This window comes from Aethalodelphis obliquidens, unplaced genomic scaffold (assembly GCF_003676395.1).
Source record: "Aethalodelphis obliquidens isolate GAN/ISIS:26980383/991018 unplaced genomic scaffold, ASM367639v1 scaffold18, whole genome shotgun sequence".
NCBI lineage: Eukaryota > Metazoa > Chordata > Mammalia > Artiodactyla > Delphinidae > Aethalodelphis > Aethalodelphis obliquidens.
The window spans coordinates 25,050,413-25,121,161 of record NW_020837962.1 but is presented as its reverse complement, the minus strand read 5'-3'; the positions used below and the strand labels follow the sequence as shown (position 1 = coordinate 25,121,161).

At 48.8% G+C, this 70,749-nt stretch overlaps 2 protein-coding genes across 3 annotated transcripts in view; one reads left to right on the top strand and one right to left on the bottom strand.

Annotated features, from left to right (window-relative positions):
• Window positions 1–6,617, top strand: part of SLX4IP (SLX4 interacting protein) — a 185,565-nt gene extending 178,948 nt beyond the window's left edge. The window contains 3 exon segments of the mRNA XM_027118184.1: window positions 552–652; window positions 1,715–2,180; window positions 2,182–6,617. Coding sequence (XP_026973985.1) covers window positions 552–652; window positions 1,715–2,180; window positions 2,182–2,430 — 816 coding nt within the window. The 3' untranslated portion in view covers window positions 2,431–6,617.
• A 10,390-nt stretch (window positions 6,618–17,007) lies between these two features.
• JAG1 (jagged canonical Notch ligand 1) lies at window positions 17,008–52,665 on the bottom strand. 2 transcript variants are annotated; one of them, XM_027118182.1, is made up of 26 exons: window positions 52,092–52,665; window positions 51,362–51,667; window positions 42,764–42,815; window positions 37,187–37,441; window positions 35,436–35,496; window positions 31,485–31,615; window positions 31,130–31,249; window positions 30,578–30,691; window positions 29,082–29,195; window positions 28,384–28,497; window positions 27,925–27,971; window positions 27,416–27,589; window positions 26,865–27,015; window positions 25,905–26,069; window positions 25,311–25,424; window positions 24,704–24,817; window positions 24,507–24,620; window positions 24,251–24,367; window positions 23,735–23,762; window positions 23,188–23,273; window positions 21,964–22,077; window positions 21,208–21,317; window positions 20,894–21,127; window positions 20,551–20,682; window positions 20,211–20,361; window positions 17,008–19,227 (listed from the first exon to the last, which is right to left on the bottom strand). In XM_027118182.1, exons 1-26 carry the CDS (start codon window positions 52,170–52,172, stop codon window positions 18,770–18,772), a joined length of 3,657 nt encoding a protein of 1,218 aa, XP_026973983.1. In that variant the 5' UTR covers window positions 52,173–52,665; the 3' UTR covers window positions 17,008–18,769. The 2 variants fall into 2 exon arrangements, with proteins under 2 accessions (XP_026973983.1, XP_026973984.1); XM_027118183.1 differs by having other exon boundaries at window positions 26,916–27,015; window positions 52,092–52,639.
• Window positions 52,666–70,749: the final 18,084 nt, after the last annotated feature.

Below are 70,749 nucleotides of genomic sequence, written 5' to 3'. Positions count from 1 at the left end.
TTAAGGAAAAAAAAAAAACCTCCCAGTTTTTTAGTAACCAAGATTACAAACTCCAGTTTTCAAAGTACCCGTATTGAAAGGCTTAACTCTTGACACTGTCTTGAGTATTGCAAAAGCCATATTTTGCATTTTTGTCAATAGAGAAAATGTAAGAATTCTGAGGCTAATCAGGGTACAGACCACTGTGCCACCAGGTCTCTCCGGAAGGTCAGGCCCACAGTCACACGGCTGCCTGGCTACTGACCCTGGGGCGTCGTCACAGGGCCACAGAGATATCAGATAGTGGACGAGAGTTCCCAGATGTCTTGGAATCACCATCTTGCACGTTTGTGGTGCACGTTCATGTATGAAACATGTGCTGGGAAGCCAAGGGAAGTGACAATTTACCCAAAATTTCTAAACTAAAAAACATTAGAAAAGCTTAACATGACGTAGTTACATCCAGTCCTCACCAAATGAAATCTGCTCACCGGGGCATTTGGAGTGGAACTGTTTTCCCTCCTGTTCAGCTAATAGATTTCTGGTTGAACTTTTGTTATCTTTTGGAATAGCCGGGAAGAGCTCTCCAAGGAGCGTCGGAGGATCGTGCTGCATGCATGGAGAGGCCGCTTCTTCCTGGCACAGAGCTCAGGAGAAACGCTCTGCAAGACCTGTAGGTCCCATGAGTTTCCTTTTCCTCCCTCTGGACTGTCTGTATGGGTTGGCACATAACACGAGGTCTAGAATTCAGCAGGAGTGCTCGGACCCTAATCACAGAAGCCCCTCTGGCGCTGACCCTACTCTAAATCACAGACTGGCTTTTCCTCCTTCCAAACTCTTTTTCTCTCACTTTCTGGACAGTGGGGAGCAAGGCCTTGCTTCATAGGTGTGTTGCAGAGAGTAATTAATGACAAGCGCCTTGAAGATGAAAAGCACCTGTTGAGGGTATTTCGTACAACTTTCCGAGCAGCCCCAGACAGATCTGAAAAAATACACTCCTTTCCTAAGGTGCCTGTTCTGACCCTCGTGTCACTGTGATAATCCTCGGGCCCCTCAAAGCAACAGTAAGAACACAGACATACGTATTGGTTCCCAGACTAAAGCTTAGGCTAAAGAAATATTTTAGTCTCAATATTTCGGGTTTGGTGGTTTAAGAAACTCCTTGCCATTCACAAGGCTCCAGTCTCTGAATTCTCCCTGGGCAGCTTCTATCCTGCTCCTCCAAGTGAATTGCACACTTACTTAGAGTGCAGTTTACATTATCAGTTGTATGTGTGTTGTAGAAAGGGAGTTTGTGTATGTACAAGCATGTTCTTATACACACACACACACACACACACACACACACACACAGAGCCTGTGCTTTGGATGTATTTGAGCATTTACTTCTGGGAAAAAAATCAATGTATTAAATGTAGGCAATATTGATCTTTAACATCTGAAATGAATGCCTCTCAGCCTTAGTTAAAATATGAACTCCATCATAACTCCATTGATAACCCAGTGATCGATAAATAAAGTGTGTCCTTGTGTACTGGAAAATGTGATGGCTCTTGCTTGATCTGGTCTGCATGTAAATATACACTTGGGGATTTTCCTAGATTGGCCAAGGGGTGAGGAGAAGGGAGAGTAGCACATGCGTCCTGCTTCAAGTGTAAGAAGTGTGACAAGGGGGACCTGGAGGAAACCTGGCCATTACAGCTTTACAAAACAAAAAAATCTTTCTTTGTTTTAGTGTGAACAGAACTGAAACAAAAAGGAGCATCGTGAGCAAATCACGGAGCAGCAGGAACAGTGTGGGAACATCCAGTGACTCAGTGATTGCGGAGGTAGCACGGAAGAGGGGGGACAGCCAGGCCCCATCCGGTCCCCCGTCCAAGGGACAGGCGAAGGCTTACATAAAGGCAGCTGAGAGCCACCGGGGGCTTCCTGTTCCAAAGCTGGAGAAAGTTCATCAGCCCCCGCCAGAAGGCACCAGCAGCCAGCAGAAACCTCATCCTGGGACGCGGTTAGAGACGGGGCTTCTTCGCGGGAGCCCTGTCTGTAGCTGTGAGTCAGCATTCCCGGGTCCAAAACAAAGTCCACGAGGGGCCAGAGCACAACAGAAACGCAGGAACCGCGGCTCTGTAGAAGACGCCGACCACCGCAAGAGAGCTTCTCTTGGAAGTGATCGATTAGTCCCAAGGGAAATAATAGTGGAAAAAAAGCAAAGCTGTCAAGGTTTTGCCAACTTCAGAGCTGTCAGATCCGGGGTTACTTTTGAAACGAGATTTGGCAGAAACTGCGTCTAATGAAGAGTTGCATGCTTTGGAAAATCTCTCCTCCAGACATCTTACGAAAAATAAGCCAGGGCAGGCACGGCAAACTGGCTCAGCCACAAACACTGAAAGATTAGCTACGACTCAGGGCAGCCCAAGCAAGAAAAGAAAGAAGTACGAAAGAGGCCACTAACTTACGGAAGAAGATTGCAAACTCGTAGTTGAGGATGTAGTGGCCAAGCCTGTGACAAACGAGCAGTGTGTCTCGATGCCGTGATTTTAAAGGAATTCAAATGATTGTTTCAAATACAAAATACATACCTGCGTTGGGGTCAGCTTTCAAAGCAGCGGCCTCCAGGAGCCTACGTGCTTGTTCTGACAGCATTGCTACTTTCTCATTCACACTTTATAACTGTCTTCAGAAATTTACTTTAACGATAAATAGCCACTCGCTTTGTTGGCAGTGACAGTGTCCATGAAGGAACCGCATGAAGAAAACAATCTTGTGCTTCCTTGTCACATCCATGTACAGACCACACGATGGGCCACAATGCTGCTGGTCAGTTCTCCTGCCCTTCAGCCTGAGGAGGGCAGCCAGCACTGGAGGAACAGGCTAGCAGTTCACACTGTCTGCCTGTGGCACCAGCACCATGATCTGAATCTGTGGAAGAAATGCAGAGCCTGGGTCCCACCCAGACCTACAGAATGAGAAACTCTGGGGGATTCTGAAACCTGCCCAGGTTCGAGAACCACCGGGCTAATTGGAGACTCCCTAGTGTTGATTCCCTCCAGCCTGGCAATTGTGGCCTCCAGCGCATCGGCAGGGGCCCACGTGTGGACAGGCACCCGTCATGCCCCCTCCAACCTGTAAAGCACCTGGGTTCAGTGTATGAGTCACTTTGTTCCCAGGTTCTTAAGCAGGGCGGCCACAGAGCCCAGGGAGCTGTGACTTTATCCTAAGAGTTGCAGGACATTTACATATAATTCAGCCCAACATTAGGGGAAGATGTGGGAGAAGCTTGTTCTTGCTTGTAGCTCAGGCATGTCCCTGCCCTTGCCGCCACCTCTAAGATTCTGGTTTAAGTTCAGGACGGACAAGAACCCAAGTGGAACTCAGTGGCCAGAGTTTGCGGTTTTCCACTTGGAAGGCTTCACAGGCAGTTTAAATTTCAAACCAGGAGCCTTCCATCTGCAGTATCACCCACTGTTGTCTCCAGTGGGCTTGCTGAAATGTCACATAGTGAATCATAGCAATGACTTATTTTGGATGGACACCTACAGTAGATTTTCTTAACCCAGTTTCATTCTAAAATAAGGAAGAAACCATATGCAGAGGCCACCCATCAAATGCATCTTTTTTCCTGCTCAACATTGGGTGGTCCTTTGAAGTAGTACCTCCCTAGTAACAAGGAAAATCAAGTATATTCCCCAAAGTGTAGGAGTTAGCAAAAAATAACCCAGAAAAAGCCCAACAATATAAAAGAATATGGAAGTAGACACAGTGTAAGTTCATGCTTAAGATTAATTAGTGGTTTCTCCCAGCTCATTGTGTCCTTCCCCACTCTCCTTTCCCCTCTTAGATTGCAGGGCAAGGCTCATTAAGAGGCAACCATATTTCATGGCATCATTTTGTGTCATGAAGCTAAGTCTTGCTTGCCATACCTGGCTGTGGATACAAGTGCTAGCCCTTTGATGTTGCAGACTCTTCTGGTAGCCTGTTCCCTTCCTATGGTCCCAGCCTCACCACCCCCACCAGGAACATGGCCCCGCCCACTGATACCCCTTCCTCTTCCCACTTAGCTTTTTTCCTGCCCCAGGTGATTCCAGTCATAGGATTCTATAGGAAAGGGAGCCCAACAGAATACCAACCACAGTGGAGCAGATTCTGCTCCTCCAGTAGGGGCAGACTACACAGGGTGGAAACCTCCTGAGAAGGTGGTAGAACATGGCCCATCCTGGGCCCCTCTCTCAGAGCGATGCGTATTCTCGGTGTGCTCTTCACTAAAGACAGGACCACAGTGTGTCACTGAATCTTCTTAAACAATTATTGGAACAGTTTAAGCAGAGAGGGCACAAATAATAACCCAGGGAATAGGCCAAGAAACAATGAGCTCCCTGGAAGAGTCTGGAATTAAAAAGAGCCATTCCAATAGCTGCTGCCTACCCCAGAACTAGGAGATATTTGAACTGGAGGCACCAGAGAAAGTTTTTATCGAGTTTTTATTTCATTAGTTAACCTAGGCCTGGTGGTTAAAGCCAATACTTACACGCTTAGTGATCGTCCTTCAAGAAAAGACTTGTTTTAGAGTTTGGTATATTTGTGGAAATAACAATGACTGTGATCTAGAGGGAAAATAGCACCCTTGGCTGTAGATAGATAGGGTCTTTCTCGCAGCCATCATGTACGTGGGATTTTTATCAGGATTAACAGAGGGAACAGCTCTCTGCTTCCGCAATAAGGCATGTGTTTGAGGAATTTTACCTTTAAGCATTTTCCTTCCACATGTCTGAAACACCCCTGGATCTCTTGGTACTTGAGTGGTTCTTTGATTCTTTGGATATTTGGAAGTACGGAGTGGAAAATGGGCTGCCAGGGTTTTTTTGTTGCTTACTAGGTGGGAAATGAAGAGTTGGTTCTCTACTGCCAGAAGTGGGTGTGTTTTGATATTCTTAATAATCTTAATAATTTCCAGCATCTGAAAATCTGAGACCCTGTCAGTATTCTTAGTTAAAAAGAATAAGTTCTTCAACCACTTACTTCATAAAGCAAATTAAATGTATAGTCAAGTTCCCGTAAGTCTAATGCTTGGAATCCAAGTCTGATGCTATGGGTCCAATTTGATTAATGTTATAACTTTGAACTCCCTAACTTTCTCGATGTCATGGCTTCTACGTCACCTCCAAGTGCTTTCAAATGACTTTTTAATAGATTGGTGGTGGGGTTTTTTTTTTTGTTTTTTTTTTTTAATGTTCGCAAATGTCTGAGAACAGTCAGAGTGACTTTTCTTACACATTTTTCTTTTCTTTGCCTCTGGAGGTTAACTGTCATCCAGATATGCATGTAAATTGCTAAATGCAAAGGAGCAAACGTTTGGGGAGAGAGGAGTAAATGCTGCAGCTTTTGTGCTCACTTATTTTAAATGAAAAAAAATAGGAAAAATGTATTTCATTTTATAAAAAGGAAGAGTCACGAACACTCTCTGTATTTTGATTTTTGGAGACTATAGCTTCTTTCTGAATGAGTATCTCAGGGTATATCTTGGGGACAACAGTGGGATCACAGTTAATTTGTTTGCTCTCAGTGTCATGTTTGGACTTTAGCATGAATTGTTGTGCCTATCAGTGGCTTTTGATTTCAGAAAGAGCTCAGAGAGAGCAGAGCACGTAAGGGAAGGAAACCTCTGTACCCAAGAGAGTGGCCTGGGATCACAGTGTCGCCGTTCCCAGTTTCCTTGAATTCCTTCTTGGCAGGACCCACTGTAATATCTCCACGGAATTCTGGTGAGTGGCCTTCCTTTGGCTTTCCTAAGAGCCAGAACCTCTCTTTTCAGTGTACTGTGCTATGGCTTGAGTATGGAAATCCTTTTAATTTCTTCTTTTATGAGGAAATTTCCATGCTTGGTTTGTCAAGACAAGAGAGTTCAAACTTTGTTATTGAAACACAAATGAATTGAAACGCGTTGCAACAAGTAAGAAATCAAAGTTAAGCTGATTTCTGTTAAACAGTTTAAAGTCTTCCTTGGTACAAAATAAATTAGGCATTGTAAAATGAAGTTAATTCAGAAAATCACTCAGGGCAGAAGTCTAACCATGTATATCATTGGTGTTACAATTTATGATGTAATTAAATTCTCAGAAATCTGCAGAACTCCCTCTAATTTGGTTTCTGTGTTTACTCAACAAGACAAGGAACAAATACATGTCAACATGTAGCTTAACAGAGGAAACTTGAGTGGATGAAATTATTGCCTTTAATTGTCGAGAACTGCTCAGCACCGGGGTTGGATTTAATCACATAAGTTGTATTATGCAGCATGATATTATCTGATGATTGCTGTTACAGTTACTTATCAAAAATCTTGTTAATTAAACAAAAATCAGTGAAACCATACATTTGGTCCCCAAGCACCTGACCAGGCAACTAAAGGTATGGATTTGACAGATCCCCAGAAGAAACTTTCTTCAGTCAAGGTAGAAAGCCAAACACTGCAGGCATCACCAGGAGAGCTCCCTTCTCCCGTTAGCCTTATCCTCTCATTTGTTTTGTTTAAACTGCTAAAATAGTTCAAATAGTTGTGCACGCCTAGGGGATGAAACTAGTATGTAGTGTAAATGAGCCTGTTTTATGAATAAAAAGTAAAATTGTTTTAAAAAAGTAAATTAGTGTATGTCACTCTTCTTTAAAGCAAGTGAATTAACCCCAAGGAATATACATTCAAAATGCCCTTTTCTGAACATGCTATCTGTAACATTATGTTCTATTGGTTGGAGACTTTTTCCGCCTTGAAGCAATTCTGAAGTTTTGAAGACTGTGTTAAAATAATCAAAGGGGCTCTTCATTTGAACCACTGGCCCTAAAGATTTAGGTCTGGAACACCCTGTGCGGGATGTTGTGATTAAATTGTCCCGTAAGACTTGGGGCGGCCTCTACACTGCAGCTATGTTACCACTTCTGCTCCCAGTGTGAGTCAAGATAGACTCCTCTCATGAGGGGTTAAAGGATGTGACCTTGACTCCTTTCCAGAGGATCTTGACATTTCCCAAGTGGACTCATTTCCATTTTCGAAGGGAATTTACTCCTAGTTCAGCACCGAATGAAGCCCTGGGCTGACTCTTTCTCTGCACTGCCTTTTATGACAGGATCCCAGGCCTCTCTGGTTGCTTGTAAATATATTTCCCCTCAGATCCTGTACATAATTTTTCAGAAGCATTTCAATATCAGGTTGGAATAATACATCTGAATAGCTGTACGTGAAATGCTGAGAACCGCTGCACTCGACAAAGCAAAGCCCGTTTCTTCTGGCCGTTTTGGTCATGGGTGCCATGTGGCCGGCCCAGGAAAGCTGCCCTGGCCTGCCTGGGGCTACTGACAGCCCTGCTGTTTTACCACCAATTGGTTCATGTATTTGGGGAGAAGTCACTTAACCTCCCGGGCCTCAGTTTCTTCATCTGTCAAATAATCTCTGATAGTTTAAGTACCACACTTGGCTCCACAGAGCCCCGAGGTAAGCGTACCACTCCGTGTATTAATTTCACCATCCGTTTAAAAGTGGGTTCTTGACACTGAAATTGGAATTACCTGGGTAGCTTCTATTGGCCTAGGCATTGGCAGTTTTAAAAGCTCCTCCAGTTCTCATGAGATGCCACAGTTAAGAACTATTGTTTAAAAGCAGAGGGTAGGGACTTCCCTGGCCATTCAGTGGTTAAGACTCCGCGCTTCCACTGCAGGGGGCACGGGTTGGACCCCTGGTTGGGGAACTAAGATCCCTCAAGCCGTGAGTCGTGGCCAAAAAATAAGTAAAACTGGGGGGTGGAGGTTTGAGTGTGTTTAACTGGATGTTAAAAGAGGCAGGGTCTGCGAAGAGCTGAGTATCCTTTAGAAGAGAGGCTTTCTGCAGATGAGAAATGGGCCTACTTTCAAACAAATGGGAAGGGCTTAGGCAACAAGGTATCAATAGGCGTAAGTTTTAATCCGACGAGGGATGTGTTCTCTTTTCTCCCGAAGGCCCCCTACGTTACTTCTGCTGCTTTAGACCCGACACGTGAGGCTACCTTCATCTTTGCCAGCACTGAGAAATTGTTACCCTCGTACAGAAGATGAGTTTTTAAAGCACCTAAATAATTGTCTGGGGTTTGCCTTTGATCCATGATCATTAATATCGTTAATAAGCTCTCAAAAAGTGCGTGTGAATCTCAAGTTCACATTTGGCAGGGTAGTGGAAGAAAGAACGCTTTTAAAATAGTTTGGCTCAAAAAAGCGCATCTGAAATAACCCTGTGGGAAAATCAGGAGAATTTCTCATCCTCTAAAGGATTACCTAGGATGAGATGCTGACCTTGTATTTTAAGTTCAGTTATATTTCTTAAAACCTCATTCATTACCCACCCTGATTTATTTTAGGTGGTGAAGCAGGCTGTGGGAGGAGACTCCGGTGATGTACAGTTTTCATGTTTGCTTTCTGTTTTTTCCACAGTTCCCCAAAGATCATAACATGCATATATTTCTTTAAAAAAAAAAAAAAAACTTCTTCACGAGATTTACTATAGTTTTTTTCTCTCAGAAATTAGAGCTGAAGAATTCTCTCCTCTGTGGGCTTCCAAGGCAATCCAGCACCAGAAGGCGAGGTGCCCAGGGTGAGCAGAGCCCTGACCTCTGCGGGGGGAGAGGTCAGTTCAGCAAGAAGACTCAAAAGGGAGGAAGAAAAGCAGCTCCTCAGCAGGGAGTTTGACTTGCTTCAGGGCAGAAGAGCTTTTATAAATAAGGGCCCAGTCTCCCACGCCCTCTTGCCTGTTCTTCTGTTACCAGCCCTGTCTCTGCGCTTAGACACACACACATCGACGCACACACTCATGGACACACACAGGCACACTTGTGGACACGCCCTCATAGACATATGGACACGGACACATATCGATGTACACACTTGTGGGCACACAGACACACACACTGGTGGACACACACTCATGGACACACACACACTCATGGACACAGCCTCAGCTCTCACTTCCCCCACTGCCTCACATCCCTCTCTCCACCTGCCCCTGGATTTGCGGGATGGACAGGCAGACCCTTCTCCAGAGGAGGCAGGTGACAGATTGGCTGGGGGTTTTTCTGGGCCCAGTGGCTCCTAAGGCCTTTTCAGTTCCTCCTTCACATGCTCAGCTGGTGAGAAGAATGTGGAGGGCTCTTTCCCAAACCCACTGTGGGTGCCTGGGAGGACCAAGACCAGCTCATGCGTTCCTGTTGTCAGTGGGAGGAGGGGGGATGGTAAATTAGGGCGACCTCCAGCCCTGACGTGACACGCGGGCTGTGCGTTTGGGATGTGTCCCGGTGGGAGGGGCCTGGAAGGCCTTCCCGAAATGATGTCAGCGTGAATGGGGGCTTGTGAAACAGCAACCCTGCTTTGCTTTGTATAATATATTCTCCTTAAAATGCTTGCCTGTGAGCCTTTCCCCAGCGCTTTCTGCTCAGCTCAGCGACCTGTAGAGCAGGGTGGAGCCTACCTGGGCAGAGTCCGGGGCAGCTAGAAAAGCATCCTCAGGTAGCTCTCCAGTGGGAGGAAGTGCTCTCTGTGTCAGAACTGCAGGGCAGTGCTGTTGGAGTTCTTGTTTTGATGCTAATAAGAACCTCCAGCTGGAAGAACCTTCTGGATCTCACCTGACGTCTCTGTACAGGCTCAGAGAGAAGCAGAGTCTTGGTCCGCCTGTGAATCTTCTACATCAAATTGGTCTTCCTTTCTCTTGAAGACAGTGTTTCTCGGTACCACTTTATCAAATCGCATGTTCTGGGTCCTGGTTGTAGAAACAACTGTGGCTGCGGTTCCTCGTGTTCGTAAGGTCTAATTCTAGGTCCTAGTAATATTTTAGAAAAGCGCACCATACTTGAGAGAATCTTCACTTTCTGCCACTGGTTTTGCATGCCCACCCAGGCCAGCACCCACTGTAAGAGCACAAACTTAGGAGAGAGGAGATGGTGGGAGAGTAAGTTGGGCTCAACATTTAGCCCCTTTCAGTGCAGAGGAGATGGTCACAGCTCAGTGAGGACAGCCAGGGAAGGAATATCCCTATAGGGAAAGGCATTACAAAGTGATTCTGAGACGTCCAGTCCACTGAAAGCATCAGCAAGAAAACAGGCATCAAACATTATCACGTTTCATGAGGAGAGAAAACTGGCCCAAGACTGTGTGTCCTGGAGTCCTCCAAGGCCAGGCACCTGAGCTTACCTTGTTTGGCCTTAATTTTTTAAAACAGTGAAGAGGATGGATGTGGAAGAACTATGTTCTATTAGTATTATTTAGAGGCTATAGCGAGTCATCTACATTCTCAGACCACACACTGTTGTAGAATTTCATTGGGCACCAAGATTTTTTGTGATCCTGTAGTTCATTCTCGTCTTAAATGAGCTTTTCTATCTGCAGCACTGGTAGCAGGCACTGAATTGATCCAGGAAAAAGTCCACGATTTATATAGTCAGAACCAAATACGGTATAGCACCCACACCAGACACAGCCTGGTGCCACCCCCTTTACAAGAGGCCTGCATTGGTTTGCTATTGCTGCGTAACAAATCACCACAAACTAGCAGCTTCAAACAACACATAGGTATTATCTCGGTTCCTGACACCTTTTAGCTGGGTCCTCCGCTTTGGGTCTCAAAAGGCTGGAATCAAGGTATCAGCTGGGCTGTGTCCTCATCTGGAGGCTCGACTAGTGAAAGGCCCACTTCCAGGCTCCTTTGGGTTGTTGGCAGCCGTGAGACTAAGAGCCCTGGGGTCCTGCTGGTGGTTAGCTGGGAGGGGTTTGCTCAGCATCTCCTGGCTGTTCTCAGGACCTTGCCACATGCCTACCCCTCCATCTCAATAATGGAGAAACCCCTTGTGCTGAATCTCTTTCATATTTTGAATCTCTCTGACTTCTCCTTCTGTGACCAGCCTGAGAAAACTCCCTGCTTTTAAAGCTCCTGTGATTAGGTCAGCCCCACTGGGATAATCTCCATATTTTAAGGCTAACTGAATTTGGGACTTTAATTAGGTCTGAAAAATCCCTTCACAGTAGGACTTAGATTAGGGTTTGGTCAAAGAACCAGGAACCAGGAGTCTTTGGGAGCCATCTGCCACCAGATCCAGCAGCCCTTGGCTCTTCTCTGACAGGGGCCCAGTTCAATGGTAAGAGCAGAGGCTGTCACTGAAATCTAGCTGGATTCCTTCATCTTTTAATGGACTCTCTGGTCTCACAGGATGCTAAGAGAAGTACTGAGAGCAGTGTTCTTTCTTCCTGCGGCCCTTTTTCATGAATACTAACAGTGGCACACATTTCTTATCACCATCTCACAGATGGGGAAACTGAGGCACAGGGAATTTTGGAAAGTTTCCCCGAGTTGGTAAGTGGCAGAGCCTAGAATCCAGGCCTGTCCAAACCCAAAGCCCAGAAATTGCTGTGGGGCCGCTCTAGTGTGCGCCTAACACCTCCCAGGCAGAAAATACTAACGCCAGGAGTTGGGATGGAATAGCTGCAAGGGAATCAAGGAGGTGTGGCTTCAGAGTGCAGGCCCCTGGCGGCTCAGTGCTCAGCCTGGCCCTGTGCCCGAGAAGGTGAAAGTGACAGGCCCAGCTGGAGGCAGAGCACCCAGGAGGAGATGTTTGGGCCTATCTATTTAAATTGAACTGTAGTTGACTTATAATATTGTGTTAGTTTCAGGTGTACAACTTCAGATGGTTTTCCATTATAGGTTATTACAAGATATTGAATATAGTTCCCTGTGCTATATGGTAAATCCTTGTTGTTTATCTATTTTATACATAGTGGTATGTTTCTTTTAATCGTATACTCCTAATTTATCCCTCCCTCTTCCCTTTCACCTTTAGTAACCATAAGTTTCTTTTCTATGTCTGTGAGTCTGTTTCTGTTTTGCAAATAAGTTGATTGGTATTATTTTTTTTAGATTTCACATATAAGTGATATCATATGATATTTGTCTTTCTCTGTCTGACTTCACTTAGTGTGATAATCTCTAGGTCCATCCGTGTTGCTGCAAATGACAATATTTCATTCTTTTTTGTGGCTGAGTAATATTCCATTGCATATATATACACCACATCTTCTTTATCCATTCATCTGTTGTTGGACACTTAGGTTGCTTCCATGTCTTGGATGTTGTGAATAGCGCTGCTATGAACATCTGGGTGCATGTATCTTTTCAAATTAGAGTTTTCATCTTTTCCAGATGTACGCCCAGGAGTGAGATTGCTGGATCATATGGTTAGCTCTATTTTTAGTTTTTTAAGGAAACTCCAGACTGTTTTCCATAGTGGCTGCATCAATTTACATTCTGTTTGGGGCCTCTTTTGTTGAGTGTTGGACCGAGAAGGCACAGGAAGCAAATGCAGAGATACCGGCCTTGGGTGCTGGGAGAGCAGAGGGGGTGGGGAGGCCTGACTCGCCCCTCCCACTCCCTTTCCTTCACATCTCAGCCACCATGCCCTCAGTTTTGTGCAAAACTGTAGCTGTTTCACATTTGTGCTCTTCCTTTCTGTTTTGTGCCTTGGATTCTTTCAAAAACACTTCCCAAAACCATCCCTGCCAAGCCAGAGAGCCTTGTGAGGGTATCTGATTGTCTGTGTCCTGAACTTGGAGGGTTGACATTTCTGTCCCCAGGATGGAGTTTTCCCAAATCGGTCGGCGCTGGTGCCTCAGCGCATAGGAAACTTTAGCATACTACGCCTAATTCTGGCCTCCCCAACATGACAAACAGGTTAGAGATGTGGGACCCACTCCCATCCCTCCTCAGCGGGTGGGGAGAGCACAGGTGTTGGTGGAAGAGGCAAAGTGGCCCACGGGCGGTTCCAGGAACTCCCAGGTGCGTCTGTGCCAGCCCCGCTGCATCCCGTCATGGCGTGGCTGAACCCTGTCGTGGCGTGGCATCACGTTCAACTGCCTTGGCTTTTCATCTTTTTAGCTGCTCAAGGGCTTTTTGCTCCATAACCTGGACGTAACCTGCCAGGGAGGCAAGCGTGGTTAAGGGGTGTGAGAGGAGGCCTGTTGTAATTGCAAATCACCTGACACTGGCCGGCACCCTCCCAACTGCCTCAGACACGGAGAGTGTCGTGATCATCCTGAAAACCCCTGTGGAAGGGCGTGCACGTGTGTGCAGCGCAGGGAGGAGTAGGACCTAGGGGCCTGTCACTGGCTTTCCTTTCTGAGCCTCTTTTCCTGAGATTCATCTTCTAATTCTATGAAGCAGAAACTAAAAAGGACGTGTGAAGCTGCCCAAGAACAAGGAAATCACCTCCAAAGGGATGTGCCTTCATCTGCCTTTGGTTAGGAAAATATCTGTTGCTCACAGATTTATAAAGATGTCACTTTCTAGGCAAAGCCCAGAGGAGGCACAGCTCAGATCAATGCCACTGTCTTTACAGCAGCTTCCTGCGGCCCCCCTTTTTGTTAATTGCTGATCTCCCAATTCTTTACCTTTGAAAATCACATCAAGGGCAGGATCTGGACATAAACCTGGCAAATCCCCGGAAGACGCAGAAAACGCAGCAGCCCAGCTAGCAGGAGCCCCAGGTTCTAGTCTTGGCTGTCGCTAACTCTGTGTGGCCTGGGACAGGTCCCCGATCCTCTCTAGGCCTCAGCTTCCCCTTCTGGGAAAGTAAGGAGGGGTGGATCCTTTCACTGGTAAGGTCACCGATTGCATTAATACCCGGGCGAGTCTCCAATGAAGGCTTTTCAACTGCACATTTCTCAGAAAGGATGAAGTAAAGCAGCTTTTCAGTCTTCTTCAGGTGCAAAACAGAGCCGGGGGCCAACCCGTCTGGGCACTGAGTAGTCATTAGGAAGCCAGCTGCTAACTTGTGTTCCCCTGGGGATCGTGGAGGAGCCCCCACTGTCCCTGCCAGGAGAGCTTCTCTTTGAAACAAAGCTGTTACTTTCATGTTGCTGGCATCTGCTTTTGCTCTCGGAGTAATTCAACCCTTGGGTGCCCTGATGTGGACAGTTGCAGGGGACGGGGCGGGGCGGCGGGGAGGCCTCCATTCAAGGTTCTCATTGGGTTTAAGAGCCTTTACTCTCCAAGTTAATTTCCCCAACTTTCATATCACAGGTTAATACGGGGCCCGTGCATAATGATACAGGATTTAAGGCTTGTAAAAGCTGCCTGGGACTTGAAAGAAACACACTGTAAGCCAGGAGGCTGTGCCCGGCATGTGGGAGCAAGTGACACAGGTAGAATTCATGTCCAAAGCCAGGGAGCCGCACCCTCGTGACACGATCTCAGAGGGTGCCATGCAGGTGTACAGGCCCGTCTGTGCCAGGCAGCGGTACCCACAGCCCTGCGAGCATCACCCCCACTTGCCCTTACTTTTAACCACCATCAGAAGGCAGTTGTTCACAAAGGGAAATTCGTTATTCTTAATAGACCCAGGAATATCTCATGGACTTAAAGTACTTAAAGTGACACAACACGATTGCCCTAATGGTTTCTAAACTTTGTTTTTTAAGACTTCTGAGGCCAGAACCCCACAGAACGGCCTTGGGGCACCCTTCTACCTCTGATGACCAAGCTGTCTGTTGGCATAGTTGGAGCCTGACATAGCCCGAGCCGGCATGTTTAGCTGCTTGTGGGATGGAAAAAAAAATGTTAAGAAAAATAATTGTTGTTTTTGCAAACTATCTATTTAAAAACAGAACCTCAGGAAGCAGATTTCTGTTTCAATGCTCAGATGAATCAGAGTTTACAAAGTATAAATACACATTAGCAGGAGGAGACTTCCCATAACCCAGTACTTGTGTGTCTTCCCAGCCCGGGAACCTCTGAACTCCTGTTTCTCATTCCCAGTAGAGGCAAGAAAGAAAGCCGCCGTCGAAGCGGAAGCTTTGCTGGAACTTTGCTCAGCCTAAGTCGCAAACCTCTGCGGGCCGGTGGGACATTTTTTTTTTTCTTTAAAGGTAACTAACTGGTTTTTAGCCGCACACTTGCTCACTTTGGGGTCGACAGGTGTATGCCGTTCAGAAATGTGGGAAACCCACAATCTGGTTCCTTGGGCTCTTTGCTACCTAAGAAATATTACCAAATAAGTTAACTTTGACTCACTGACCCCCTCAGATCAGCCAATAAAATGCAGCTCTTACACCACAACTTGTTCAAGGGGAGGTGTCGTTAATTTACTTAAAAATGATGTCAGGTGGCAATTGAGCAACAAACCAGCTTCCAGAATACTTAATTCAGTTTAACGAGGAGGAAAAACCTTGTAATTAATGGAAGAGCTTGTACTTTAGTACTTTAGTGAAGCTGTTCTCAAAGTTTGCTGTACCTAAACCAGGGAGGATTGGGGGAGGAGGGGACAGCTTGTTGAAAATACAGGTTCCCAGGCCCCACTTATGAATCATGGGCCAGGCCTGGGACTCTGTATTTAAGAGAAACCCCCTCCCCAGCTTACAAGTTCCGCTTCTGCTCATCACCCAGTCTCACTGGGCTTTTAGTCAAGATATACCCCCCTGTTCTAACTCTGCATTACATAAGTCTAGAATCCCAGGACAGTGTCCCATCCTAAAGCACCCAACTGTGAGCTGATGCTTTCCCGGAGTTTCATGGTATATATGTGTTCTAATGCTGGAGTTCTAGTTAGCCATGTTTCTGGACGGAAAATTCTTCCTTTTCCAGGGCCTGCTTACAGAGGGCACAGAACATTCCCAGGGGATAGGGAAGGTTCTAAGTCCCTTCTTTTGCACATTCCTGCCCCCAGGATAACCAGGGCCTGGAGAAAGGGGACCACCTCCCTTAACGACCAAGGTCGTGGCTTTGAGCCCTGTCCAGATGAGACCATCTCATCCTTTCCACTACCCAGCGTGTCCTGCATAGAAGGCTCCTTAAAGTAACAATCGCAAGATCACGTCCCTCCTGGAATAAAGAATTGCAGAGGCTCATTAAACTCTTTTCTTGGCACACAAGCCTTTGGCAACTACCCAGGGAATTCTGGGTCCTGCAGAATCCAAGTTTACAAACCACCAGGGCAAGGTAGCATTTGAACTCAGACTGTCCTGCCCGTCGGGTCTGTACCGGGAAAGCACTGCTCCCTCCCTCTGACCTGAGCCCCGCAGAGCAGTGATACGGGGGCCCGTTCCAGGACAGGGAGACATCGTGGAAACCCAGACCCATCACGGTCCAGGTCCTTCGCGCTCCCTCCCCGAGCCAAAACTCTGTCCCGGACTGATTCCCCTGATGGCCTCCACTCGTGCACGAGGAACCAGGGGACTGATTCCCCTGATGGCCTCCACTCGTGCACAAGGAACCAGGGCCACTTCAACCCGCCATCCATTCTTAACCAAGATGCCAATCAGGACACACCTCCTAGCCTGGTAGAGAAGCTTCCCAAGAATGAAGAAAGATAAACATCCCCGTAGCTTTTCCTCCGCTCAGTTTGTCACTCCAGCTGGAGTTATACTATGAAGACTGGAGGGGGGTGACAGCCTGGGTGTCACAGCTCCGAGGAGGGTAAGCTATAGCTTCCTAACCAGAGGAGGGAACTCCTGGCAACTCAAAGCTGCTGGAAGCTGTCCACATGCCTGTCACTGGTGGTTCATCCCTCGGTGCTGAGATGCCAGAGGCAAAGCTTCCCCCACTCTACCCCGCCCCGCCATGTGCGGCAGGCTTGTTGGCCTCTGGTCCCAGCAGCCACGAGCAACAACCACAGCTCACCTGCCCTTTACAGGTAGGAGCAGCCCGGCTCTGGCACCCCAAGGATGCACGGGAGGCCAGCCACTCGCGCACTCCCTAGGAGCAAGGTGGTGAGGGGCAGAAGGGCCCTCACCCCAGAAACTTGTAACCACCACCTCCTGCGGAGACCAGCCCAGAGGTACAAGGTGCACGAAAGCCACAAGGGTGTGGTCTGCAGTGACGGCAGGACATCCACATTCATCCAAACAGCCAGGGGAAAATAAGAGAAAGCATCCAGTCTCCCTCCTAATCCCCCAGCACCAATTCCAAGCTATTTAAAACCCTTTTACTGCGGTGGGCGTTCCCCCGCAAGTGCTCAAAACAATTCAGTCCACACTGCAGGCCATTAATCCAGTGGTGTTTATTCAAGCAGTATTCACACTTGCTGTCGAATAACAAGGGCATCTAGGCCCCCAAGACGGGGCTCACAGCTCCAGCTTCACAGCAGCCCCTCGGGGTTTCGAGAATGTTATGGCTGAAAAGGCTTTCCGTTCTTGATGGGGGACCCTGTCAAGCACAGCCTACTTCTCACACCCCAGTCACCAGGACAGACCCAGGGCGCTGGCAAAGGCACAAGGCAGAGCCAGGCAGAACTACGTAAGCTCAGAAGAGGCCACACTGGTCCGTGTTTTCGTACAAAAAAATTTAATAAATATGACTTTTCAAAATTTATTGCCAGGAACAACACATCAAAGATGTATGTTTATGTTCGTATAACACTAAGAGGGCAATACAAAGGATCTTCACGGTCTTAACGGTGAACCGACAAAGTCAGTTTTTAATAAGTCTTTTTGATCTTAAATTTCGTCATAGCATTTTGATTTCCTCACTTAAGGCAGGCAGTGGACTCTGGCAAATCTAAACAGTGACCTTTCTGGACATTTTACGGTTCAAGTATTCAACTAGCTTATGAGAATACTCCCTAAATGCAGTAGATAACAACACAAAATCAAATCTACAAGTGGTTCAGTCTTACATTACGAATGATGAAAAGAAATCAGAATTTACAAGATAAGATTGGTGTGCTTCCAACTTCACACAATTAATTTGATATCTTTAATGATCTTCAACCACTCACGTTTTGGCTACGTTTAGTCATAGCTCAGCTTGTTCCCTTAAACTGCTCGGTAGCAGATCACCTGCCTGTCTCTTTCAAGTCTAAAGCAAAACAAAAAAAACGAAAAAAAAAAAACACTTGTTCTAGACTAACTCTCAAACTGCCTCAGTCGGGGTTTTAAACATCTGACGTCGTACGAAAAAAAAAAAAAAAAAAAAAAAACAACTCCACCAGTATTCCAGGCACAGAAGGCCATCCTATTGTCTTAAACTATTTTCAAACACCTTAATTTTGGCTTATAGGCAACACGTAATAAGAAAATAAGGTCAAAAAAATAAAGCCATACGCTTACAACGCTATCAAAAACCTTCAATTCTAAACACGTACATATAAATAAAAAGGAATGATGTCTTAAGGCTCTTGATTATTAAGTTAATAAATCAAATATACACAGTGATTAATAAAAAAGAATTATTTACAGAACTATACAAAATTCTACTTTTGACACATTTTTCCTCTTTAAATTCTTCATTTTACCAGCAACTGCTGACATCAAAGTCCCCCTCCCCCAACAACAACAACAAAATACAATAAAAAAAATAAATAATAAACTCATTTGTGATAGTTGCTGTGGTTCTGAGCTGCAAAGGCACTTTTCAAATACAGAACTACTTGGACGTCATCATAAAACCAATATACAAAAACAACTCAAGAGTCAATAAATATAAATAAAAACTATGATCCTAAGACTGCATCACCATCGGGACATCTGGCAGAAGTGGAGGCTGGAGACCTCGGGGGCCGGGTGTTCTCCTGGGAGCCTGATCCGACAGGGGCGGGGCCCCGGGGCCTGGTGTTTGCATAGCTGTGCGATGCAGTGCTGCCCAGCCAACCACAGAAACTACCATTGCCAGTGTAAGCCAGCTTGTCAGAACTTAAATTAACACAGGGGTTCTACGTCAAGGACAGCCTGGGACCGGAACACGACAGGACAGCTGGAGAAGCTTCAGGAACCCCGGGCGCCCTCAGACTCCGCCCGCCGTCTGCTATACGATGTACTCCATGCGGTTCAGGCTCTGCGCGCTCTCCAGGTCTCTGTTGTCCTGTTTGTTTGTCCAGTTCGGGTGTTTGGCCGGCGTGCCGTGGGGGGGCTTCTCCTCTCTGTCGACCAGCGTGTACGTGGCCTGCCTGGCGAAGCGGGCTTTCTGCTGGTGCTTGTCCATGTCGTCCTCTTCCACCTCCGAGTTGTGTGTCCTTATTTTGGACATTTTGGAGTTCTTGTTCTCGTAGTCCTTGATGGGGACTGTGTTGGCCCCGTGCTTCTCGATGGGGTTCTTGATCTGGTTCAGCTGCTCCCGCACGTTGTTGGTGGTGCTCTCCTCAGAGGCCGAGCGCGCGTGGCTGCCGGGCTTCCGCCGCTTGCGCACGCACCAGTAGAAGGCGGTCACCAGGCAGCAGACCCAGGCCACGGTCAGGACCGAGCTCAGCAGGGGCACCAGGAAATCTGCAAGGCAGGGGCACCCCCGTGAGTCCCGCGCCCACGGCTCCCCTGTCCTTGGTCCCTAAGAAGGGCGCATGGGGACGAGTCCCTTTCCCAACCACACATCGTCACCTCCCAGCATCCCTGAAGAGACCAGGCCGAGCAGCAGCCCGTAGAGGCTCCCGCCTCGGCGCGGAGCAGCATCTGGGCCGGTCACGGGGAGTCTGGCTACTTAGGCAGCTCATTAGAGGAGCCGGTTTTCGGAAGCATCAGCAAGAGGGTCCCGGCATGGACAGCTCAAATGCCCCCAGTGGTCCTGCGCCCGGCAAGTCGCTTCACTAGAACGGTGATGCTCGGGGCATCCATGGGGGACTCTGGACATCCTGCGGGGCCATCGAGCCATCTATCAAACCCGTGTCTCAGCGCTTAGGACGGGCTGTCCCCCGATACCGGAGCACAGGACAGGCTCCGCACAGACACACGCTCAAGGCACAGCCATGCTCTTCCCGGGACCCAGAGACAATGCGTGCCTGGAAGGGCGCCCGCCTGCCGGAGCACAGCTTGCAGGCAGGGGAACAAGTCAGGGCCGCCTCTGCCCTTTGCCATGTGACCTTGGTCACGTCAGATGGCTTCTGTTTTCTCAGTTAAAAATGGGGGGTCCTTGAGTAGGGAACCGTCAAGTAACTCCCCACCCTGGAGGTTTTACTGGACGCCGGTTGGATTGGTCTTATTTTATTTTTTTTTGCGGTACACGGGCCTCTCACTGTTGTGGCCTCTCCCACTGCGGAGCAAGAGGCTCCGACGCACAGGCCCAGTGGCCATTTCTCACGGGCGCAGCCGCTCCGCGGCACGTGGGACCCTCCCGGACTGGGGCACGAACCCGTGTCCCCTGCATCGGCAGGCGGACTCTCAACCGCTGCGCCACCAGGGAAGCCCTGTATTGGTCTTATCGATGAGATGGACGTGACAGTCCTCACAGAAAGGGACCACTGCCCCCATCCACCTACCTGTTCTGTTCTTCAGAGGACGCCTCTGAACTCTCACTTCCGCAACGGCGGCGATCAGTGAGCTGTTCCCTTCACGTTTACTAACAAGATCTATAATTTTGTCGGTGATTTCCTTGATTGGGTTTCCATCATCCCGGATGTCTTCAGCAGACTGGAAAAGGAAGACTCATCAGACCAGAGGGTCAGGGACACTCCACAGTCACCATCATTCAAAATTATTTGACCACACGTGTATGTCAAGCTCTCCTTCAATGTATCTGCTCATCTGGACACTGGCTAAGTGAAGTTTCTGAGCTACTTGGCAATCGAACAACTAAGCGTTCATGGGTCTCATACTCACAATGGCCACGTGTATTTCATTGTTTGCAGAAGGGGAAGGCTCGCAAGCTATGTAGATTGAATATTCAGCAGAAACATTCTTCAAAATATTCAAATTCCGCAACTGGCTGCAAATATGCTCTGTGGTGAGACCCTAGAACGAGATTTTTAAATCCACACACACGTAAAAGAGCGGAAGGAAAAAAGGCTGCTGTTTGCTTGAAAGTGAAGCTATATTCAGAAGTTGAGCTCTGGTGTAAGACAAGAATCTAGGCTAAGGAGGAGGAGATCCGAGCTCGTGACACCCCTGCTTTAGGGCAAGCAGACACACCCCACCTCTCCAAAGCCAGCAAGGTGTTCCGTACCGGCGACATCATCTCCTTGTTGAAGGTGAACGTGATGTTGGCACAGTTGTCCTGGTAGTAGGGGTCGGAGGCACACTTGGTCTTCACGGGCTGGAGGCTGGAGGACCGGCACTCACCCACACCAGTGCAGGGGCGCACAAAGCACTGGGCGTCCAGGATGGGGATGCAGCTCTGCCCGCTGGGGCACTCGCTGTGCCCTTTGTGCAGCGAGCAAGGGCGGGGGCCACACCACACCTGCAGAGACAGAGTAGAGCTCAGGAGACGCTCGTTGGCAGTTCCAGAACCAGAACGCCGGTGGCTGGGGCCACGCCTACCTTCGAGCAGGCAATCCTCCCGTCCAGGCACTGGCAGGTGTTGCAGTCATCGTCCCACTTGGCCCCATCAGGTATCACGCTCCCCACGGTGATGCAAGATCTCCCTGAAACTGAGGTGGAGACTCGTGAGTGGGAGGAGTTGCCTTTTCTGGAGACAGTTCTCCTGATTCTTCACTCCCTGCCTGTCAGGAAGTGATTACACCTGTTGCCCCTTGCCCCATAACAACACAGTTGCTCCCACGATGGGCAAGCATCCCTCCCTCCCCGGTGGCCTTTGCACCCGGCCACGTGACCGGCTTTGGTCAGTGCAGTGTGTTGGGATGCGATGTGAGCAGAGTCTCTCCCGGGTGAGCTTGGCCCCTTGAGAGCCTACTGTTTGCCAGGGAAAGGACATGCCCTGGATACAGTGCTGGTCCAAGGAGGATGGGGTGGCACACAGACCTGGGCACCCAAGCCGAGGCATCCATCGCTCTGCTTGTGCCTTTGTGCCCATGAGCAACACCAATACTTGTCGTACACACGGAGATCGGGGATGGTTGTCACACAGCATAGTTGTGGCAACAGCTGGCTAAAACCAACAGCTACGCTGTTTTCACGGGACCGCCCCCCCTCAGGTTTCCCCTTCCCTGTGGTCCCAAGTGGATGTCCCCCCTCCGTGTTCTCTGAGCGTAGTTCCACTCACGAACAGTCAAAACAGTGACTGCAGTGCCCGCTCAGCCCGCAGGACACACGGGCAGCTGGGCCCGGCCCACTTACCTTCCTGGCATTTAGCACCACTGTGCCCTGGGGGGCAGACACACCGGTACCCATTGATCTCATCCACACACGTTGCCCCGAAGGCACAAGGTGAAGACTGGCATTCGTTGATGTCTAGGAAAAATGGAGTTCGAGCTTAGGCCCCAGTGGGAGGCAGCAACGTTTTTCTAAGTTTTTACTGACAAAACGTACAGATAAGCTTTCTAAGTATAACCTTAACGCATTTTCATCACATGACCAGCACCCAAATAAAGAAACAGATCATCAGTACTCCCAGAGTCTCCAGTCACTGCCCCGCAAGGACCACCACTAGCCTGATTTCTAACAGCTGAGAATCATATGGGGAAGCAGCAATTTTTAACTGAGGTTCCTTTTTCTCTGATAGTACGATTTAGAACAAGGGCCGGCAAAGATCTTGAAAAGGGTCAGCTAGTAAGTATTTTAGGCTTTGCAGGCCATGTAGTCTCCGTCATGTCATGACTGCTCAACTCTGTTGCAGCATGAAAGCAGCCCTAGACAGTACATCAACAAGGGTGTGGCTGTGTGTCAATAAAACTTTATTTTGGCCCCCAGGCCATAATTTGCTGACGCCCGATTCAGAAACATGAAACAGATACACAGTTCCCCCATCTAGTAGTTCTTGAAGTCCCAGACCTGGGGACCTCAAGGACCAGTAAAACTTTAAATACTTTAGGGACAAGGACACAAAAGTAGTACAACTAATCTATCACCTTTTTTGGCAAAAGAAAGGGCATGTAAAAAAAAAAAAGTAGGGAAAAGGCTCAAAATAAAGAATAAACTGTGAACTTCCTGAAAAACTGCATTGCCTGCCTCCATTTTGTTTAATCATTTCACCGGGGCCTGATCAAGCCCTGGAAACCGCAGCCCCAGTCCCTTCTGTGGCCTTAGCTCTGTCCCCTACCAGCATGGATGTGGCAACGTCCGCTTGCCCATAATTTCATGTTAGTCACGGGGACAGGCACACTCTTTCCTTAGGACCTCAGAGTAGATTAATCACCAAATTCTGTGGCTGACGCTCTCTCCCCTAGAGCAAGGAGGGCTGTGTCCCCCAGGGAGGGGCCGGCCAGAGCTGTCTTAATCCCAGCTGGAGGCAGGAGATTACTCGTCAAGGCTACTTAGAACCATGGCCATAATTATTTTAAAGATGAAAACTCTCAGGCTGAGGGTTTGGAGTGGGAAGACCCAGTCGGAGGTGGTCCTTACTTATCCTGCAGTCGGGCCCAGCGAAGCCGGGGGCGCACTCACAGCGGTACCAGTTCTCTCCATCCACGCATGTGCCACTGTTGTAACTATGAAAGCAAAGACCCCTCGGTCACCACCAGTCCACCACTTCCCCTGCCAGTTCAAAGGTAGCCGTGCCAGTTACGATCAGCGGCTCTCACCCCTGCTCACACGCACCACCGCCTGGGAGCTTTAAAAACACTGATGCCTGGGTCCCACCCCCAGAGAGTCTAACATCACAGGTCTCGGTTGCAGCCCAGGGACTGGAACTTATAAATGCTCCCCGGGTAATTCTCGCGTGCAGCCAAGGTTGAGAATCACTGCTCTAAATGAGAACACAACCTGACTAAAGTGTGGTCCGCGGACCAGCAGGATCGGCATTGCCTGGGAGCCTGTCAGAGAGGAGGAATGTGCAGCAGCTCCCAGACCTCCTGCATCCGAACCTGCACGTTAAACAAGATCCCCAGGAGACGCCCACACGTGTCACAGCCAACAATAAAGCGCCGGCTTAAAAGGTGGCCATGCTTACCAGGGATGAGGACTGCAGTCATTGGTATCTGCAAAGTAAAAAAAGACAACTTAACGGCGAGGCCTTCTTAGCCCTAAGTCAAAACACCAGTGATTTCCACAATACCCAGATGATAAAGCTGTCGTTAACACCGGCAGAAGGAGCTTAAGACCTCTGCTCAATTGGAACCAGGCCCACACCACACTTGGTCCCATTCACCGTGGGACACATGTACACAGGAAGAGGCCCTGGGTGGGGTGGGCAGGGGGTGTGAGAATGGATGGAGACAGGCTGCTGGTCAGACCGGAGCTGGGAACCACGACGCCATCTGTCTCCACTTATCTCCTCGGCGACTTTCTCATGCCCAGGTCAGGGCTGCATCCCATCAAGTCATTAGAACAGACCCAGGTGATGCAGAAGCAGACATCAAACAGCTCTGCTTCTGGTTTCCATTGCCAGTCCCTGGGGGTGTCAGGATGGACTCCTGCAGCCCTCAGAGAGTTCAAGGTGGCAAGCGGGGGGAGGGGAAACACTCACTCTGTGTACAGATGGGCCCCTCCCAGCCTTCTTTACAGACACACGTGAAGGACTCGCCGTTGACCACACAGGTGCCCCCATTGTGGCAGGGGTTAGGCAGGCAGCTACTGTTTCGGGCTATGAGACAAGAGCAGACAAGGCCACCCTCCCTGAGGATCCAGTGACAGTCTGGAGGGGCAGAAACCAGGTCCCAGGAAACAGTCATAGGCTCACAGGCCCACAGCCCCTGTGAGGCCCCGGGAGGGCGGAAAGGTACCTATGTTACAGGTCGTTCCTTCCCAGCCTCCGGGACACATGCACTTGAAAGCATCCCCCTCGTCATAGCAGGTGCCACCATTGTTGCACGTAGCCTCATCACACTGGCTGTCACCTGGAGGAGAAGATCCCGGCGTGAGCCCCTGGCCGGCCCTGCTCACGGAAGACAGGGCAGGATCCCAGCCGGCCACCACTTACGTGAGTGGCAGGTCTTGCCTTTCCACCCGTTTTTACAGTCGCAGTAAAAGTCGTTGACCAGGTCGCGACACGAGCCCCCGTTGTGGCAGGGGTTCTGGCTGCAGTCGTTAATATCTGCAATCAGAGGAGACAGCCGGCTGAAGACGCTCCCAAGCCCATCCACGCCCCGCGACGCCTAAGGACCGCATCTCTCCGCCCCCAGCCCCTGCTTTCCACGCCCACTTCAAAACCAGCAGACACCCGGGGACTTAAACACGGTCACCCTTTCCCAGGAATAAAGGAGCCCCCGACAGGCCATGGAAGTTAAAGTCAAGATGGGCAGAAAGGACAACCCAAACAGCAAGATGATCACTTTTCCTGCAAGTGGGGATATCTATCATCCTAATTACAGGGTCTAATTCTATAAGCTCCTCCGCAGAAGTTCCTTCCCGCTGGCTGGCGTCAGCATCAACACATGCAAATAGGACACAGGCCATGCCGTCCCAGGGCAGGAACTGTCGGGGTCCAACTCCCAGATATTTCCACGAAGAAGAAAGGCTGCCCATGTGGATTCTGTCCTGCCCACACCCCCCAGAGCTGTCTGTCCCCAGAGGACCCCTGAACTCACTGGTCTCACAGTAGGCGCCCTCCCAGCCACCACTGCAGATACACTTGTAGGAGTTGACACCATCGATGCAGGTACCACCATTTTTACAGGGGTTGCTCTCACAGTCATTAATATCTGTGAAAGGAAAGCAAACAGAAACACAGGTAAGCAAACGAAGGAAAGTAATGCCACCGCCAAGCACTGTTCTGCGGGCTTCCCTGCCTCTCCTGAGAAAATACACTGGGCACCTCAACATTTAACTCCGTCAGGACTGTTTCTGAATCCGGCGGGCAGTTTTATCAAGCAGGGGCCTCCAGAGAGCACCCCGTCCCTTTTATTTAATGTCTTCACACTAAGCTACTTGGAGAGAGTGGAGAGGAAACTCCTAGGCAAAGCGGACCACCTGATCTAGTAAGGTTCCAGAACATTCTAAAATAAACGTGCTGAAGACTTAAGAGGCGTCAGTGATCTCGTAAGTTAAACATGACCTCAGTCTTAGATTGTAGGTGGTAAACCTGGACTGATCTCTCCTGAAATGATTCCAGATGCCCCCCAGCTGGGCCGGGGCAGGGTTTGGGGGACCTTGGCCCATTCCCCGAGGATGCGGGGTCTTACTTTCATGGCAGTACGTTCCAGTGAAGCCTTTGTTACAGTCACAGGTGAATTTGCCTCCCGATTGACTCTTGCACTTCCCGTGGGGACCGCAGACATTGGAGGAAATATAGCGCACCCCTTCAGGCGTGTCATTGGAGGCCATGGCCACCGTGCAGCTGTCAATCACTGCGAGACAGACTTGGGGTCAGATCCCCGCCAGGGACCCGAAGACCCGGTGTTCCTGAGCCCAGGACCCACGCCACGCCTGCTCTCCTGGAGCCAGGCACCTTAGCCAGGCTAATGAGGGTAAGAAGCCAGCACCTCGGTGGCCAAGACTGGCAACATGCCGTGTCACGCTGTGACAGGCAAAGCCGAGACCCCAGACGGAGTTTTTTTTTTTTTTTTTAGGCGTTTTCTCCCTATGGAGCCAGGAGCCCACGTGTCTGCGGGCCCTGTTCATCCTCCCTCTACTGATACATCCACCAAATTTGCTGGAAGCTGGCTAAGGAGGAGGAACAGCCTTTCCCTCGATGTAAGGGCACTTACGGCTGCAGGAACCTGGAAGCCTGAGCCATCTCACACAGCAGCCACAGGCGGCCGTTTAAATTTAAGTGAATGAAAAGTAAGTAAATCAGGGCTTCTAGTTGCCCTGGTCACACACTAAACGTTCCGGGCCACACGTGTCCCGAGGCTACTGTACCTGACGGTGCAGATATCACCGTGGCAGAAAGTTCTACTGGCAGAGGTGCCCTGAGGAATCCACCTCGGCCTTGCACATCAGCGTCCCCCAGAACGGGGATGCTAAATGAGTTCCCTTCTCTGCCCTGGGCTACTTGCAGGTATGGTCTCCCCGAACTGGTGGGCCTGAATAGGTTGTTTCCACGTGTTCTGGCTTCCCTCCGAGTGTCACGGGGCAGTGACGAACGGGCAGAGGACAGCAGCCTTGAAGACAAGCCAGAACCCTGGCGGGGAGGGAGGTACCTTCACAGGGGGTGGTGCGGCAGTGGTCTTTAAGGTGGGAGCAGTTCTTGCCTTCATAGTCCTCGGGACACTTGCAGAAATAGTCGCTGGCGCGGTTGTAGCACTGGGCACCGTTCTGGCAGGGGTTGGGCTCGCAATAATCGATGTCCAGCTGCGAGGGCCAGGGGCAGGGGAGGGGGGACACAAAGTAAAACAAAGCCGTCATTATGACTCCTCTGGGGCAGCGGCCACTGGAATTTGACCCTTCCGTCTGCTTCTGTTAGGAGAACACCCAGCATGATTTACAGTTGTGTCCTAGCGACTGTCCAGGTACGCATTTGAGACAACAGGGCAGAATGAGAGAGTGCTGGGTCTGGGATGAAACGGACAAAGAGAAATCGACAGGCTGCCGGACAACGGGAAGAAAATCACTCATCACCCTCCTTCCACGGCGCGTGTCTAGCAGAGATCCCTAGTCAACAGGAGGCTCCAGACAGTGTTGGGAATGGGAAGGTGAGGGTGAGGAGACTGCCTGTGAAAACTGGGCCATCGGGCGCTCCAGCCCGGCTCACCTGACAGAGGTTTCCAGAGAAACCAGTGGGACAGAGACACTGGAATCTGTTGATTTCGTTCTGACAGTGACCCCCGTTGAGACAGGGGTTGCTGGCACACTCATCGATGTCTGTCTCACAGTGATCGCCTGCATAGCCAGGTGGACAGATACAGCGATAACCGTTAACCAAATCCTGGAGGGAGGAGAAGGAGGGTGAGAAACACATGCTTTTTTTCTAGGTGCTCCACAAACACAGGGCTTCAGTGGTTCAGCGTGACTGTTGCGCTTCAGCTGATTCACTGAAAGAGATGCCAAACCTCTCCAAATGTGAGAGAGGAATTTCTATGTGCATGCCTCCAAGATGACTCCCGGGAGGCTGGGGTAACATGAGCCCGAGTGAAACTTCCAGAGACTCACTTTTCACCTGCATTTTTAAATCTCCCAGGGACAGAGCTTTCCCAGGGTCACATAAATCTTAAGGCTTGTTGTCAATCACTAAGGTTTTGATATAAGCAAAGATTTACATACCCGACAGGAGGCGTCATTCTGACATTGGCCGAGGCAGTCATTAATATCTAAAAAATAAACAAGTCACCGTATTGGAGGGGCAATTTACATTGAAGTTGGGCTTCACTGAAAAGCCTCCTCTGCTCAGGAAAATAAAAACCTCCAATCAGATTTCTTGCGTGCTTCCCGTGAAATAAGGTTATTGGTGGGAACACTCCCTAGTTCTTCCAGACTGAGGTACTGAAACTTCACATCATTGTTTTAGCCACCTTATCAGAGTACGGCCGTTTTTTACCAGCTAATGAGCCTGATAACGTATATGTTTTCATTTCTGTGCCCATCACTCCCTCTCCAAAAACATTCCCTCTATAAGGTTCTCCTTCCACTACTCAAGTCTTAGACCTGGAGCCTGAATACGGCTGGCAAATGCCTTCAACACCCCAGTCTCATGAAAATCAAAATTGAAACAGTCTCACTCACTTATGTCACAATTCTGACCCATCCAGCCCGGGAGGCAATCACAGTAGTAGCTGGCGATCAGATTCTTACAGGATTTGGCATTTACACAAGGTTTGGCCTCGCATTCATTTGCATCTGAAAAACAGAGAGGATGAACAGTGAGAAATGGGGTTCTACCCCACCTCCCCCCTCAAAAAAAAACACCATACAAATAGTTTGTCTGAAACGAGACATTTTAATAAGCTAGCTAAATAAGAGATGCTACTTTGAACATCTGAACCCTCTCCCCTAGCTATGCTCCAATAAGGAATGCTAATTGATAACGTTCCAGCTGCTGTTGACAACTAGCCCCCGACAGGACAGCAGAAAGCCACTAGGCACTTCTGTGCAAAACCCAGCGCAGCCTAGTTGCTGGGATTTAATAGTGGCAAAAAAGAATGCAGACAGCTCATTCCTCATGAGATCATCCCCATTTGGAACCCAGCTGAACACTCCTCGGACAGACGATTGACATGGTTCAAGGAATCCCACGACTTTCCCACAGGGCCTCAAAGAGCCAGGCCATTTGCATGCGAGTTATTTCTTCCAGGCCTGCTGGCTGGACCCTAGATAATAAATGACTTCTTGGTACGATGGCACGCAAGCTTGCACCGCTGGCCACATGTACAGCTCCCTTAATCGCTCGGATCAAGCCAGCCCCGGTGCAGGAATTCTCTTACCTAACTGGCACGTTTTGCCCGTCCACTGGGGCGGGCACACGCACTTAAATCCGTTAACCAAGTCCTGGCAGGTGCCCCCGTGGGAACAGTTATTTGGAGAACAGTCATCAATGTCTGTTTGACAAAAAGAGGAGAGGGTTGGCAATTTAATCTCAATCCATTTGACAATTAGATAATTTAATACCACCCCTCACATGAGGGGCCTTCACTTAAGAGCCAGACACCTGCTGCAAGTGACTGCTACGATGACGATAAGGCCTGATTTTAGCTTTAAATCCCCCACTGGCCCAGTTCATTTAATCCGCAACCTGAGCGGGTGGGAGAGCCAGCTGGATCCCCGGAGCATCAGCCCTGGGTAACTCAGGACATCTCTCACTGCCTACCCTTTATTTTTAAAGAAAAGTTCCATCACGGCACAGAGGTAACTAAGGAGAGGTAAGGAAAAATAACTTCTTCGCTGGTGAAAAAAAAAATCATATTCTTGTTTACTCACAGACTTTTCCCAAAAGCACATGCCTGGGGTGCCCAACCTCCCCCTTCTGCACTAGACTCCTGAGGCCTCTTAGCGATTCACCTCCTGCCCGGGTAGGAGGTGCCAGGCTCTCCTCATGAATCTGCTCACCAAGCCTTCTCACCCCCAGGAGATGGGACTTGCTACTCTCCCGTTTAAACAGGGCACAGGTTGGCAGTGACTACAGTCCCACCATGGTGACGGGTGGCAGGGCCATGGTGCCAGCCCAGGTGATCCAACCCCGGAACCCAGCTCCTTAACCGTGTTGCATGCTGTTCTCAGGGGGCCGATGACCGTGGACCTCGGGCCTGGCTGCACCTCTGAAATCCAGGAGCTTGTGTGTGTTTTGTTTTTTGTTTTTGCCGCGCTGCATGGCATGTGGAATCCTAGTTCCCCGACCAGGGATCGAACCTGCGTCCCCTGCACTGGAAGCTCGGATTCCTAACTGTTGCACCACCAGGGAAGTCCCCAGGAGCCTGTGGAAGGTACGAACTCCCCAATTCCAAAGGGAAACCGTAGCACCCAGAGACCTGTACTGGGAAGCACTGGGGTAGTCCTGGTGTGCGGCCAAGTCCCGCAGCCACTGTCACTCTGTAGCCCTGGTCCCTCTTTCAAAATTTGTCCCCACCATGAAATTCAGTCATGACCACCTCCCCCGCAGGCATCCTCTGTACAGCTTCGAGGAGAATAACCGTAATTCAGTTCAGAGGAGGCACAAGTCCAGGGAAAAGGACGCAGCTACCCCACGAGCGAGTTTCTTCCAGTCAGAGATGCGTGTGCTAACTTCGCAGGGTGCCTTAGGATGGGGGTGCCAGGAGACTTCCAAGGGCAGAGGCCGGAAGCTCAGGCCAGCCTCACCACCAGACCCCCTCCCACCGAGACAGACCCATCACTAAGACCGACGTGGGACCCACAACCCTGTACCTTGACACAATACCCCCCCCCCACCCGCCAAGAAAGGGCACAAGCCAAAACGCAGACTTACTTGCGGAGCACGTGGGGCCGGTCCAGCCCGGAGAACACTCACACTCAAACCCCAGGGAGGTCTCCTTGCAGCTGCCTCTGTTGTGGCAGGGATCAGAGAGGCAGGCGTGTTCCGCTGTGGACACCAGCACAGCAGTCAGCAAGGGGCGCCCACCGAGAGAGGCTACCTAACACTCCCCCCGGCAACCAAATCGCACGCCTGGGCCACCAGCTCGAGCTCGTTTCAAGAAATCAAAGCAGGTGTGGGACGTAACCCCGCTGTGTCTGCGGCGGAAAGGAAGTCATCTCTCTTGCTAAGCTCTCCGGCCCCATTTCTCCAAGCTTTTGACCTGGGAGCTGGGTCACTGCCCTGTACACGCCGCCCCCGATGCAATCAGCAGCCCCCAAACCACCTGAGCAACTGGACAGAGGTTTCAAAGACCCACGAAACGGCTGGGAGGACAGGTCTTAACGTTGGAGGCTATTTTCATCTTTTTATGAGTCCTTAAGTGTATTTAAGCTGAGTGTACAGAAAAATTAGACAAAGGGATCTCACTGCGCCTGGACCACTTACCAATTTCACAGTTGGGTCCCGAGTACCCCTCAGGGCATGAACACTGATATTTGTCAGGCCCTGTGTTGCTACAGGTTCCCCCATTGAGACACGGCTGGTGGGTCCCGCAGTAGTTGAGATCTGCCAAAAAGACCCCAAAGAAGTCACTCAGAGACCAGAAACACTGTGTTCCTAGACCCATTCCTCTTTAAAAACTAAAACCAAGGGAAACAGACCCAGATTCACAGGGTTAAAGGCAAATTCAAACAGATTTAGAATAAAAGCCCCTGCAAATAAAAATAAATGAAAGTACAAACCAAGTCACCCACACCCCACCCCCGACCTCCAGCCCCACCCAGGCCCTCCCCAGACATACCTTTGTCGCAGAGCTGGCCACCCCAGTTGGTCTCACAGAGGCACTGCCAGGGCTCGTTACAGGTGCCGTGGACGCACCCTGGGTGTGGGATGCACTTGTCACAGTACAGACCCTGCCAGCCATACTGGCACCTGGGGACACACAGCAAACCCTGCTTTACCCTTTAGAACTTGCAGGGAGATCGGAGCCAGGAAAACACAAGGATGCAAAGCCCAGGCTTCTGGCCACAGGATGGTAGACTGTCAAGGTCTGTCCGGGGGTTCCCTCTAAGCAAACATTTTCCCAGTTGGACTGAGGTCCCCTCCCAGGCGACTCCCAACAAAAGGAGGGCTGTTTGGGGAGAGGCCAGCACTGGGCTGCCCTCCACAAAGCCCCTCTCTCTTCTCAGGCTCCCCCATGAGCCCAGGGCGGAGGCTTGGAATAAATGAACCCCTGGGGGGAAGGCAAGGGCTCTCCCTGCAGTGACAACAATAGCCATGCGAAGCCTCTGCAGACGCAGCCCTTTGGGCAAGTTTTACACAGCAACTCGGCTGGGCTGTGTCCCAGCAGCAAGTCACAACCCCAGCACACAAAAATGCACCAAGACACCGAGTGCGGCAGGAAACTGCCTCCCAAGGAGGCTCCCTGAAGTCAGACGAGGAGGGAGAGGGGCTCCCTTCCTTGGAGAGATGGGGTAGGATCTCTGGACCCATTTCTGCAGGGAGGACGAGGAAAGCAACAGCGCTTGGAACCATTTCCGTACGTGATTTATGACCTGCCCCCCTCGTGGCTACTTAGGCTAATTTATTTTATAGTTATTTCTCACTTTGCACACACACACACACACACAGTCAACTTGGTTTATCTCGTATTGGGGAAGGGAGTCGAGTTTCCTTTATAAGCGCCTCATTAATCGGACTCTCTGGAGGCCAAATGGTGCCTTTGATCCCCAAACAAAAACACAAACATACACCTTCACCTGGGGCAGGGGCTCCGCTACTCTCCCCTCAAGTTTCAAGCCCTCTGAAACTCTAACTGCCTTCTCAGAAATCAAGCTCTAGCAAACAGGAGCTGGCAGGGGGGGCAGCCCACAGTGGAGTGAAGGTGGGGTGAGCCAGAAACAGCGACCAGCAAATATTTCCATGACGGGACCCGGGAAAGCCATGGTCAGAATCGCCTCCCCCGCAAAGAAGGCAAGGCGTTCTGCGTCCAGAGAGCTGGAGGTGGGCTAAAAATCCTTGTCATGGGAAAATTACAGGGAACCAGCTAATCGCTAATCATCCACGGCCGGGAGTCAACTCACCCCTGAGAATTCTGACTCACCACTTCCTAACTCCTAAAAGCAAGCCATCCACGCCCCAGCACAAAGAACCACCAGGCTGTGCGGCTTAAAAATCAGAGGATTCTGGTTCATCTAAAACGAAACTCCGGTCTAAATGACAAGGCACTATTAAAGGAGTAAAATAAGAACAAAGTAAATCCTCTGGTGGAAATGTTTTTTAGAAGTGGACACTCAAGGTAGTGGGAGATCACGGGGACGCTTGTGTCAAGACTGACAGTCTTAGTCTGAAAGGTAGATATTAAGAAGGAACTGATTGGGAAATAGCATTATTCTTACAGTCTTTCCCTCGTTGCCTTCCAGATGAAGGATCACTACACCTCTTCCATTTGCTTAATACAAGGAGTAAGAGGCAGCTGAGGACCCGCCTCGGCTCTTAATCAGTGAGAGCTGGATACCCAAGCATAAGAAAGGAACCACAAGAGGCCCTGGATGACTTCAAAAGAAAACAAATAAAAATCCTGACCCTAAAAGAGGCATCCACAAGGTTATCCCAGTGTCATAATATATGATTAAGGTTCTCATGAGAAATTGAAGTGACTTTCCTCATAGGATGATTCATGATTGAGTCTGATATTATTGGCAGGCTCTCAATAAAACAAGACTGTGCACCCAGGAAAAGGGATTCCAGGTCGACCTGGGAGCCAGAGAAGCAGTAAAGTCTTCTCACGCGGGGGAAAAAACAAGACAAAACACACCTCTGTAATACATGATCGCAAGGACAACTTACAGGTAACTTGCCATCAGCTATTTCTGGAGCAGGACGCAACCAGAACTTCCTTGGCGAGAAGGTTCTGTGTTGATTTTTCAAGGGAAGGAGAAGGAGATGGCCTGGGAGACCATGCAAATGATGTGTGGGAAAGTCACACCTTAAGTAAATAAGGGCCTGCGAGTCCAGGCAGGGAGTGGGAGGGAGACTTCGAAAGAGAAAGGCCTAAATTCTGGAAACAAAGCCTGCTGTTCTGGCTGGGAGGGCCCTCCCCAGGCAGCAGTGTGTTTATTCTGATGACAGGAGCAGAAATCGAGGTCGCCCTTGACTGATACTCATCTGAGCTGAGCACCCGCGTGCTGAGCACGAGGCGGGCGCAGCAGAGCCCCTGAGAGCACGGCTGATCTGACTCTCCGGAACAACCTTCACGAAGAAGATCCTGCCCCCAAGCTTGACAGTAACGCTGTTAAATACCGCAGTCGGCTGCCACCAGCGATGGGGGTTCGCAGGCGAAGCCCTTCCGTCTTCCAGAAAGTAAACTTATCTTTCTGAAGTGCAGGAAGAGACAATTTCAGGCCAGCCTGGTTTTGTTTTCCTTCCAGCTGCCCTGATTCCCACTTCAGCTTCAAGCCCCAGAGCTCAGAGCTCCCCGCTGCACGGGAGGGGAGCTGCGGCAGTGGGTGCACAAAGGTATGGAGGACCACAGGGGTCTTCAGGATTTTCGGAGCGGCAAAATCCTGTGGCTGTGCTCAGCCTGTCGAAATGCAGATTTATGGGCCCAACCTAGGGACTGGGGTTCCGTGGGTGTGGGGTGGCACCCAGCAACCTGCATTTCCACACGTCCCTGGTTAACTCAGGGAATGACACTCTGAGTACTGAGGTTTGGGGGCAGTGAATCCCAAAGTACGGTCCCCCCCGCCCCCCCGCAAGAACAGCACTGCTGGGGGCTTGTTAGAAATGCAGAGACTTGAGTCCACCCCAAGCTATGGAATCAGGATCTGCGTCATCACAAGAGTCCCAGGTAATGTCAGTTTGAGATGCACTGGTTTAGACTAAGGATTCGTAAGCTTCCCTGGGCTCAAACTGGGGTAGCTTTGGGGGAAAACATGACAGGCCCAAAGGAACCATTGAGTGTCACATTAAATCTGCTAATCCGTCAGATTTGGGAGGAGAGTAAAGTGGGCGATCATGTCAAAATGCCACAGACACCAACATTATTTCCTGAAACAAGCCTTTCCCAGATTGGCATGATGTACATTTCAAGAAGTTCCAAAAACTGTAATCGGGAAGCCGTGGGGGAGGTCTCCATTTGGCTTCTTGCATTGTCCGGGACCATAAAAGAACAGACTTCAAAGGCCAGCAGCAAAAGTCTACATTCATCAGGCTCAACTGACAAGATTCCAGCGCAGCCATTAACCTCTCAGCACCGGCCAGGCTCCCGCCTGCAAAGGGGCCAGGAGATTGTCCTAATCCCATTCTAAAGAATGCTCCACTTTCCCCTATTGATGGGAAAAGTGGGGGAGGGCTGGGAGACAGAAAACCAGGCGGGGGCTGGAGGGTGGAGGAGGAGAGAGACCGCCGCAAAAACCAAACCCACAGCCCTCCATCTAGTCCATTAGCACTTTAAGGGGAAGATTATAAAAACTAGTTATCAATTTACAGAACCGTTAATACATGAAGTCACTGACTGTGCCCAGAAGAGGTTTTTTTTTTCCCCCCGAGAGAGAAGCGTGTGCATTTCACTGGACAGCTGGTATAATTTAATAAGCTTCGGATGTGCCTACTTGAAAAAAAAATTTTTTTTTTTTTGTGGTAATGCTTTCTTGTCCTCCAAAGTAAAAGAGGCGTATTCACAATAAAGTCAGTCCTCCTCTTGTATTAAAGGGATCATTATTAGGAAAAAAAAAAGAGTTTAGTTGTTTACCTGCAGTCACCTGGGAGTTTGCAAGACCCATGCTTGGGGCTGCAGCCCTGCCGGCAAATAGCTGTAAAAAAAACAAAAAACAAAAAACACAGAAGGATGTGTCAGCACAGTGACAGTTTCTTGCACTGTCACCATCATGAGAATGACCTCGTCCATTAAGCCAACAAAATCCACTATTTTAAGAGATCTCATATCAAGCCCATGGAGAGGAAGGAGAGGAAGACGGGAGGTGCCCCAAGAACAAACCCAGCTTTAAACTTCAAGGCCATGCTAGCAGATCCTCAAACGTGATAGCATTTGGGGACAAAATGCAGGCAAGCAGGTGGGGGAAGGGGAGCTTTACGGAGTCTCCGAACAATAGCTATGCTGCTCCCGGTCAATTCCCACCCTCGCCGAAAGCAAAAAGGAGGTCTAATCCTTCCTCAACTCTGTCATCTTTCCCACTCTGTACCCCAGCCTCTTCAGAACCCTCTGACCAAATAAATGCCTGGTGTCTCAAAAATCCCATGGGACTCAAAGCCAACCAGGCCGGCTTCACTTGGCAGGCTAATCCACGGGCCAAATCTGGTGGGCCTTTTTTTTTTTTTTTTTTTTTTGCAAAGTATCCACAACAAAACCATTCTGCTTCCTTTATTGAAAAAAGTTTTTGAACAGACATTAAAAAATAGTAGAACTTTTTAAGTAATTGTTACTGATTTTTAGGACACCAACTATTTAAAATATGTTTTATCAATCCTTTCATTTGGATCCCAGGAAGGCCATCCTTTTCACTCTTGTGTCTAATTATTTAAGAAAGCAATATTGCCCAGGAGACCTGCAAATTCCTCTTTGCCCTTCCCTTCAGTCACAGTTCAAAAATTCGTTTTTCAACTTGAGTTTATCTTACAGGAATTTACCAAATTATGTGAACTAAGCAGAGTGCGTTAATGTTGGTGAGGGCCTATTACGTGGTTGACTAGAATTATACACCAATTTGCTATGAATTAGAAGCTTTGTAAAGGTAAAGACCACAGATAATTCTGTGAATGTCTGTGAATGTGTGATAACTCCCTGTATTCTAATAGACAGGGCTGGGACAGCAGACAGGAGGTCTGGAAGTTTATCCCACTGTGGAGGCGTTCAGTTCACCACTCGCCCCCTCCCCTCAATACCACGGCCCCCAGAGATGCCCAGTGAAAGCTGCCGTAAGGCCACCCTGAGCCCAAGGGCTGTCATTTTTCACAAGCTGTTCAGACATTGGCTGGGCTAACCCAGTCCCACCTGGCATCTGTTTTGCATACGATGCCTTAAAAAGCAGAGCCTGAGAAGGGGGTTCGGGTACAGAGAAAGAGGTAGAGGGCAGATGGGCAGGGGAAGAAGCTGAGCAAGAATGTGGTCTCAGCGGGAGCTTGGCCTCAGCCTGATCCCAGGGGAAACTCTGGAGTGTGAACTGTAGCCCAGAGTTAACGCAAAGGGGGCTGTGGCCTTCTTACGCCCACGTCAGCCATTCACAGACTGTGAGCTGGAGGGACGGGGCGTGGAGTGCCACCTGTTTGGCCAAGGACAACGTCCAGAGAAGGAGACGTTAGCAGCCAATGCTCAGAGCGTCTGGGGGATGGGGTACCAACGGCATCTTCGTGCTTCAGGCCTAGAAAGCAGCCCAAATCTCACCATACCCAAGAAAGCCACCTGATGGCAGGGGCGTGAGAACATGACACCCAAAGGGACAGCCACCAGGAGCTGGTTAACCCACCAGGCATGCCCACACACACCTTTGTTACATTCAGGGCCCATCCAGCCTTCCATGCACGTTTTGTTGCCATTCTGGTCGCAGGCGTAGTGGCCAAAGAAGTCGTCTCTGGGTCGGCAGAACTTATTGCAGCCGAAGCCATAGTAATAGTCATCACAGGTCACGCGGATCTGGTACTCAAAGTGGGCCACCCCCGTGTTCTGCTTCAGCGTCTGCCACTGCCGGCTGGGGTTGATCATGCCCGAGTGAGAAGCCTTTTCAATAATGCTGTCGGGTTCTAGAGGCAAAAAAAAAGGATTAATCACACCAACATTTACATCAGATATCAGAGCTTCTCCCCCGACCATTGTGATGACTTTTAATAACAACAAATGCACACGGCACAAAATTCAAACAACACAAAAGGGCAAAAAATGAGCCATTCGTCTCCCTCCCCATCATACATTTACCCTTTTTACTGGGCATGTAGTATTTCTTCATCTGGAAATAAAGTGAAATCATTTACCTAGTTCCCAATATGTGCACTGAGGTTGTTTTGGCCTTTGGCTATTAAGCAAAGCCACAGGGAACATCCTTGAACATATTTGCCTGTATGTGGTTCTAGAAAAAAGAAATATCCCAGAAATGGAAGTGCTGGATCGAAGAAGACACACACAACCAACACGCTTCCGCCCAGAAAACCCAAACCACCAGGAACAAAAGCCCCATCTGTCTGCCCTCCCACCAGCAAAGGAAACTGTTTCCCAACAGCAGTGCCAACACTGCGTTATCAGACTTTCTGATTTAATGGGTATTTAATTAAGTGATGGTGAGCACCCTTTTGACAAAACCACGTGTATCAGCTCCTCTGAACTTCAATCTGTTTCTCTCCTTTGCCAACTTTTCTATTGCGCTGTTTGGTCATACTGGTTTGCAAAAGCTCTTTACACGTGATAGAAAGTGGCCCCTTATGGAAGGCTATTCTTGAAGAAATTTCATTATTCCAGGTAAAGGTTAGCAATCTTTATTTTCTGACTTTAGAGTTTTGTGTCTTGCTTTAGAAAGGTTGTGTCTATTTCCAAACTCTTCACTGGAAGCCAAAGAGTAATTTTTTTTTTTAATTATAAACTTTGTCACCTCTTAAGCTGGCATTTAAATAACAATACCATGAACTTGATGCATTTCACCTTTCACCTTTGCCCAGAAGGCAGATGGGAAAAGCATTCATCCCAGTTTACAGACAGGTAGACTGAGGGTCAGGCTCCTTAAAGAGCGCCTACTGAGGAAAAGAGACACGCCTGGGGCCCAGACAGGTCCAGGAGGAAGAAGTGGTCCCTGCCCTGGGGTCACCTATCACTTAGTATGAGAAGAGACAGGTACAAAAATAGCTCAAAACTCCAGGTGCCAGGAGTTCAGGGGAGGGGCGTGAAAAGGAAGCAAGGCCCCGAGTCAGCACCCACCCTGGTCCTGTGTTTGTTTTCTTAAACCTGCCAGCACCAACCCTTGACGCCTTGTCAAATTCAAGGCCACCTTGGAGAGACCGTTAGGACCTGCTTGCAGTGTCTTTGTGATTCTTATCCACATACACCCGTTTTTCTAGGCCTGTGCTCATCTGCAAGGCTAGGCAAACCCCACAGGCGACCAGGAGACGGGCACTCCTGGGCAGCTTCGGCCACACTCCACTTCCAACAGCGCCCCAGCCCTCACCCTCTGGGCTCTTTACCTGTGGGCAAGACGGGCCTTGAACAAGCCTGCATACCTGCAGACCTACACCCCGGCACGCATGAAGCGCTTGCAGAGGACGCTTTCCTAACCTGAGTTTTGCAAATAAACACGGGCCAAAGAATGACAAAAATGTCCCTGCATTAACTGTGTGCTTCCTCTGCTGGTTCAGTGAAAAAGTGTAGTGAGCTGTTACCACGTGATGGTGAGATCTGAATAAAGGGGTTACTTAAACACACTAGCCATGGCTCCTTCTCAGGCAGGCTGCAACAACAAACAATTCAGACAAGAGTCCGGGGTTATCCTAAAGGCACAGGCTGACATGTCAGCCAGTGGTTTGGTATGCTCTCTATTTCCGAGAAATGCTGTGAAGACATCATTTCAGAATCCTCAATGGGGCTAACAGGTCTGTCTAACTAACTTCACACCTGCGTGACAGATTTTTCCTAAGGGCCCAGAGGGAGTTGAATGTGTCTGTGACACACTTTCTGGCATCTGGATTACCGAGATGCTTCTTCTAAGCTGCTGTTGCCTGAATCACACTTCCTATCAGCTCAGGGCATTACCAGTGTTTTTGGGGTAGTTCAGTTGATAGCCCAGCTTTAAGATTGGAAGGGGATACTACCAGGCCTTCCTACAACCTTGAACTGCATGAAGATGGAGCACGAAGAACCCACAACAGCCTTGCAGGCCAAGGAGGAGGGGATGAGAGGCGAGTCTGAGCAGAATCCTGCAACCACGCCAACCACAAACCTTAACCAAGAAGGCTTAACCAAGAAGGCTACAGTATGAGGGAAACCTGGTCCTAAGTATGCCAACCTGTGTTTACATATCTATTGATCAGAACGAGAAACTGAAATCATTTGCTCTGGGGGAGAGAGTAAGATCTGCACCCTTATATAGTGCAGTGCTGAAATGCAATAGCAACGACCTTGGAGGGCTGGCCTCAGAAATACTTTCTAACATGTGTACATCACCTGGGTTTCACTTGGGCCAGGCTCTGTTCCCAAGGGTTCATTGCAGAGCGGACGTGAGAAGGAATTCTCTGTTCCCAAGCTCAGGGCTCTGCCTCTAATCTGAAGCCTTGTTTGGTCCCCAAAGAGCAGCCAACCCCAGTTGGGTTGCTACACAACCTCAGCGTCTGCCCTCACGGAGGACAGTGCCTTGGGAGGGACAGAGGGTGAAGGGAGTAAAAGCAAAACATTCCAGGCAGTGTGAACAGCACGTGCAAAGGCCCTGAGGCAGGAGAGAATGTGATGCATTTGAGGACAGAAAGTTGACTGGTGGGGTTTGAGAGAATACAGGTATGACAGATGACAACGTGGCATGTGAGATGGAGCTGGCAGGGACACAAGACTGGGCCATGCAAGGGGCTTTGGGGCCACACAAAGATCTGCCCCGAGGGCAACAGGAAGTTACCAAGTGGCTCTCAGTAAAGGTGACACTCCAATGTTATGCTCTGAAAAGATCAAGATGGCAGGAGAATGGAGAAAGCACTGGAGGTGGACCAGAGTAGATAGGGGTGCATTAATTCAGCCGCTACTGTAAGAATTCAGGCGTAAGCAGATGGTGACATGGACCAGGGTAGCAGCAGGGGAGGTGGAGGGAGGCAAACCCTGTCAGGATTGGGTGTGGAGCACTGGACATAAGATTTTCAGAACTTGGAGGTGGATTAGATACTGATGCTAAGAGAGGGTGGTACACAGGAGGTGCTGTCCAGATTTCTGGCTTATGGTAATGGGCGTTCAAATGCTGGTGCCAGTCGTCCGTAAAGGGCCCTAGGCGGGCTCTGCTTCTGGGGAGGGAAGATGACACATTTGGTTCTGAATATGCTGGAATCCGAGATACCTTGGAAGCATCACAAAAGGGAGGCTGCACAAGCCCGTGGGTAAGCCACTCCCAGCAAACCCCCATCCCTCCTCACCAGGGCCACAAAAGTGAGGCTCGGGCTGCCCTGGTGGCGCAGTGGTTGAGAGTCTGCCTGCCGATGCAGGGGACACGGGTTCGTGCCCCGGTCCGGGAAGATCCCACATGTCGCGGAGCGGCTGGGCCCGTGAGCCATGGCCACTGAGCCTGCGCATCCGGAGCCTGTGCTCCGCAGCGGGAGAGGCCACAACAGTGAGAGGCCCGCGTACCGCAAAAAAACATAAAAAAAAAAAAAAAAGTGAGGCTCAATGCCCCGCAGTGGGCATTCCGTGACTTTGAGGCAACCCCTCTCCTTCAAGAGTAGAGGCCTGAACGCCCTTTATCTCTACCCCACATCTTCCTGTGTCCTTGCAGTGATTTTACCTCTTAGCAAGAGAGGAGAGGCTCCGGAGCCCCAAAATGGGGCAGACAACCGTGGGCAGCTCTGGAGGGGCACCAGCTTCTGGAGGAACAGCTACCTGACCCGTGGGCTGGTGGAAGGCCCAGGAAGGGCCCTGCAAACACTAGGGGCCCCTTGTACACCCTGACAGGTGTCCTAACCCAGCTCTTACCAGGAGCCAGGGTCAACCTCAAGGATGCTCACGCCACCGGCCAGCCTGTGTTAACATCTGCACCAGGACATCTGAAGAGCCTGTATCCCCCTCCCCCTCCCCCATCTTCCCAATGTACAGTTACCATTGTAAGCAGGTCAGCGACATAACGCTCACCCAGCCCACAACGCGTGTGGCAGGGGAGGGAACAGAGAACAAACAGGTGCCCAGGACCCGGACTGGCATCAGCCACAGCCCAGGCAGGTCACTGCCTCCCCTCCCTCCACCAACAGCAGGACGGGGGTATCACTCGGGGAGGAAGGGCCACGGATCTGGACTTCAGATGCCAAAGCACAAGGAGTGACCCAAACGGCCTGAAGCTTCTGGCAACCGGGGCTCAGCAGTGATCGAGCGGCTCAAGGTGGGCCAGCGAGACAGGTGGGCAGTGGCTTGGATTCTAAGCCCTCACTGTGCCCTCTCTGGTTATTCACCAGTCCCAGAGTCAGGAAGAAAAAAGCAAGGCGAGAAGAGGGGGAAATGTTCTTAGCAGCAAACACACCAAGGGTCAGAGAGGATGAGACACGCAGAGGGATGGGATCGGGGGGCACACAGAGACACCAGGCCAGTCAACCCCTCCTCTTGCGCAGACTCAGGTTTCAGCGTGAATCAAGTTTTCCCATGACAACCACCCAGATCCTGCTGGCAAAAAGGGAAATGGCTGGCAGTCTCAGCGAGGGAGGGGAAACGTATTTTGAAGCTACAATCCAAGAGCAAAGACTCCGTTCTAAGCCAGACAGATGCTGCCGTTTCTACTGGCATCCTCTAGGGCTTCCCCCGACCCCAGCACCCACCCACTCCCAGCAGCCCTGAAAAGCAGCCTGCGCTGAGAACAGAGCCACCTTTCAGAAGGGGACAAGGCCAGTGTGATGGCCGTGAGGCACTGGAACACCTGTCATGCACAGTGTGGGAAACCCTGACCGGCTGGGGGCTCACCTGCCCAACAAGTGAAATTCAAGGTCGGTCTTTAGAGCCCAAAGCCACCTCTTCAGGCTTTATCTTTCCGATGAGAGATTAAATGCTCACTTAAACTTTAAATGGACTTTTAAAAAGTCACTACTTTGATCCTTTCGCAAGTCTACAAGGTTTTAGAGTTGTAAAACCATTAAGATCTCTATCCCAAAGATAATCTAGGGGCCGTATTCAGGGACTGAGTTAACTGGCGATCTGTCCTGGCCACTTAATGTTCCAAGCGAAAATTCTAGGGGAATTGATGGAAAAAGACTCCACGGCGGGGGTGGGGGGGGGGGGGGCGGAGAGGCAGGGGCAGTGGCAGAAGAGCTCTGAAGCAGCCTGGGGACAGCTCTGTCCAGCTCTGACAAACACCAGGTGCCAAGCTCTGTGCTTCCAGACTCACGCGCTCAGCCCATGGCTGTGATACTTACGGACAGTGTCATTGCTGGAATCCCACGCCTCCACAAGCAAAGTGTAGGACCTCTGTAACACAGATAAACAACAGCTCAGTATTCAGAAACGGGGGTCAGCTCGCAAAGGTCAGGCCTTCTCGGCCTCCCTGCCAAACAAAACCATGCAGCCAAAATGGAAACTGTATTTGCTGTCGAAGTGAGGTCTTGGGTGTTTAGGTCCAGACCGACTCCCCACCCCTCCCCCTAGCACCCACCCCAGGGTGGCAAAAGACACCGGGCCCACCGTGGTCCTCATGCAGGCAGCCTAAGGTCCCGACCAAGAAATGCCATCTCCCTAGACTTGTGAACACTTTGCGTATGCTTTTCCTAAACTTTCCAGACTCTAACCCTCGTGCTTGAGAAAACCACACAAAGAATTGATTCTAAGCTAACCAAACCAGGTGTTTGTACCTGGGAGTGGAGGCGCTCACCCAGTGAGGAGGGCTGGGGATTGCTGTTACACTCTGGGCCCTGGTGGGGAGGTCCCCAGGGAGGCCCCTTTTCCTTTGCAGAACCCCTTTGAAAGCCCTGTCTGAGACCATCTCGGCTCCCACAAGTATCAGGTGACTCCAGGAAGCAGGAGGGGTGGGTAGGTGCAAATAGACTCTGAAGACAAAGGCGGTAACCTAACTTGGGGGTGCAGGGGGGGCGGACTCTAGGGACCAAAGTATAAAAGGAAGAAAGAGCTGCACCCCATGGGTTGTATTTATTGATAAACTTATCTGTCAATAAGATCTAACATTCCAGGAATAATCAGAGTCCACTAACTAAACAAATTCCCTGGACACTGGCGGGATGCCAGCCATTCTACTGAAGGTACCTTTTATCTTCCAGGCTTATCTCAGAATTCCACCTCCTCCCCGTGCCCCCCACCACTGCCAAATCCAAGCCATTAGCAAATTCCCACTTTTACTCAAATCTTCATTTGTAATTTAGAATGAGGTCGGTCTCACAAAACACCAGGGTTTCAAGAAAACTTCTGCTATCTTGGTGCTGGGGAAATGTATCCAAAGGGGTAGAGAGTAGGGAGGAAAGGCACATGAACCCTTTTATGTATCCCCGCCTTGTCAGTGGCAGGTACCAGTACGTCGGAAATAGTAGCGTATATTGATCAAATAATACAGTGCCACCTACGAGGTGAAGGCAAAAACAGAGGGGGGAAGAAAAAAAAGAAAAAGGAACTTCATTCATAACTCAAAGCAAGCTTACTGCTCACACAGCGACCCAGCAGGTCTCTGAACATAAAAATATCTTGTGATAGACCCAGCCTTGGAATTCAGCCGAAATATGTTTCATACTCAAAGCAGAGGAGGATTCCATTTCGCTCACTGATAACTGTGGGAAAATGCTCAGAAAAGCAAGCAAAACTGGGCAAGCCGGGGCACATACCCAGCCCTCTCCTGCAAGTGGCCAGAGGTCCAAATTCATTGCTGTCGTCACTGGTGTTTTATTAGTGGAAGTTACACCTTATTTACTGCCTCAGTGTTTCTTAGGACTTCCTACAAATTACCAGACTCTTCCCTGAGAGCACCAAGAAATTAGAGGTTTCTCTACTGATTTGACATGACAGCCAAGTCCAAATGAGGCCAGATGTGGGTCTGATTCTGGATAATGAAGCCCTTCATTTGCTGGTCACGTCGAGACCCACGTTCTCCACTTCCACATATTGTTGTCATTAATCCTCTGATTAAATGCACTGGTACCCGGGAGTTTGTTCAGACTTGTACAGGCACTAAACACATACTATGCCCACAACCCCACAGAGAGGGAAGGCATCCCGGGACCGAGCTGGTGTGACAGTAGTAACTCTGCTTAAAGCTCAAGGGCGAGGGCATCCTTGGTTCTTGCACAAGATCCTAGAAGGCCAGGCTCTCTCCCGGACTCATCCTTCCAGAACTGGGAGACCTCAGAAGTCGCTGACCAACATGCCCCACCTGGAGGGGAAAGAGGAGTACAGAGCCCTTGACACCAGCTGGCATCATGATTTCCCCATGAACGGCCTTCTAGGAGGTGAAGGTGGGGCAGGGGCTGGGGGCTGCAGCACTGACAACGAGGCGTTGGTAGAAAATTCAAGCAGCAGCCCTGGACCGTCTCTCTCCCTTGTTTCAGAGAAGGGACTGTGGTTCTAGGACTCGCCTCCTGGGGCAGAAGGATTCCTCCCACCCAGCCTTCAGAGAAAAGGATTCTCTCCAAGGCTCCTATTAGGAGGCACTCTTAAGCTCCCACTCCAACCCCACACAATCGAGATAATTTGGCAATGATTATTGGTTGCTAGGGAACTTTAAGTTTTCCCAGGCCCACGCTTGACCTCTGTACATCCCAGAATGTACATCCGGGATCCAGATCCTGTGCACCTTATGCCATCAAGGCCAGGTACCAGGCCCCAAACTGGCATTCCACTACAATCACATCACGCCCAAGTGGCCACTGCAAACCTAACCCTAGAGAGGCCAAGTCCCAGGGCCCTTCTCACACTTGGGAAGGGGTGCAGGCGAGATGACGGGCAGGTGTTTCAACTTATTAACAAGTTCATACAAAAAAAAAAGAAAACCCGCAAAAAACATAAAAGACAGCAAACACCTGGATTTTTCTTGGTTTCAAACTAGGAGAACAGGATTCTTATAAAAAGCTACCTGGCATTCATCTATTTTTCCTTACACTTTTTCCAGAAAAATGGCCTGGGGGTAAAGCAGGAGGGATGGGCAGCCAGCAGATCTTCAGTCTGGCTTCACAGTGTGAATTGCTTCTGTCCTTCCCAGCTCCAGGGAAACCTGGCAACACGGCAGCTGGTTCTCCCTCTCATGCAGCAGGAAGGAGCAATGGTCAGCTTTCAGGAGGACCTCTGGGGAGGATGCCCATGGAACTCTACCTCCAGGAGGGTCCTGGCATTGAAGGGCCCCCGGCGCCTCCTCCCGCCCTTGGCACTGGGGCTGCGGGAGGCCTGTGTTCCGCGCCCATCCAGCCCCATGGTGGTTACCTTGGCACCGGGCGGAGTGGTAAGCACTTAATTGCCATATTAAGAAGGGGGGATGTGAGAAACAAAGGTAATTGTGCTGGCAGCTGAGAGCTTCCTCTTCCTGGCAACAGTGGCAGCCAAACCGAGCCCTGAGAAGCTGCTGCTTCCCCTCCTGCCAAGCTGATGGACACAAACAGCCCACCATGCAAACGGCACACGTGCGGCATCCAAAAGCCCGGGCTGCAGGGCAGGCGGCAGGGAGCGCGCCCTGGGAGCGCCCACAGGGCCATTGTACAGAGGCATCGGCCCCAGGTCGGTCTGGGGCCCTGTGCTCTGCTGACTCAACTGTCGCTTCCTGTGGCTGGCCCTGTATCTGCATTATTTGTGCAGCGGCTGCATTATTCCCCGTAATCCTCATTTCAGTCAATTCGGCCACACTATTGTCCTGCCTGCGTCTGGGTGGCCGGAGTATAAAACATTCCAAGCACAAACGTATTCAATAAAGGCTCCAGAGATGTCATGAGTGGGTACATGCACGCTCGCTCCAACGATTCATGTGTGGCAGGGTTTGGGCAAGGTGAGGCACGGAGGGAGGACAGCCACCCCATGGCATCCCGGCTGAGACCTCAGTCACAGAAAGCAATTTAGTCTGCAGGGCTTGACATTTCAATAGAGTCTGATCTGGTTACAAAGGGTGATTTTCTCATGAAAGCCCACCTCAAAGACTCACCAAGCAGGGCCCCGAAGCTCATATCCAGAGTTGAGACTCTCAATGAGAGGCCCCCCACCCCCTTTCCCATCATTACCCCTACCTGTTTGAAAAGCATCCCACTGATAATTAAATGCACCAGTTACAAAAGGGTGGCGAGGTTAATAGATAGAATACCGAGAAACCAGCCAAGCACAACCGTCCGGTTCACACAGAGCAAGCCTGAACAAGATGCCTTTCTACTCGTTTACTAGAAGCGCATAAAGACTGGGCTGAACTGATGGAGGGCCCTGAATGTTTGACTATTTATGTGCCACTTTTAACCACTGCGAGCCACGCTGTTGTGTCCTCCCAGCACACGCAGTGCACCAGAGACAAATGTCACTGGTGCCACAGAAACAAGGGCCACGGGGCAGGGTAGTGCACGCGGTGATCAGAAACCAGCAAGAAGTCACAACACAGCCACTCACCCCGGCCCCATGCCAAGCTAGAGGCGGGATATTTCTGAACCCAGAACCCTACCCCTCCACCTCTACCATTCTAGAAAACACAAGAATCATCACTTCCCATGCATACTAAAACAAACATCTTCCTAAAGTTGAAAAGTAGGTTAGGTTTGTTTAGGGCTAATTTTTTTTTAAAATGTATTTAAAAGCTGGGGCAGCTTGGAACCTCACCCTGGGGGTTGAAGGGGCAGAGCGTAGGAACATGCCTCTGAACGCTTACCAAGGGGGAGTTCTCAGGAATATTTGCCTTTATGGATTACCATGCTGATTGTATGCATATCCAGAGATTACGCATTCTTACACTGTAACTAATCTCGAAAGGCTGGCATTGGAACCAGGTTCTGGCCCTCCTACAATGGGCCAGTGGCTGCTACGAATCCGGCCAAGACCTCTGTTTGCATTCCTGTTTTCAGATCAGGACGTGAAGACTCCCTGTTGCCTTGGCTTCGTTTTTTCATGAATAACATTTTTCCTCTATGCTAAACTTTCCACATACCTTCCATCCAAAAGGTCCCTTACAACTATTTGCTGTAAAGATTTTAGGCAGCATTCAGATTGCTGGCTTTCTGGGAGGCTACATGCTTTGTAAGTGGCTGCTGCCTCTCCTCCTTAACCATCCAACTCCCCCAAACAGCCTCCATGCCAAAAGCGTCACCATTCTTGAAAAATGCTTGAAGTCCCTGTAGAATTATGGGTGTGGAGCTGGTGGGTTGTAAACTCCTATAAGTACTGGAGGTTTGAATAAGTTGCTAAGAAACAAGACAACAAGGAGGAAGAACACACAGAGGTTACACCTGGAAGAGGAAAGAACGATCAGAAACCAAGTACCTTGAATAGGTATTCCATGGGGGGAGTAGCCATTCTGCAGACACTCAGTACAAAGCAGGCATAGCTCAACTTTCTCTCCAGCCTAGTTTTGCAATGCAGACATATCATTTCATCACTTTAGTTCGAGGTAGGTATCTTAGGGCAAAGGGTGTTTTCCCCATACACAGAAAGTCGCTTGCTCTGAGCACGTACACACGTGTGCTATTTGTATGCACGCATGCTGACCACGTGGGTGGCACAGTCTGACTGCAGAGAGGAGCCAGTTCAAATGAGAATCCCATCCCTCCACGTGGCTACCCATCTGCGGAGGCCTAGGGACCCGAGAGCACAGAGGAAGGCATAAAGGCAAGGGCATGTCAGTTACGGTCTGCGACTAACCTTATAGCATCCGATTTACCCAAACCCCTGGCCGTTGGTCATTCAGGCCTCAAGTGTGATGCCAAAGCTGGCATCCCTCTGGTATGCAAGAATCACACTTCACTGGGTTTTCCTAAAAGATGGAAGTTGATATCAGCAAGCCTTTTGTCAATGTCAATGGCATTTAAATATGAGGCCAAGAGACCAGGTACCTGAACTGCTTCCCCCCAAATTTCTCCAGATTCACTTCACTCCAGGGCCAGCAAAGCATCAGTACAGCTAACTGGGGCTCTGGAGTTCCTAAAAAGCTTTTGGGACTGGGTAGTGGTAATTACACTAATGTACTTTTAATTATCAGGCACTCCTGGGATTTAGTACTAATTTTGGGAAGTGCAACTTAACCATTTCAGTGATTTCTAAATGGTTATTCCCCAATCATTTCCCGTTGAGCCTAATTACCTCCGATAATGCATGGTCTTATCACTGGGTCCCCTGATTGGAGGATCATAAATCAGGCTAGTTGCACCCTCTGAGCAGCACTGCTATGCTTATTAGAAGCCACGAAAGAAAACCATCACCAGGCTGAGGCTCGGGCAGTGGACCCCAAGTGGGACACAATCAGATACTGTCTGGAGGGCAGGCCCACACCACAGAGCTTCTCACAAGGACACTGGCCTGTGGATTACACTTCAGATCTGACCAAATCGTTTTCTCCTCTTCCTCTTCAGAACACAAGCAGTTGTTTGATTGGGGCCATAATTCCAGACAAAACACATAATTACACCACCTTCTAAAGTGACCTTCTTTTGTGCACCCTGAACCACCTCTCTGCCACTGTCAGCAAACTTGGGAGGAACCACATGGACACTAATTGTGGCTGCCTAAGGGTTAGAAGCTTAGGGGCCAGGAAGTCCAAGGTAGTTTAGATTTTTTTTTTTTAAACCCTGTATCCTCCTTGTTCCATCTTGAATTCTATACCAAGTTCAGCTATTACCTATTTAAGATATCAGCTTTAAATAGACACGCTCACTAATATTTAATTGCCAAACTGAGTGAAGCTGTGCGATCTACTTCGGTACTAATCCAGCTACCTAAGTGCTTTCACTTCAGTTAACACTCACACTGGAATCATTCTTGAAAGTTACAGACAGTGGTGTTTCTCCAACCGTGCTGGGGAAAATAACACGGCACACCCCACCTCCACTCTCTCTTGGGAAGTCAAGCTTACGCTGCACAGCAGGCCTTTTTGGGGCGGTGGGGACTTGTTTAGGAGGGAAGCAGGCATTTGGCCCAGCTTCAAAAGAACCACACTCTCAGTGTGAGCTCCAGCCGTCTCCCCCATTCTAGAAAAGCCGAGAGTCTATTTCATGGTTGGTGACCCGCGGGGCCTGAAACCACAGACGAGCACCAGCAAATCAATCGTCTCCCTGCCCTCACACACCACTGCCGCTCTTCCCCATCTCGGGCTCTCTGCCAAGTGTCAAAAGGAGGCAGACACACCTTCTGGGTCACTTTCCCCAGCCAGCCAGGGGAGCAAGGCTCCCTGTGTTCATCCCAGCCGTTTCTCTGACCCTCCTCTCCAAGAGGAACCTCAGCCAGCCCTGCAGCTTTTCCACATCAGTAATAAGATTCCTTTTATGGTCTTGTGAAAAGCGAGGGGCTCCGGACTGATCCTCCAGGCGGGTGTAACCACCTGCAGGCCCCTTCCCCCTACCTCCAAACACACGGACAAGGGCAAGGGCGGTCAGTCGTCACAGTCAATTTGGGCCCAGCCAGATTAAAAAGCGGCCAACCTCTTTAGCTTAAAGTTCTCCCTAAAGGGGATTAACAAACAAGATAAACACTCTTTGTAAAAATGAGATCCCACAACAGACTCAGTCCTCCATTCTCAGAGAATTCCACAAACCACAGGTTTTTATAAGCCCCTTTTAATAGCATGTTCTGATAAATGTCTCATCCCACCCAGGCAGAGGGCACTTTATAACGCCAGCCCCAGTCAACGTGGGCCTTGAGAGGCACCCCGAGCTTCTCACATACTCCAAGGCTGACTCTCTCCCCTCCCTTCTCACAGTTGCGACTGCAGCCCTAGCCCGCGATAGGAGGCAGCAGAGTGCGCCCCATCAGAGCACGTGGCGAAGAGTATTCCCCAGGGCACCGACCTCCCCCTCTCACCACCCACCCGCCCAGCACAGGCCGGGCCAAGCCCCAGTCCTGGTACTGAGTCACACCTCCTGGACGGCAGGAGCGGGGCAGAGGGCACCAACATTTTCCCCTTTCCTCCCCTTCTGCAATCACACTCATCTTCCTTCCACCCATTTCGAGACGTTGCCAGGGCCTCGCTGCAGGATCGGCCAGCGGGGCCCGAGCCTCGAGCGGCTCCGGAGTCGTGGGTCTGTGCACTTGCACCCGCAGGGGCTGCCTCGCTCGGGCCGCCCCTTCCAGGCCTCGGCACGCCCCCCGACGCTCGCGGGGCCCGCGCGCCCACCGGACGAGGGCGCACCCCCGCCCTTCCCGGGGAAGTTTGCAAACACAGCTGTTCCAGAGCCCGGGAACCGCTGTTAGTGAGGCCACAAGGGCTACGCCGCGCGGGGGCGAGGGCAGGAAGGGGCCGACAGGGGGCGGGTGGCTCCCGTGCCCACAGCTCTGGGGAAAGCCCGGCCGCACCCCCGGCGGCGGCCGCCCCCCGGCCTTACACTCAGCCCAGAGCGCGCCCCCGCACGCACCGAAATCTCCCGGGGAGCAGCGGGAAGTGGGCTCCCCACACCCTCCAGGAAGGACACACCCGCCCTCCCGGCTGCTCACGGGAAACGCGAGGGTGCCAATTTGGACGGCGTTCGGAGGCCACAACTGTGCCGAGCCGCCTTCCCCGGCGCATCAGGTTTAATAAGGCTGAGCAAAGATCATCTATAATGACCTCCTGGCTCGGGCGGTTACTCTCGGGCCTTCACGTTGTAAGTTTCAACCGGCCTTCCTAGGAGCCTTGCCCCACCATCCGCTCTGGGGTCTCACTTTCGTGCGCTTAGCAAAAAGCACTGGGGCTGGGGCCTGCCGAGATCTAGCTACAGAGCCTCGGCTCCCTAACCCCGCCACCACAGAGACATCCCGGGTTAGCGCCGAGCTTCCAGCCAAGGCCCTTTAAATCCCTCTCCTCTCGCAAGAGAAAGCAGAGCTCGGCCCACGGGTGCAAACCGCTGTCCGTCCGCCCCCCGGCCGTCACTCACCGGCCAGGCAAAACTGAAAGGTAGCACGATGCGGTTGCGTTCGTTGCCACGACTGGCCTTGAGGTTGAAGGTGTTGCCCCCAATGACAGGCGTGGACCCTGAGCCAAAGCTGCAGGGCCCCCCGGCCGTGACGCGCGACTGGTACTCCTTGAGGCACACTTTGAAGTACGTGTCACACTCGTCGCGGGAGCACTTGCGGTCCCCCGGGTTCCGGGCGCCGCCGCAGCAGTTCCCGTTTTGCAGCTCCCCGTTCACGTTCTGCATGGAAAGGATCTCCAACTCGAACTGGCCGGAGGCCCCGCACACCTGCCGGCGAGAGAGGGAGGGAGGGAGGTCAGCGCAGGGGAAAGTTGTTTTCTTCGGGGGTGGAAGTGGCGACTCCGTCCCCGCCCGCCCCGACGAGCCCTTGGCGCCAAGTGAAAATAATTTTACAAAACTGGGTGCAAGGACTCAACGTGATTCCCGGGCTTGAGAGGCTAGAGTGGGAGCAAACCGATACGACTGCCCCCCCCACCCCGGGAGCAAGAGCGGAGCGAACGCGCGCTCTGCCCAGCCTGGAGTGTACATTTAGGAGCCAGGGGTCTCCCCCAGCCCAAGTGCAGCTTCTTGGGCGCAGGGGCCGGGGCGGGAGCCGGCGCCCCAGGGCTACCGAGCCCGCTCCAGAGGCTCAACCGCAGGCGTCCGGGGAAAGAAGAGGACGGGTCGGGAGAGTGGCCCGGCGGGCTCTTACCTTGGCTCGCAGGGCGCAGAGCAGGGCGAGCAGGAGGCTCAGGGGGCGCCCGGGCCGGCCGCGCGTCCGTGGGGACCGCATCGCTGCACCGCGCGCCGCGGGCACTCGGGACGCCGCCGCCGCCGCCGCTGCTGCTCGCGCTGGTGCTGCCGCTGGTGCTGCCGCCGGTGCTGCCGTCGCCGCTGGCCCTGCGGCCGCCGCGTCCCGGCTCTAATATACTCCGCCGATTGGAGCATGCACGACTGGAAAACAACACCACTTTTCAAAAGCCCTTTCAAGAGCGGCCCGTTCCAGAAGGCAAAGAGCCCGGCCTCCTTTTATTATTCTGATCGCTTCTTTGAGGCGCTCCCCCTCCTCTTCCACCTCCCGGCTTTCTTTCCTTCTCTCGAGCTCCCCTTCTTTTATTATTATGATTATGCGCAGCCTTTTATTCCCTTTCAGATCAGCTGCTTAGAGAGGAGGGAGGGAGGGGAGGAAAAAAAAAAAACAACCCGAACCCAGCTCGCGGGCCGGTCGCAGGTAACACAATGACGCGTGCCCGCCCGGCTCTCGGAGAGGGACTCAGAGAGCCCGTCTGGGAGCCGCGGCCGGGGCTAGCCACCTCTACCCAGCGCGCCTGGCAGGCGCATGCGCGCTTATTAATATTCATGAGGGGCGTGTCCACCATCGACACGCCCCTTCCCTCCCGTTGGATGGGGTGGGGGAGTACAGGGAGGAACTTGGAAGGGGCAGGGGGCTCAGGGAAGCGCAGGGACGCGTAGACGTCTGGGGGCCCAGCGCAGACCCCCCGCCCTCGGGCGCCTTGGGCCAGGCGGGAGGCGGGTAGGGGGTAGGGCGCGGGGAGGAACGGAAGGTCTCCGTTGCTCTGGGACGCGCTAAGCCACTTAGACGCCCGGGGCCCCCCGCGCGGACCGCCCCCTCGGGCACCTCGGGCCGGGCGCCTCTGGCCGCCCGTCGGGGCCCCAGGTGTAGGCCCTGCGGCGCTGCCTGAGCAGTCGGAGCGGGGCAGCTTCCGCCTTCCGAGCCGCCTGCGTCAGCTGCGGCTTTCGCCCCGGGAGGAGGGCCTGCCCGCCGGGAGCCGGGCCGGCTTCCCGCGAGCAAGCTAGCGAGCGAGAGAGTCGCCCAGAGCGCGCGGCTGGCGGCGGCGGCGAGGCTGGCGCGCTGGCCGCCGTCTGCTCGCCCCGCGGAGGCGACCTGGGCAGGCGCTGCTGGGAACTTTGAAAAACTTTCCCGGAGCCAGGCTGGCCGCAGATTCGAGGGGAAGCCTCGGCCGCGCCCTACCCTCTTCCAAACCCGAGTCTGCGGAGCCTCGGAGGGCTCCCAGCTTCCTTTCCAAACCGCGCCGGGGCAGAGGAGGGGAAGCCGGGGGCAGAGGGCGGCTGGCACGAGGGGCGGGGGGGAGGGCCCTGCGCAGGCTTTGCAAGAGGCAGGCAGCGATGCAGATGGGCTGGGGCTCGCACCCTCCCCGTCCCGCTGCCCAGGCCGCAGTGCGGGGATTGCACCTGTAGGCGGCCTCCGAGCAGCTCTGGGTGGCCGGAGACTAGCCTGGAAGACTGTCTCACCGCCGTCGCCCGGCAGCAGAACTTGGCTTCTCTGGGGTGGCAGTGGAAACCGATGCTATTTTCTACCTTGAGGCGAGCCTCGCAATTAACAGCGACACTCTAGGTCACAACCAAGGTCGAAGGAAACCTGCGGGCTGGCAGAGGCCTCTGCCAACCCCTCTGCGGGAGGACCTAATGCTGTGTTGGAGGAGATCTCTTTAGGGAAAAGACTGATTTCCCCTGAAAGGTGGACAAAATTTTGGCCCCTATATTGGGTACGTCCTGAGGAAAAGGGGCCGGATCGTGGCTCAAACCCTCCGAAACTGTGGGGCATGATGGGCTGCAAGGGTGAAAGGAAAATATTTTCCAACATACTGAGTTATGAGAAAATAAAACGGTGGCTAATTTGTGGTTATTTATTTACTGCATTTAATGGGTGGATCAACATGGACAATGTTTTCAGTATTAGATCTCATCATGCTAGGGAATAAAAGAAAGCAGCTAACTGACCTCGTGACATTGGTTCAAAGTCACCAAGGATGGTTTAGGAATTTTGGCATTTTAACAGCCTAAGAAAGGCACCTTCTCTCTTCGTTGTTATTTATTTATTTATTGACCATTCCACGTGGCTTGCAGGATCTTAGTTCCCCGACCAGGGATTGAACCCCGGCGACCGCAGTGAAAGCACAAAGGCCTAACTGCTGGGCTCCCAGGGAATTCCCAGAAAGGCACCTTCTTAATGGTGATGTGTCCCATCTTGATGATCATTGATGAGAGAACTAGTCCATATTTTGGAAGGGACATATCTAAGATCAGAACCATAAGCAGTAGCAACGTGGGTGTTTTGTCTTAATGTACCGCAGTCCCCACTCTTCCCAATTATACTAAATGCAAGACATCCAGTTGTCATATGTAATCCCATCTAGACTTTTCTCACCAACGTTTCCATACAAACCAATCTCCCCTACCTCCTATCTGCCCCTTCTCACCTCTTCCCCCAAATTTTCCCTAATTAGGGTACTAAGGAATGGTTTAAAAGCAAAATGCTGGTACTGGGAAAAAAATTCACGAAGGGCTGGTAAGGTCTTCAAATGTGCATTCCTTGGAGTTCCCCATATTTGAACCTGTTTTGATTCTGTGCCCCTGTGGCCTGTTTTCCACACACCCCTCAGAAAGGAGCCAGGCCGTTAGCTGAAGAGTTTAGATCCAGCCACCTGACTTAACTCGAGAGGGCTACCTGAGATGGCAGATGCCTCCAGGTGGGGATCTGGTGTGCATGTAAACTGAGGTCAGCTCCAGGCCAGAGGTGAGTTTAGCCCCCTTGAATAATAAGAGAACATAGGTTTCTAAGGGATGGAAACTATCTGATTAACCCTAACAGAAATGTCAAATCACTAATAAACATGAAATTCTCATGCCAAAGAGCATGGTGCCCCTCACCCTTCCTGAGCTTGGGAACCTACTTTTGGAGAAGACAGTTGTGGGCTAGAGGGGATTCTTTGGAAAATTTTCAGTTGAGACTCTTGCAACTAGTTGGTACTCCCCCAAAAAGCCAGTCACGTTTCCCACAACAGACATCAAGTGGACGCTCTACCCTCTACTTCCTCCCATCCAGTTCTCAGCCTCCCTCCCTGGAGAATGGGGAACTACTGCAGAAAAAACTCAAATGTGCAGACTCCTCCTTGGCCACTTTGCATCCTGCCTTTGGGTGTAGCCTATAGTAAGTGACCATTCCAGAAAAATGTTCCTGTGAAAACTGCTACGTTTAGCCATCACACTTACACCAGCAAGAAGGGCAGAGGCTGGTGGCCAGTTCCTGTCTAGCCTGTCTCATGTGTTCAAATTGTAAGCGTCTTTGGGTATCTTCCTTCTTTAATTTTAAAAAGATGATGCCTCATTTATCTTTTTCTACAAAACTTGCCCTACCTTTGCTGAATCATCAACACACAGCAGTGCTGAACACCCCCCCAACCAAGGCATAATAAAAGACATTCAACTATACTAACTGTATTTAAATATATTTAGTTGACTTAAATCTCTGGTTAATAAAATCTGTGATAAAAATCAGCAAATCAATATTTATTGAGAACTTTGTGACATGCAACAACATGGATGATCTCAAAAATATCATGCTGAGTGAAAGAGGCCAGACACAAAAGACTACATCCTGTCTGAATCCATTTCTCTGAAGTTCTAGAACAGGCAAAACTAATCTATGGTCAAAAAAATATTGAAAGACTGATTGCTTGGGGAGATGGGAGGGTGGAGAAGAGCTGGGATGGGCTTGAGGCCTCTTCTTGGGGGTGGATAAGGTTCTGTCTCTTGATAAGGCTTTGGGCTACACAGGTGTCTGCACTTGTCAGAATTCATTAAACAGCACACTTAAGATTGGTGCATTTCATTGCATGTTCAAAAGAGAAAAAAATGTAATACTTGAGTTAGTAGTTACATGAGTGCTGAAGTATTCAGAGGGAAGAGAAATGATATTTTCAACTTGGAAATGCATAAAAAATTAGAGGGACTGATGGATGGATAAAGGATGGCTGGATCAATAGGTATATGCAGAAACAAAATAGTAAAGTGTTAGTGATAGGATCTAGGTGGTGGGCATACTGGTGTTCATGTAAAATTCTTTCAAACTTCTCTATGTTTAAAATTTTTCACTATAAAATGTTGAGGAAAATAGTTATTGATGTGCCAGGTATTGTGTAGGGTGCCAATAATATAGCGGATAACACAAAATAATGCGCTTAATAAAGTAGAGGGCATGCTTGTAAGGGATGATGATAGTTTAGATTGTAGTAGTGAACCCAAGAAAGGTAGTTCCATTCCCCCACACCTTTTCTCCCTAATTTCTTTCTTCTTTCCAATAAGTAAGAGAGAAAGGTCCAAATATAGAGAAGGGACATGTAAAATATTCTTCAATATCTTCCTTTTTCTTCAAGGATGAAGTTAGTGCAAGTTCACGAGCCCTCTTCCACGGAAAAGCAGATGTGATAGCTTTCTGTCCCTTTCCAGCAGGACCAAAGGACACTTTTTTTCTTATTTATTTATTTTTTATACAGCAGGTTCTTATTAGTTACCTATTTTATACATATTAGTGTATATATATATCCAAAGGACACTTCTGTGTCCTACAATCTCTCTACCATATTACTATGTGAGAAAATGTAAGCCTCTGTAAACTCTGTCTAGCCAACTCCCCCAGAGAAGCTCAGCATCTGAATATACAGCCATTTCCGTGGATTATTCTTATTCTTCCACATCACAAGAAGTCATGAAAAAGAAAAAACAAGAACCACCTATGGGCAACAAATTAGACATTAAAAAATCAGGATAAAGTTGCAGCTCGCACAGCCACCATAACCAGGCCACAGGTTTATACGTCCAAGTATGAATTGAGTAGATCCAGCCATTTTTTTCAAAGCTTCATTTTACATACAAAGGAGATGTGAATTCATTTTCTTTGGAAACTAGAACTATGAATTTCTTGCATCTTCAACAGTAATTTTGTATGAGCTTTTAAACATTGTTCTGTTTTTGCCTTGAGTTCAGGTATTTCTAATTTTGACTGTCTTGCCCCAACCCTGTTTCACAGTTATTATCTGGAAATCTATCAGGACAAATAGAGTTACATGTCCATGTCCCCTTTAACAAGCCAATCGCAGAAAGTCGCAAAAAACCCAAGATGCAAAATCCAGGAACTGTGGGACTAATTTCCTCATTTCACTCCTTGAATTAAAACCAAAGATTTTTTAAATGACCTTTCATAGTTTTATATAGTTTTATAGTTTCATAATTTACTGGGGAGAAAAGAGTACTTATAAAATGTCCTCTTTTCTTACAGTGGAGAGTCTTCTCTGAAAATAAAAATCTTGGGTGTAAATTGCTGTTAAATTGGCATTCTCAAACAACTGTAAATGATTCATCTACCCTCCTTTTTGTGGTGATGATGTAGTGAGTTTTCTGTTCTATGAATGACACCTGAATGACTTGACCCACAGATATTCTGGGATCATATTTTTGAAACCAAATTGGCCCATTTGTACAGTTGACTGATCTAAATGAAACTAACAATTTTCTATAATTTGAAAGTGTGACTGAACTCTTACAAACCTTTTCATCTCCTAAAAGGCTCTGGAAATTACACTTCCAGAAGGAGGTAGCATTTGGAAAGTACCACAATACAATTCACTCTTGAGCAACGTTTCATCTTGTTTGCACTCAGATTTCCAAACCTGTGCAAACCCAAATCTGCCTCCAGATCTCAAAAAAAGAAAAAAAAAAAATCAAAGTAGTTGTTGAAACTCAAGAAAAGGAGAGCTAAATATATCCAGTTATCTGAGAAAATTTCAAAACATATATAAGTGTGAGAGTCAAAGACAGGTGATTACCCTACCAACAGCACAAAAGCCACAGGGCTTCTAATCCCAGTATTTCATGTTTGGGTTAATGGGTCTCAATAAATTACAAGATTGTGTCTGTGTTTGACATTTTTGTTCTCAAGCCAGTGATTTCTTTCCCGATGGCTTTCTTGAAATTAGAAGTTACTAAGGACATAAAATGTGGATGATTGCAATGCTTAAGCTTCTTTTTTTTATGTGGAAGGTAAATAGTTGTTTTTCATATTGTTTTTCTGCCAAGAGCAGTCAACGATGGCTAAAGAAACATTAGCTTGAGCACAGAAACACTACCTATAAGCACAAGGACTACCTATAAATTTCTAAATCCTTAGATACTGATCATGATAGGTTACTGATAGACAGATTTTCATAAGCACCATTCAGAAACGATTTCAGAACCTATCAAAGATGATTTTTTCTTTTGGAAATAAAACTAGGACATAGAAAACTTCAAATGATTATAAAGGTGAAAGTTTAATTACAAAAGATGCATCCAGTGAAGTGGTAATTTTTTTCAAAGCAGGTAAAAGCTAGGGAAGCCAATTACATTATTTTAGGATAATTTGGCAGTAATTCATGTGCAGAGGAGGTGGGGATTTTAATAGACCACACCTGTGACATGCCTAATTCTATAATCAGGCTACTAAGAAGGGTAGGGCCACAGTATGAGGCTGAATTACTAGAAATGCAGGGGGTTAGCGATCCTGGAGAAATCATAGCCTCAGCAGATTCTGCACTAGCACTAACACGACTGAAGGGTTCTGACCAGCTCTGGGCACCGTCTTTTAAAAACTGCGGTAAAATACACACAACCTAAAATCTGCCATCTTAAACATTTTTAAGTGTACAGTTCAAAGGTGTTAATTACCTTCACACTGTTGTGAAACCAATCTTCAGAACATTTTCATCTTCTCAAACTGAAACTCTGTACCCATTAAAAAATTCCCCATTTCTCCCCTCCCCCAGCCCTGTCAATCACCGCTCTACTTTCGGTCAACAAATTTGACTGCCCTAGGTACTTCATGTAAGTGGAATCATACAGCATTTGTCTTTCTGTGACTGTCTTATTTCATTTAGCATAATGTCCTCAATGTCCACATGTTGTAGCATGTGTCCGAATTTCCTTCTTCGTAAGGCTGAATAGTGGCCCATTGTATGTGTATGCTGCATTTTATTTATCCATTCATCCACTGATGGACACTTGGGTCATTTTGGCTATCGTGGATGATGCTGCTATGAACATGGGTCTACAAATATCTCTTCAAGACCCTGCTTTCAAATCTGTTGGGTATATACTGGGAACCATTTTAAGAGGTATATTAACCAATTGGGTCATACCCAGAAGGCGGTGAAAGGCCAAAAAATGCAGATCTTTAAGCAGAGCAATTGAAGGACTGGGGGGGTGTCTAGTTGTAGAAGAGGGAATAGGAGGCATAGCAGCTGTCTGCAATATTGGAAAGGCTGACGAGTCAGAGGGAGCAGACTTGGGATGCTGCAAATGGCAGCGTCAGCTTAGTGGGTGGAGGTTACGAGGAAGTTGGTTTTGACTCAGCAGAAAGACAGACTTTGTTTCCATGAAAGCTATTCCGCAATGTAACAAGCTGCCTTGGAAGTAGTGAGTCCCTACTATTGAAGGTAATTAAACAGAGGCTGCTGGGACCACTTGTCAGCGGCAGGAGAGAGGGGGATTCCCCATCCTGGAAGGGACATTGAACTAGGTGGTTTCCTAGGAACCTCATCTCTAGGAGGCAACGACAAAATAAACAGGGTGGGAATTCAGGTCTCTACCTGAGAATCTAGGAGCCGGTTTTTGATACCACTGATTGGGGATCAGCAGAGACTGGTGTGCAAGGGTGAGAACGGCGTGGACCCACCTGCTTTCCTGAACTGACTTTTTGAGGCTCAATCACACCCATATTTACATAATGGCTGCAGCAAAGAAGTCAGCTGTGTCACAGAGCTGGTCATCTTAGCCCTGGCCCATGACTGTACTCTCTCCCTTGCTACTCGGAAAGCCGTCTGAGGCCAGCAGCATTGGCTTCACCTGGGAGCTTGAGAGAAAGTCGAACTCTCAGGCCCCTGCCCCAGACCTTCCGAATCAGCATCTGCAATTTCACAAGATCCCCAGGTAATTCGTCTGCACATTAAGATCTAACCCACACTGAAACCGAAAGTCTACACATTAGTTAAGCAGAAGTTATCAGATGTTCTTTCCACTGAATGGTGGCAATACTGTGTCACTGGGTGGAAGTGTTGGTTAGTCAAATGGACATTTTGGTGGTCCCATCATGGGCTCAGAGTCATGATGGGAATTTCTCTCACTTATTTAACCAAGTCTGTATACAACAGCCTAGTCTTAAAAAAAGACGTCAGGTGACTTTCAGGTAAAATATATAATAGTATCAGGACCTGGTAATAAATATCAGGACCAAGGAAAATGGAGCTGAAGGTAGGAGACCAAGATCGGGAAGGAAAAATAATAAATGAAGACAGGTGGGTCAAGCACAACTACCTGAGTTGAGCTGAGAATTGGATGATGAGCTTGCCAACAGCCAAAGTGATCAAGAAAACAGAGTCGGCTACAAGATTAACCTCAGAGTGCCAACAAGCTGGTCCCTCAGATGGAGCAAAGCTTTTCCTGGCATTTTGTGATGAAAGATATCCCCATAGGTGGAAGTGTATGATTACGAATATCTAGGGGGGCTTGGGTCTTGCATTGATGGAGCTCTGAAAAATTAGACTGTTTCTCAGAACGAAGCACCTGAAAATTGAGGACCTGACACCAAAGCACTGCTCAGAGAAAGTGGTATGGGGGTGGGGCCGGGGAGGAAGATGACATGCTTCCAAGTGTACAGCTTTCTGAGAGTTTTGCTTAATCCAAAGATGATCCCCAACTATCTAGTGCGGTGGCTTTTTGGTTTGTTTTTGTTTTTTCATAGCTGCTCAGCAACGATTATTGAATCACTGAATAAACTCTCATGTGTGGAAATGATTACAGATTAAATTCCTAGCAATTTAATTGTTCTTGTTCAAGAAAACGTTCACAAAACGCCCTGCCTAAAGATTGACCCAATGTAGGCTCTAACAACACAGCTTTCTGAGATCTCTGATCTTCCAGTTTACATGCTGTAATTACCCAGGTCAGTAGCACGGTGGATTTCATTTTTTTTTTCAATGGAGTTCTCCTCTCATGTAAATGTGCTGATTTTGATGAACTCAGTAAACTTTTTCTGGGAAGTAAAACTAATGGGATATAAGCACCTTTTTTTGTGAAGGATGCTACTTATAAAAAGTCTTTTTAAAAAAATAAGTAGTGAAATAAGCCATTCAGCTTTCTCAAAATGTAAGTTTTATGAGAAGAAATGATATGACTAATCTTCTATCAAAAGATACTAGACTTAATGTTTTTTAAATATCTTGATTTCCTCCGCCTGTCCCTACCCTGGATCTCCACTCCGCAGATAATAGTAATAAGGTTATAAGCTTAGACCCAGGGAGTTTAAATTTACTTCTCTAACGCATGTGTGTGGAATCTAAAAAAATGGTACAGATGAACCTACTTGAAGGGCAGGAATAGAGAGGCAGATATAAAGAACAGAAGTGTGGACATGGGGCGGGGAGGCGGTGGTGGGATGAATTGGGAGATTGGGGTTGACATATATACACTACCATGTATAAAATAGATAGCTAGTGGGAACCTGGTGTATAGCGCAGGGAGCTCAGGCTGGTGCTCTGTAATGACCTAGATGGGTAGGATGTGGGGGGGTGGGGTGGGTGGGATGGAGACCCAAGAGGGAGGGGATATATGTATACATATAGCTGATTCACTTTGTTGTACAGCAGAAACTAACACAACATTGTAAAGCAACTATACACCAATAAAAAGAAAAAAAAATTTACTTCTCAAGCTTTCTTCATCTAGCCTTTCCTGCTCTCAAAATTGCATTTACACTTCACCTGGCACAAATCCAACATTATATATTATGTCCAGTTCTGTTTTTCTTTTTTAAATCCTCTTCATATTAGCCCACAATTAAAGCAGTACTCTTTAGTAGCGACATGAGAATAAACTGGACATCAAAATCACACGAGTAACACCTAGAGTAAGGTGGTCATACAAACAATCCAGTATATTCTTATGCAAACATTTGATATATATTCATTAAAGTAAAGACTCTATGTAGACCTGTTTAGCAAAGGTGTTGCAATTAGAAAATTACTCAATTACCTCTAAGATATTTTTTTAAATTACAAATTAACCTATGAGTGGTGAATTGCAAAAAATCGCCCCAACTCTTTACCACCACCCCCTGTCCCAGCCTCATATCTCTACCCCTTTGGGATGTGAGTTTAAAGTCCTTCCTACCTTGTGAATCTGTATTGGCCTCATGGTTTGCTGTGGCCACGAATCAGTGCAGAAGTGACGGTGGGCCAGCTCGGAGCCCAGACCCAGAGAACTTGCTTCCCTCTTGCTTCAAGACTCTGCCATGGTCATGGGACAAGCTGGGCTAACCAGCAGGAGGATGAGACATTATGGGCGGGAAAACTGAGTAGTCCCAACCAAGATCTTCCTTGACCAGTCTCACTGGACCCGCCAGTTGACTCCAGACACACCAGGAAGCCCAACTGACCTCAGCCGAATTGGCCCAGATCAGCAGAACCTCCCAGCCAACTCACAGACTTGTGAGAAGTAGCAACTGCTTCCTTTAAGTCAACTTGTCTGGAGCCGGTTTGTTATACAGCACTATTGTGGCGGTAGATGATAATCTGGCCTCCATGGGTGAAATGTTTGAAAAATTTTTATTCAGTTTATTTAAACTAAAAAAAAAAAACAAAACAGTTCACCCATTTCTTACCTCCACCACACTCCTCCTCTTGCGATCACCAGTCTATTCTCTGTATCTAAGAGCCTTTTTTTAAGATTCCATATATAAGAGAGATTATGTGGTATTTGTCTTTGTCTGATTTATTTCACTTAGCATAATACCCTTGATGTCCACCCATGTTGCCACAAATGGCAAGATTTTATTCTTTTTTATGGCTGAATAATATTCCATTATATATATATTTATATATATATTTATACACACACACACACACACACACACACACACATATACATATCACTATTTCTTTAGCCATTCACCCATCCATGGACACTTAGGTTGTCTTCATATCTTAGCTGTTGTAAATAATCCTGCAGTGATCCTGGAGGGTGCAAACATCTTTCTGAATTAGTGTTTTTGTTTTCTTTGGACAAATACCCAGGAATGGAATTGCTGGATCATACAGCAGTTCTATTTTTAGTTTTTTGAGGAACCTCCACACAGTTTTTCATAGTGGCTGCACCAATTTACATTCTCACCAACAGTGCACGTGTCCCCTTTTCTCCATATCCTTGACACTTGTTATTTCTTTCTGATGTCTCTGATTAATAGCCACTCTAATAGGTGTGAGGTGATATCTCATTGCGGTTTTGATTTGCATTTCCCTGATGATTAATGAGCACGTTTTCATGTACCTGTCTGCCTTCTGTATGTCTTCTTTGGAAAAATGTCTATTCAGAGCTTCAGACCATTTTTTAATTGGATTTTTTTTTTTTTTTTTTTTTGGGATTGAGTTGTCTTGAGTTATTTTGGGTATTAGCCCCTTATCAAATATATGATTTGCAATTATTTTCTCCCATTCAGTAGGTTATCCTTTCATTTTATTGATGGTTTCCCTTGCTGTGCAGAAGCTTTTTAGTTTGATGTAGTCTCACTTGTTTATTTTTGCTTTTGTTGCCATGGATGAAATCTTAAAGAAAACAGAAATGCAAAAATTGCTTGCAAGCATGCAATGAGTGGTAATTGCCACTAGTAAACTTTTGTGAGCTAAGCATAGCCTGGGGTAACCAACCTTAACTCAGCAGCCTCTACTTCAGAAAGCAAGCTGAAATGTGAGCTCAAGTGACATTTATTGTACAAAAATTCTTGCATCTGTTCACGTTATCTCAAAAAATAAATTATTTTCGGGCTCCCCTAAAAAAGTCATGACAGAGACTCTCGTAACATCCTTTGCTTAACCTAGTCATTGAATTGACCTATGTCCTTCATCCCTTCTTTAATAAATACTGACAGTAACCCACAGCATGGAGAATTCTGGCAGCTAATAGACTAAGTTCTGTTCCAAAGAGGGGTAGGATGTTATATTTTCCAAGAGTCAGTTTGGATGAGTTCCCAAAACTGTATATGCCAGTTGTTATTGTAATTACATCATTTAATTCACTATTACATAAACCGATGAAATATGAGTGCTGAAAGAAAGATGTTGCTTCTAGTCAAACTAAATTGAATATAGCTTGATGAGAATAAATGTGAATAGCTAAAAATAAATTCTTGGTGAGTGAATATGAGCGAGACAACTTTAAAAGGGAGTGGGAATCCTTGAGCATCTTGTTAAAAGGCAGATCCTTATTCATCGGTCTGGGGCAGGCCTGAAAATCTGCATTACTCATGAGAGCCCAGGTAATGCTGATGCTGCTGGCCCCAGAACACACTTAGAGGAGCAATGCTCTCAATGCCATTGGCATCAGCACAAAGCCTGAGATGTCCCTTGGCGGGAAGCAGAGGTCCTGAATGGCCCTTTAATTGTGTCATCCACACAATACAATTTGCCTTTCATTTTGTCAATGAAGAATTTGAAGAGGGAACACAAGGGGGGAGCTGTATTAAAAGAATGAGTCCAAGGAGGGGTGCCGAGGCCCCACATTCTTCATGAGAGAAAGGAGGGAGAGCTGAGGGGAAGCAATTGGGACCATCAGAGTTAGAAAACCCACCACTGTATGCTAAAATTATCACCTCCCGGAAGCAACCAGGGATACAGTCACCTGGTCACCGACTGCGGGAACATGTGATGGGAATCTAGAACAATCACTGGTGACCACCAACAGGAAGAGGGAGGGTGAGATTATAGTGAAAGCTGCGACAAGGCCTGAGAGTTTTAAAACCTCTCTGTTTTTTTTTTATAATTACCTTCCCTAGTCTATATTTTTTACTTTTTGTTATGTATAAAAAACAGCTAGGGCTTCCCTGGTGGCGCAGTGGTTGAGAATCTGCCTGCTAATGCAGGGGACACGGGTTCGAGCCCTGGTCTGGGAGGATCGCACAGGCCGCGGAGCAACTAGGCCCGTGAGCCACAACTACTGAGCCTGCGCGTCTGGAGCCTGTGCTCCGCAACAAGAGAGGCCGCGATAGTGAGAGGCCCGCGCACCGCGATGAAGAGTGGCCCCCGCTTGCCACAACTAGAGAAAGCCCTCGCACAGAAACGAAGACCCAACACAGCAAAAATAAATAAATTAATCAGTAAACTCTTACCCCCAACATCTTCAAAAAAAAGAAAACCACAGCTTTAAAAAACAAAACAAAACACTAAAAACATGCATGGTTTGTAAGGAAATGACAAATTTCAGAAAAATCATAATCTGAATACACTCTATACCTAGCTTCTAGATAAAGACACAGAAAATCACCAGACACTCAGAGGCCCCCTGGTCCCATTCTAGTGACTCCCCTCAAGGTTTACTATTGTTCTGGTATCTAACAAAAAGATCACTTCACCTGTTATTGTATTTTTTTTTAATTTTTAAATTTTATTTTATTTATTTTTTTATACAGCAGGTTCTTATTAGTCACCAGTTTTATCCACATCAGTGTATACATGTCAATCCCAGTCGCCCAATTCAGCACACCACCACCACCACTCCCCCACCGCTTTCCCCCCTTGGTGTCCATACATTTGTTCTCTACATCTGTGTCTCAACTTCTGCCCTGCAAACCGGTTCATCTGTACCATTTTTCTAGGTTCCACATACATGCGTTAATATATGACATTTGTTTTTCTCTTTCTGACTTACTTCACTCTGTATGACAGACTTTAGAAGCTCTCTTCACATCTTTCATGACGGAGCTGTTACTGATTTTTTCTTTACTTACATATAGTAATGTTCCCTCTTTTTCCTGCACACAGTCGTGTAATCACCATTACAATCAAGATGCGGATATTCCCTGAGCTCCCACATCCCCTCGTGCTGCCACTTGGTATTCAGCCCCCTCCCCCAAGCCCTATAGCGTTCCCTTTTCTAGAACGTTACATAGATGGAGCCACACAGCAGGCAACCTTTTGAGTTTGGCTTCTTTCACTTAATATAATACACTTGGGATTCATCCATGTTAATCAACGTGTCAACGTTTGGATCCTTTTTTATTGCTGAGTGATGCTCCATTGCAGGGATGTACTGCAATGTGTTTATCTATCCCCTGCTGAGAGATCTTTGAGTTGTTTTGGTTCCTGGCATTTATGAAGAGAGCTGCTATAAATATTTGAGGGCAAGTTTTGGTGTCAACCTGTTTTCATTTGTCTTAGGTAAATACCTAAGAGTGGGATTGCTGGGTTCCATGGTAAGTGTATGTTTGTAAGAAACTGCAAACTATTTTCCACAGTGGTGGCACCATTTCTGCACTGCCCCCAGCAGTAGCTGAGTGATCTTTCTGAGCTGCATGCCAGGCACTGCCCCCAGTCCCTCGACATACGCAGTATAGACAGCCTTCACCTCGGGATCTCAGGCAGGGAAATGCCAGGAGCACGAGCCACCCGGGAGGAGGCTGAGGTCAGAGGCTCTGGGAAAGCCAGGGAGGCTGGGCTCACCTTCCCCAGCCCCTCCCAGCTTCTAGACCCGCCTGTTGAAGCTCTGTGCCTTCTCTTTGAGGGAGGCTTTGAGCCCACCTCTCTCCCCAGCAAGTGTGCAGCCCCTCAAACACCACTCTCCTGGGTCAGGCTTTGTTGCCAGACAATGTGACTGTGAAAAGAAGCCCTTCTCCTCCCCCCAAAAGGAGGCTAAGAAAGGCCCTCAGATCAATCCTCAGCAGATCCATGGAGTCACAAAGCTCCAGCAAATCCTTTATTCTCCCCTTGGAGCAGCTGCCGCAGCAGCTCCTCCCTGCAGCTCGGGCCCCAGTAGAAACCTGAAAGCTATTCATATCATTTAATCCCGTTGAAAATCCTCTTTGCTCTTTCACTGAGGTGCGGTCGGCCGAGGTAAACCTGGGCTTAATTCATATGTTGGAAGGGAGATGGAAGGTGTCACATGATTTGACATCCTATCCAGGAGGCTGACTCTCCCCTAATCTAGAAGCCTCCAGTCATAACCCCGGTTTGAGATTTAAATAAGGTCTTCAAGGAAAAGTGCTATCTGGACTTTCTTTTACTGTGCATTCACTTCAGAAAAGAGCAAAATTGCAGAGGCAAAGTAAAGATGGTTTGAGGGGATTTGAGTAGCCTTTCACCTATAGCTCATTCACGTCAAGGATCTACCAATTTTTTTACACTTTATCCTAACCATGGTGAAACAACCTTTTAAGACCATTTTACCCATGGTCAATCACAGCCATGTATCTTGGGTCTCTCTCCTGCACCAGGAAGTGTGAGATCTTAGAGCCAAGTTCTTTAATTTTAAGAAATTTGGTCCTAAGATACTGATACATCCAGAATGATCCAAAAACCTACTCTTTTCATTCTAGAACACCCATTCATACTTATCAGTAGTGACAGGCTCCCAGATCTTCTCTGGTCTTTCCGGTCTGGGAGAAGACTCCTCATAAGAGTTCCATAGTTCATACGGTTACAGAGAAAGGAAAATAACATAGGAAATTATATTCGTATTTCAAAGAATAAATTCCTTCTGGTTTGTTTTGGGACCCAAGTAGGATCTGGAGAATAAGTGATCCCAGGTGGCTGATTTAGGGTGACTTCCCTATGAGGAAAATTATTATAAGACCCCCATGAAAAAACTCAGTTCCCTGGCAGGTGACATTTATTAAGCTTCCACTGTATGTAGGATGGCCCAGGAGGCATACTGGAGGAACACAGGTGTAAGGGCCATCCTGGAGAGTTTTGTCATCATAAGGTACTTGAGAAATATTAGGACAGTAGCAGGAAGATGAAGCCTGTAGTCAGTGTTCCTGATCTTTGTTACACATTAGAATCACCTGGGGAATTTTGAAAAGTATCCATGCCTGGGTCCCTCCCCCAGAGACCTTGGTTTAATTGGTGTAGGTTGCAGCCTGGGCACTGAGACTGTTTAAATCTTCCGATGTGTAGCTGAGGTTGAAACGTGGTTCTGGACAAACTATCTACTAAGCAGGCAAATGAACGAATGACATAACCAGAGCCTTCTCTACCGTGGAGGGACCATCAGATGTGTGTCCCATGGTGCAATGGGCCAGGAAATCTAGGTGAGAGGAAGCTTTAGGACGCATAACAGCTGGGATCTGCAGTGGTGGTGAGAGAGAAACTGAGAAAATGCCACATTAACGCTTAAATGGGGAATGGGACTGAATAGCGGAGGACTCCAAAAGCGTGGGAGAGCCCATAGAAGAATGTGTTTCTGGTGGATCGTGTTTTGCAAGTTCAACCTACTTTCACATGTATTTTCTCTTATGCCTCTAGAGGCAATAAAGCATAAAGAATCAAAGATAGACTTGGGGTAGAATCCCAGCTCTGCTATTGATTAGCTGTGTCATCTTGGGCAAGTGAAGCCTCAGTTTCCCCATCGGTAGAGTGGAAATAATAATAGTAGCTTTCTCACAGGGTGGTTGGGAAAATGAAAGAATGTATGTCAAATGATGCTTGGCACAGGGTAAGCTCCCCATGTGTTTTAGCTGCAGTTACAATTATCACACACGGGGTGTAAGGACCAAAGGTCAACGTCAATCAAGAGGTAGAGGGGAATGAGAAATAGTGAAGTTTTTCTGACTGAGTGGAGTAGGAACTAAAAAACATTAAAAGTTCCGGAAACTAAGCCTAGTAGAGTTCTTTAAGAAAGACATCGTGATGGGTATGTTTGAGCTCCGAGAAACTTCTTCTCTCTGAGGAAGTCTGTTTGCTGGGCACTTTCAGAGGAAGTGACGTAGAATGTAACCAGGCCGGGAGGCAGGAGGTGATGTAATAATCGCTCCATGAAGAACTTCTTGGGTTGATTTGAGTTGAAACTGAAGGGTCTGGAGTAGCAGTGACACGGACCTTTGGATGGAGCTCGATTCTCCATGAGAACACAGCAGAGTGGGTGGGGGGCTCAGCCATGGTCAGTGACAGTGGGCACGTCCTGGGGTTGAGTGGACGCACCTGGGGAAGGACAGCGAGCTGAGCGTGTGTGTGTGTGTGTGTGTGTGTGTGTGTGTGTGAAGTCAAGATAGGCTCAGCTTGAGGCTGGTAAAGAGCCCACTCTCACATGAGAGGGTTTGTTTAGGTTTCTGGCCTTGAACCTGCACTTTCTTTGCATTACCACTGGAAAAATGAAAAGGCTGTCAGGCAGGGTCCAGTGTTTCACTAAAGATCAAAATTAATGCATTCCTGTTGGATGGATGGCATCATCCTAAGGACCCGCTGGCGATTCCAAAGGGGGCCTGGGGGCCCACTCTCTTCTCCCTGCCCCCCTGCCACGCCCTTGCTGCATTTATAAAGTCCTGCAGGGCTGACCTCTCCGACAGCTGCCAAAATGCTCCCGAAGACCTCCCAGGAGGGGTGCTTCTCACAGTTAAATGTACAGAAGAATCGCTTTGAAAATTTGTCAGACAGATTCGTTCCCCTCTCCCACTGCAATGCGGATTCAGCACGGTTGGGGTGGGCCCTGAGAATCTGCTTTTTAACAAGCTTCCAGATGCTGTTGCTGCTGGTCTGAGGTCCACACTCTGTGCAACCTGCTTCAGCCGCTCTCAGGATTTCTGGCGGTGTGCCTTTGCTTACCTCCAAGGGGAGGGGTTGAACTTCAGTAAATTCTCTAGGGACTGTGGGTTGGAATTCTGGCCTCACATGGGGCTTCTCAGTGGAAGTTTATTAATAGGACTCAAATGTTGGTCCTTCTGGAGGCGATTTTGTGGAAACCACAGTGTGTGATGTCAAGGTTCTTCCAAGGAGAGCCACGATTCCTTATTGGGTCCCATCTTAGCACGTGAGATATGAAGGCAAGATGAGGATGAGAAGTGTTATAAAATTTTGTAAATTTAGAGTCTGTATGCCAATGACACGTATATGTTTTTTGCATCTGGGGGATCGTCGAGAGGAAGACAGGCTTCTTCTCTTAACAAACTTTTTGACCATCTTGTCCACCCTGCTGAGCTTCCTTTGTAGCTTGTATCTCAAAACCAAAACTTTCCACAGGAGATCCTCGTGTTTCTCCTGGATCTGCCAGGATGAAATCCTCAGTTCAGTTTGACCCCATCCCACTCTCTTTCTGGACCTCACAAACAACACTTATAATGTGAATAGAATGTCTTTTTTTAAGGAGCAAATTCTAATCTCAATGTTCTGTTTAAAAAAAAAGCTCTCTGGGTTAACAAATAGTCGTAGTTTCTTCAATCATGTGGACTTCTCAGGTTTGGTACCCAAAGGGGGGTGTAAGTTTCTGCTGCTTCTCGGAGACTCAAAGGTTCCTCTACAGATGGCCAAGCTGAGAAATCAGAACAGCCCAGAGTTTGGTATAAACAAGTTCATCTTAATTCCTATTTGGGGTTTGTCACTGCTTGAATAGCTGAGAAATCTCAGTGTGGAGTCATTTTACTTAACCAGTCTTATTTTGTAGACTTACCACCTGTCCCAAGGTGGCCTAAATGGAGTGAGGCCCAGTGTCCCCACAAAAAGAGGTGGTTCTTAGGCAACAGCTGGAGTTTATTTTGATCT

Coding starts and splice junctions, on each gene's coding strand:
- JAG1 (XM_027118182.1), bottom strand. CDS start 52,172: ATGCGGTCCCCACGGACGCGCGGCCGGCCCGGGCGCCCCCTGAGCCTC. Junction 29,196..30,577: donor CGGCCCCACGTGCTCCGCAA/GTAAGTCTGCGT, acceptor TTTGTCAAACAG/ACATTGATGACTGTTCTCCA. Junction 21,318..21,963: donor TGGTGCTAAATGCCAGGAAG/GTAAGTGGGCCG, acceptor TCTCCACCTCAG/TTTCAGGGAGATCTTGCATC.